This window comes from Bufo gargarizans, chromosome 2 (genome assembly GCF_014858855.1).
Source record: "Bufo gargarizans isolate SCDJY-AF-19 chromosome 2, ASM1485885v1, whole genome shotgun sequence".
NCBI lineage: Eukaryota > Metazoa > Chordata > Amphibia > Anura > Bufonidae > Bufo > Bufo gargarizans.
In genome coordinates, this window is record NC_058081.1 from 19,504,205 (window position 1) to 19,576,293 (window position 72,089).

General features: G+C 45.9%; 1 protein-coding gene across 1 annotated transcript; it reads left to right on the plus strand.

The window, feature by feature from the left end:
• The first annotated feature begins 11,704 nt into the window (after positions 1-11,704).
• On the plus strand, positions 11,705-39,858 carry LOC122925493 (extracellular calcium-sensing receptor-like). The gene is made up of 4 exons (XM_044276848.1): positions 11,705-12,301; positions 33,630-34,460; positions 38,748-38,871; positions 38,951-39,858. Exons 1-4 carry the CDS (start codon positions 11,705-11,707, stop codon positions 39,856-39,858), a joined length of 2,460 nt encoding a protein of 819 aa, XP_044132783.1.
• The last annotated feature ends 32,231 nt before the right edge of the window (positions 39,859-72,089 follow it).

A 72,089-nucleotide genomic window follows, 5' to 3' on the forward strand; every position in this document is an offset into this window, starting at 1 on the left:
GGGCCTGTACACCAGTGGCCTACAGTAAAATGTTTATCCATTCCTCAGTACATTATACAGTCCTCACCTCTAACCACCAGGACCAGGTAGCGCTCTGTCAGTACATAGCGGCCTTATCTCTCCAGCTCATTGTTCCGTTGTGTTGTAAAAAACATACAAGTTAAAGTATGCATTTTTTTACTGGATACAAAAACGTGGAGTGCTGCACATTTGTATACATCAAACAGATAGGAAACACTTGATGTGAACCCACTGAGGGGGTGGGGGACGTAATAAAATTTTCTGTGGGGCCCAGTCATTTCTAGCTACATCACTGCACAGCTCATGACATCATGACGTGTGTCTCACTGCTGCAGCGGAGGAGAGAAGGAGTGCAGGAAGCTGCGGTTGGTAAATGACAGGACTGCCGGCTCCCCTGTACTCCAGCAATGATAGGTATGTGAGGGGGCCATTGGGGGGGTCAATACACTGTGAGGACCCCTTATGCAGTATAATGACCCCCAGTGCCCCCCATTTAGTATAATGATCCCCAATGACCCTCCATTCAGTATGATGACCTCCAGAGGCCCCATTCAATATAATGACCCCCCAGTGACCACCATACAGTATAATAACCCCCTGTGCCCCCTCCATACAGTATAACCCCCATGTGGGGGCCACTGAGGGGGCATTATTCTGAATGGGGGGCAGCTGGGGGTTATTTTTATGAATGTAGGGCCACTGGGAGTCATTATACTGTGTGGGAGCCACAGAGGGACATGTAAATGTACAAAAATGCCTCAAGGAAGCCCACTGTGATTTATCGCCCAATGGCCCACATGAACCTGGAGCCACATAATCACAAGTTCTTTTCTGTCAGGCAAATGCCTAATTTTTGGGGCCTGTACTCCCATGGCCTAAAATAAAATCTTTCTAGGCTCCAGCAGGGCACATTTTTGAAAAAATTAACCTTTAAGATGCATAAAAATGGCCCCTGATTAAAATACATCTTTTTTATGGGAATTTTTGCCAATGACCCCCCTCTGGTATGTCACTGTCTATGTTGTGGGACTATTTGTGCACTTCTAGTAAGTATTTGTGTAAGGATAGTGGCTGCAAATATGACCTAAAGGTTTTTCAGGTCAATGAGCCCCATTGCCATTTAGGTCAATGAGCCCCGTTGCAAACATTTGATCGTCCCAAAAAGCAACTGTCTTTTACCCATAAAACCTTATTTGTCACTAATTACTATGTTGAAACCCTATTTAGCCTATTAATCAATAGGACAATTTTTAGCGGCCGCTTAGAGTGAAGTGCACCCATCTAATGGCTGTTAAAATTAATTAAAATTAAAATATGCTAGTGCAATAAGCAATATTTAGGTTAAAAAAAAAACTCACCTCATCCACTTGCTCATGTCAGAAGCAGTCTTCTCTCTTGAGTCGAAAACACCTGCAGAAGGACCTGCGATGATAGTGAGCGCACTCCCTGCCTGATCATCTGGTGATCACTTCATGGAGAATTGAATTTTTCCTAAACTTTGTATTAAATTTCACTTCAGTTGCTTCGATTCGCTCAACACTTATTATGAGATCTAATGGCCAAAGCGAAAAGTGCAAAGTTTCCAGTTAATTTTTTAAGATTGATAATAACATTAGAATTTTTTTTTTTTATTAAAAATGTTTATAAAGATATTAAACATTCAAAACTAGGGTTAAACAATAGGCTGTTACCTGATGACACATTCTTTGACATTGTCTATTCATATTTAACCCTTTTCTAGTACCACTTAATTCCAGTTCTCTGAATGTTTATTATTATAGATTCCAACTGGATAAATATCTTCAGCTACAGACCATTAGGTATGCAATGAAGGAGATCAACAATAATCCTGACATTCTCCCCAACATCACTTTGGGCTTCCAGATTTATGATTCTTGTCGAGTTCTCCAGAAGGAACTTGAAGGCACCTTACGGATGATAACAGGCCAGAACAGAGCTATACCTAACTACCAGTGCCAAAAGAGGAATCGACTGGCTGCTTTCATTGGCTACAGTACATCCACGTTCTCAAGTCTCTTATCTCATATTTTGGGTGTTATCAGGTATCCACATGTAGGTTGAGATTAAACTTTTTTTTTAAACTATATTTGTTCAAAATGTCTGCCAACATTAGGTCATGCCTTATGTTTAACGATATCCTATGCTGTACCTTCTGTTGGTGCCCCCTGCAACATGGCCATAAAAGTGTGTACCATTTCCACTGGCTGCCTAGAGTATATTTTTTTTATAAAATGCTGTCACAGCCAAACAATACAAAACAATTGACTGTACATTGCCTAAGTATCAGTGCCACACAGTACTCAAATACCACCATACAATGACATAACAGCTCCATATGTAAAATTCGAATTACAGTCCTACACAATTTCTAAACAATAAGTTAATATTAATTAATACAATTACTATTACAGGGCTTTTCCAGCTTTTTCCTTTTTTTTTTTTTAAAGCTCCCTATGGTGTAAAAAGAAAATATAAGTCACTATTTACCATTCTACAGTTCCAGAGCCGGTGTCTGCTTCCTGCTCCCTCTCTACACATGTGCAATGCTTGCTAAGTCAGTCACTGGCGTCAGCGATGACCAGCCACAGCCAGAGCCTGAGTGGGCATTTCATACATGTGAAAGGGGACCAGAAACAGAGACCAGCAGAAGGCTACGAAGCATCGGAAAAGGAGTGTTGAGGCAATGATAAGGAGAGATTGATTTACTTCAATACATTGAACAATGGGAAGCATTTTTCTTTATATATCGAACAGCTAGACCACTCTTATTAAGAATTCAAGTAAGTCTCATTGTCGGGCATCTGTAGCACCCTCTTTAGCACTTTATCATTTAAAGGCAATAGACACCTGTGCAGTTATGTCTTCATTTTCTTTCTAAAGGCAAAGTGGAAATAGCACTCTACTATATTTTAAACCTATAATTATAATAATAATAATTAGAGATGAGCGAATCGAAGCTGACGAAGTGGATTTTGATCCGAATTTCAGGAAAAATTTGAGTTGCACCGAAGCCGAATTTCCTCGCGCTTCGTGGTAATAAATCTATTTTTTTTTATAAAATGGCCACTGCACGTGTGAGGACATGGAGAAAGGAACTCTGGTAAGGTGGGATCACCCAGATTGACATGCATGCAGCCAATCAGCAGCCAGCCAGCCCTGTGATGTCACAGCCCTATAAATAGCGACAGCCATCTTAGATTCTGCCGTTTTCCAGCGAACTTAGTGCAGGGAGAAAAGTCATAAAGCGCTAGGAACAGTGAGAAGAAAGACTTGATTTTGGTGAAAAAATAATTTATAAGTGCAGGAAAAGATTATTCAAGGTGCAGGGAAAGTATAAGGAGGAATCATTTCACAGCATTTATGTAGGGGAGGTTACAGCCTGGGTAATAGGAACAATCCGATTACACCTTGCTGCACTGATTTGAGATCCAAATAGCCATTATACAGCTCTGTATTTCCAGCAAACCGTTCTTGTTATTGGGGTGGAAAAAAGAAAAAAATATTCTGCGTTCAGCACTGCAGTTATCTGTTGAAAAGCCTTTAGTGGCATATGTAAGTGGAAAAAGAAAAATATATTCTGTGTTCAATGCTGCAGTTATCTGTTGAAAAGCATTTAGTGGCATATATATGTGGAAAAAGAAAAATATATTCTGCGTTCAGCGCTGCAGTTATCTGTTGAAAAGCCTTTAGTGGTGTATTTGAGTAAAAAAAGAAAAATATATTCTGCACTCAGCGCTGCAATTATCTGTTGAAAAGCCTTTAGTGGTGTATATACTGTACGTGGAAAAAAATATATATATTCTGCGTTCACTGTTCCAGTTATATGTAGTAAAGCCTTTAGTGGCGTATATCAGTAGATAAAGAAAAATATATTTGGCGTTTATTGTTCCAGTTATATGTGTTAAAGCCTTTAGTGGGGTATATCAGTAGAAAAGAAAAATATATTCGGCGTTCACTGTTCCAGTTATGTGTTAAAGCCTTTAAGTGGTGTATATCAGTAGAAAAAGAAAAATGTATTCAACATTCAGCACTGCAGTTATCTGTTGAAAAGCCTTAAGTGGCATATACACGTGGAAAAAGAAAAATATATTCTGCGTTCACTGTTTGTTATATGTAAAGCCTTTAGTAGCATACAGTATATCAGTAGAAAAATAAAAATATATTCGGCATTCACTTTTCCAGTTATATGTGGTAAAGCCTGTAGTGGCGTATATCAGTAGAAAAATAAAAATATATTCGGCGTTCAGCGCTGCAGTTATCTGGTGAAAAGCCTTTATTGGCGTCTATACATGGAAAAAGATAAATATACTCACTGTTTCAGTTATATGTTGTAAAGCCATTAGTGGCGTATATCAGTAGAAAAAGAAAATATATTTGGCGTTCATTGTTCCTGTTATATGTGGTCAATAGGGTTGAGTGAACCCGAACTGTAAAGTTTGGGTTTGTACCGAACTTTAGGATTTTTGGACCCCGAACACAAACCAAAACTATTCAGTAAAAGTTTGGGTTCAGGTTCGGTGTTCGGTGAGTTAATGGCGCTTTTTGAAAGGCTGCAGAGCAGCCAATCAACAAGCGTTTAACTCTTGTGCCCTTAGAAGCCATCACAGCCATGCCTACTAATGGCATGGCTGTGATTGGCCAGTGCAGCATGTGACCCAGCCTCTAAATAAGCCGGAGTCACGTAGCGCTGCACGTTACTCTTCTCTTACTAGTGTAGGGAGAGGATGCTGCTGCTATGAGTGAGAGAAATAGGAAAGAATGAGTTATCTGAAGTGCTTGTTAACTCAGCGATCTACATTGATTTTGTTTTGTGGGTGCAGTGCACAATATTTTTACCCTGCCCTGAGCCCAGTGACACAGAAAAATAACTCTTATCCGTCTGTTAGTTAGGTGGGTGTCGGCGGCCATTTTATGCAAGTTCAGTGCACTAGCAAAGCATATTTGCATTTCTGACAGTGAAATACAAGCTTGAAATACTGCAATTTTATTCTGGGTTTAAAAAAAAAACACCCATTTTTTGCAATACCCTACATCTGGTACCTTTGCTTCATTTGTCACAGTAAAATACAAGCGTTAGATACTGCTGTTATATTCTGGTCCAATACAAACGTGATATACCGTGTTATATTCTGGTATTCTTAAAACACCCATTTTGGGCAAGATAATACATTTGTGGCCTTTGTTGCATTTGTGACAGTGAAATACAAGCTTGAAATACTGCAATTATATTCAGGGTTTAAAAAAAACACCAATTTTGGGCAAGATAATAAATTTGCGGCCTTTGCTACATTTCTAACAGTCCAATTAAAGCGTGATATACCGTGTTATATTCTGGTATTCTTAAAACACCAATTATTGTGTTTTATATCACAGGTTATATTTCCCAATGTTTTAGGGTGTACCCTAATTTAAACAAAATAAAAAAATTATAATAATTAAAACCAAAAAAACAGTGTTGGCTACCTCCTCCTCCACCGCCGCTTCCACCTACACCGCCACATCCACTGCCTCCTCAACCTCCATATGGACCTTGACCTCCTAGATCAAGATATTTATTTTTATTTTTATGTATTTTATGTTATTTTAGGTCATTTCCCTATCCACATTTGTTTGCAGAGCTCTTGCCATGCTCTTAACCACTTTTTGCTGCCATTTTCAGCCATCTAGCCCTTCCATTACTTTTTTAGAGCCATTTTAGTGCTCAAAAGTTTGGGTTCCCATTGACTTCAATGGGGTTCGGGTTCGGGGTCAAGTTCGGGTCCCGAACACAAACTTTTTTGTGAAATTCGGCCGAACCCGTTGAACCCGAACATCCAGGTGTCTGCTCAACTCTAGTGTTAATGCCTGTAGTGGCGTATATCAGTAGAAAAAGAAAAATATGTTCGGTGTTCACTGTTCCAGTTATATGTGGTAAAGCCTTTAGTGGCGTATATCAGTAGAAAAAGAAAAATATATTCGGCGTTCAGTGCTGCAGTTATCTGTTGAAAAGCTTTTAGGGGTGTTTTAATTTGCTTTTTATTTATTTATTTCAGCTAACAGTATGTCAGGCAGAGATGTGCCAGGAACTGCACAGGGGAGTCGCAGAGGCCTAAATCCTAAATTTCTGACAGAGGCACAGGTCACAGCAGAGTAAGGGGATGTGGCAGCAGGAGTCGCAGCGAGAGGTCTGAGCTCCCGGTGTCATATAGCGGTTGTGTCTTGACCAGTAGTGTTGAGCGCGAATATTCGAATTGCGAATTTTTTTCTCGAATATCGCAATTTCGAGATTTCGCGAATATTTAGAATATCGTTCTATATATTCGCGAATTCGAATATTCTTTTTTTTTTTTTTATTATTATATTTTTTTTCTTTCCCACTTCTCTAAAGTTGTTCTTACCTGTCCTTTGGATTCCTGGCTTCCTGGCTGCTCCAGTCAGTGGCGTTTTCAACTTACTGCTATATTCCATATTAGCTAAATTACAATCTAATCTATATGTGTATTTTACGAAATTTCGCAAATTGCGATGCGAGTAATATAATACGAAATAATCGCATGAAGATTTCAATTTAGCACTGCTATATTCCATATTCTAGCCTAATATGGACTATAGCAGGGCTAAGTTAGCACTGCTATATTCCATACTAGGCTAGAATATGGAATATAGCAGTGCTAAGTTGAAATCTTCATGCGATTATTTCGTGTTATATTACTCGCATCGCAATTTCGACTTTTGCAAATGTTCTTAATATTGCTCTAACTTCGTCTTTTAGAATATTACGAATATTCTAAAAGACGAAGTTAGAGCAATATTACGAAATTTCGTAAAATACACATATAGATTGTAATTTAGCTTATATAGTGCTATAATCCCTTTTTTCTTCCTCTAATTTTTTTTGCCTCTTCTGAACTTAAGTTTTGTAAAATATGTACACTATTAAAAAATATTACTATAGCAGTATATTAGCTTAAATACAATCTATGTGTATTTTACGAAATTTCGTAATATTGCTCTAACTTCGTCTTTTAGAAATTTCATAATATTGCTCTAACTTCGTCTTTTAGAATATTCGTAATATTCTAAAAGACGAAGTTAGAGCAATATTAAGAACATTTGCAAAAGCCGAAATTGCGATGCGAGTAATATAATACGAAATAATCGCATGAAGATTTCAACTTAGCACTGCTATATTCCATATTAGGCTAGAATATGGAATATAGCAGTGCTAAGTTGAAATCTTCATGCGATTATTTCGTATTATATTACTCGCATCGCAATTTCGGCTTTTGCAAATGTTCTTAATATTGCTCTAACTTCGTCTTTTAGAATATTACGAATATTCTAAAAGACGAAGTTAGAGCAATATTACGAAATTTCGTAAAATACACATAGATTGTATTTAAGCTAATATACTGCTATAGTAATATTTTTTAATAGTGTACATATTTTACAAAACTTAAGTTCAGAAGAGGCAAAAAAAATTTAGAGGCAAAAAAAGGGATTATAGCACTATATTAGCTAAATTACAATCTATATGTGTATTTTACGAAATTTCGTAATATTGCTCTAACTTCGTCTTTTAGAATATTTGTAATATTTTAAGAGACGAAGTTAGAGCAAATCACGAAATTTCGTAAAATACACATATTAGCCTAGCCATAGTCAATTAGCATAGGAACGTTGCCTTATACTATCAAGATAAATAATCGCAATACGCGAAAAAAAAAATATATTCGTATATTATTCGCGATAATTTGAATAATTACGAATATTCGATTTCGACGAATATAACACGAATATTCATTCGAATATTCGCGAAATATCGCGAAATCGAATATGGCACCTCCCGCTCATCACTATTGACCAGCAACCCAAAGGTTCTTGATGGGTAACTCGGTTATCCACTTCATCCCAAGTGACATCAGACACCCCCAGCCAAGATTCGGTGGGTTCGTCAGACACAACCCTTAGTTGGCATGGCCCAGGAGCTGCACCTGTGCTCTCACCTGTCCTCAACCTACCTTTGTCATTTTCTGTTCCTTCAGACAGAGAAGCATAGTATGCTATGGGTTCAGCTCCACTATACATTGAGGACGAGCTACTAGAGGGCAGTCAGCAGCTACTGCCTAGCCAAGATCTGGATGAGACATCCGCTGCTTCCTCCTCTAGGCAGGCAAGTAGTGATGAGGAGAGTGGCGTGGGAGCAGGTTCTGCGAGCGGTCAGGCTCCTGACTCAGAGATGGTTGAGGAGGACATCAGTGACGTGCAGAGAGTACTCGATGATGATGATGTAGCTGATCGCACTTGGGAGCTTGGTGACAAAGGGGCTTCATCATCATCAGGAGAAGAGGGTTTCAGCTTGCGCGTGTGGCAGCAGAGGAGCCAGCAAGTCGCTAGCGTGGCTAGGAGTCAGCAAGGTGGCATCAGTGGGAGGTTGGGAGCAAAACGTGCCAGGGGTAGACCATCTGCTCCACGGGAGCCTACCTGCCAAGGAAGTAGCGGTGCACGGGTTCACAGAGGCCGCAGCAGTAGCAGTCACTGCGTAGTGTTGGGGGGAACATCACCTACTCGGCGGTGTGGCAGTTTTTTGTTAAGCCGCTGGAGGAGATGAAGATGGCCATATGTAGAATCTGTGCGCAAAAGGTGAAGCGTGGCCAGGGTGCCAATGTTGGCATCACGGCCCTGCATCAACATGTGCAGCGTCACCATAAAATGGCCTGGCAGAACCGTGGCTCCGATGTGGTGGTCCAGTCTGCCTCAGCAACCCCAGTGGCATGCACCCGGTTTCAGGCAGTCAAAGCTCCACCATCTCAGCCGAAGGGAGCTGTCTGTCCTTTCCATCATCTGCCGGTCCTGATGCTCCTGCTCCTCCTCCTACTCCTTGTCAGTTAATCTGTCAGCAATCGATCACCAAGGCGATTGCCAAGAGAGAACAGTATGTGTGCACTCATCCAAAGGCATAGAAGCTGAATGTGCTCCTTTCCAAGTTGCTGGTGCTGCAGTATCTTCCTTTTCAAGTGGTGGACTCTGCACCTTTCAGAGAACTGATGACTTGTGCCGAGGTGGAGAGTTCCAAGCCGTCATTTATTTTCCAAAAGGGCAGTACCAGCCCTGCACAAATATGTAGAACAGAAGGTGAACTAGTCCTTGAGCCTGTCGGTGACTGCCAAAGTGCATGGCAGCACCATGTGAAGCTGTAACTATGGTTAGGGACAATATATGTCCTTTACGGCCCACTAGGTGAATGTGGTTCCTGCACAGCCTCACCAGCAACTTTGCCAGGTGACGCTGCTTCTGCCTCCACTTTCTTACGCCGTTGGTCCTGCGACAATGTCCACCACTGCCTCCTCATCCCCCACTGTGTCCTCAGCCTCCAATGCAGGAACAATTCACAGTGCCGCTCCAGCATACCACATGTGTAGGGAACGGCCTTGTCATGCTGTTCTGCACCTCATTTGCCTGGGTGAAAGGAGCTACACAGGGGAGGAACTGCTCCGTGTGATTAATCAAGAAATCGAATCCTTGCTTTCTCCATGACAACTGAAAATCGGAACCATAGTAAATGACAACTCGAAGAACATGGTGTAAGCGCTGTGTCAAGGAAGGCTAAGCCATGCGCCCTGCATGGCACATGTGTTCAATCTGTCTGTTAAGCGATTTCTCAAGTCTTTCACCCATCTGCAAGACATCCTAAAAATGGCCAGGAAACTTTGCATGCACTTTGCAAGTACACAGCATAGCACACCCTCCTTGAGCTGGAGCTGCAGAACAGCATCCCACAACATAGGCTGTTGGAATTCCACCTTCCTTATGTTGGACCGACTATACGAACAGAGAAAGGTCATCAACGATTTCTTGATGATGCAAGTGGATAGGAGTACTCCCCTGTGTAATTTCGATGTCAGCCAGTGGCAGCTCATGCGTGAGGAGGAGGCCACATTATTTTTCAGTCACCAGGACTGCGGGATGAATTACATCATTCCACTGCTTCATATCCTGGAACAGATGGTGGTAACAATGGCTGGTCAGGGGACTAGAGATGTGGCGCCTATATTTCACGGCCACATGAGCCCTGTGGTGGCTGAACTGGAGGAGGAGGAGAAGTAGGAGGACATTGGTGCACAGGAAATGTGCAGCTAAATGGGTGTTTTTTCTACACAGGTGACAGGAAAGGAGGAGCAGGAGCAGCCAGAGGAGCAAGAGGGAGATGAGGAAGACAAAGCAGATGACCCAGGCACACCGTGGCAGTATGTAGTAAAGATGGAGGCAGGGAGTCCCTCTCAGTCACTTTCACAAATGGCCCGATTCATGCTCGCTTGCTTGAGTAGTGACAGTCGAATTGTCACCATTCGGCAAAGGGATGACTTCTGGCTCTCCACCTTGTTGGACCCTCACTACCGGTCCAAAATTGGGGCCTTTTTTACACCCGCTGAGAGGGAGGACAAACTGCACTACTACAGAGACATCCTATGTAGTCAGTTTGCCACTGCCTATCTGCGCCATCCTCTCACAGGTCTGACCAGGGGAGCCCTCTGCACTCACGTACCACTGCCATGGCTGCTGGGGAGGAGTGGGGTGGCAAGAGCAGTACCAGCTCCATCAGCAACAGCCTGAGTCTAGAGTTGACGATGAGCAGCTTTCTTCACCTGCCTAGTGAAGAAACTACTCACCAGCAGCTAGGCCTGGACCAGAACCTGAACCAGCAGGTGGTGACACACATGGAGTGCACCCTGCCAGCCGTCATGGAGGATCCGCTGGACTACTGGGCAGCCAAACTGGATTTGAGTTTGCCCTGGAAAATCTGTTTAGTGGGTGTTTAGTGCGGCGGTGGCCATAGTTACCCCAAGAAGAAATCACCTGTCCACCCAAAATGTGGAGAGACTGACCTTTTTCAAGACTAATCAGGCGTGGATCAGCCAGGAATTCCAACCACAAATGCCTGATGCTTCGGGCTAGATCATCCATGGTTGCCACAACAACACTTTGACAAAGGAGACCAGTTTCTTCTGGCTACCTGCTTCAGCTGCTATTCTGATGCTGCCACCCGCCTGATGCCACACATCTGATGCTAAGTGCTCCTTCTTTCACCCACCATCTTCAGCTGGTACTCGTATTGCCACGCACCTCCCCACTCTGTCACCGGATCACTCTGTGGTCTCCACATGCTGCTGCCACCTACACACTATGTCACCTTGCCACTCTGTGGTCTCCTGATGCTGCTGCTGCCATAGACACACTATGTCACCTTGCCACTCTGTGGTCTCCTGAAGCTGGTATCCTTCCCGACAGAAGCATCCTAGGAGCCACCTACTTGAGGGAACTCCTGGGTTCCCTCAAGGAAGGGTATGAGAACGATCACCTCCTCACCTACCCACCTGGAGCTGTAAACCTTACTCTCAAGGGTGGCTACTGGTTGTACCGGGATCAGCAGTTGTACGTACCAGAATCTGCACGACTTGACGTACTTAAACTCAACCACGATTCCAAACCGGCCGGCCATCTGGGTATCAGAAGGACCCAGGAGCTCCTCTCCCGTTTCTTCTGGTGGCCAACTTACAGAAAAGATACCGAGAGGTTTGTCTCCTCATGCACGACGTGCGCCCGCAACAAGACCCCCTGCTCCTCCCCCGTGGGCTTGCTATGTCCACTCCCGGTTCCCTCCCGCCCCTGGGGTTCAATCTCCATGGACTTTATTGTGGACCTTCCTCCCTCCAAGGGCATGAACACCGTCCTGGTCGTCGTCGACCGTCTCACCAAAATGGCCCACTTCATCCCCTGCAAGGGCCTACCTACCGCTAAACAGACGGCCGATCTTGTACTCCGAAAGGTTTTTAGGCTACATGGGGCGATGTTGTTTCGGATCGGGGAGTACAGTTCACTTCCAGGTTCTGGAGAAACTTCTGTCAAGCCCTTGGGATCTTCTGCGTTCCACCCCCAATCCAATGGGCAGACCGAGAGAACGAATCAAATCCTCGAGCAGTATTTGCGCTGTTTCGTCACCCATCTGCAGGACGACTGGCTGGACCACCTCTCTACGGCCGAGTTCGCCTATAACAATGTGGAGCACAGTTCTACCCAATACAGCCCGTTCTACGCTAACACCGGCCTACACCCAACCTTCATCCCTCACTTGCCCATTTCCACCACAGTCCCAGCTGTGGTCGAACGTCTTGCAAGTCTACAACAGGCACAGGAAAATATTCGGGACAATCTACATCGAGCCCAGAGCCGCTTCAAGCAGGCAGCGGATAAACACTGCAAACCTGCGCTGGAATTCCAGGTAGGAGACAAGGTGTGGCTCTCCACCAGAAACCTAAGCCCAAAGGTTCCCTCCCGGAAGTTGGGCCAACAATACATGGGTCCTTTCCGGATCACGGCTCGAATCAACGAAGTCACCTTCCCGACTCCATCCGAGTGCACCCGGTTTTATACTGCTCTCTCCTGAAACCACATGTTGAAAACACTTTCCCAGGCCGCCACCCCCCTCCTCCTCCTCCGGTAAGAGTACAAGACCAGGAGGAATACACTGTGGCCAAGATCCTTGACTCCAGACTCCACCGTGGAAGGCTGCAGTATCTAGTTGGGTGGAAGGGCTATTCCCCCGAGGATAACTCCTGGGAGCCAGAGGAAAATGTTCATGCCCCCAGACTGGTAAAAGCTTTCCACCAAAGACATCCCGATAAACCATCATCTGCGGTGCCTGGAGGTCACCTTGGAGGGGGGGGGGGGAAGTACTGTCAGGATTTGAACCAGTGACCAGCCATGTCCCAGGCAGTAGCTCTAGCCACTAGACTACCAACCCTTCTGGACATTTCTTTCTACTGAACTCTTTGATCTACCTTGTTCCAGCCTTGCCTTGTTAATCTCTGTGTTTCCTTGCACCTGCTACTTCCTCTTTATAGCCCAGCCTCTTACACCAGATCCCTGCTGGTTATTGTTCTTCTGTACTTGATCCTGCTGCATCTACTGCTGTTCCTCTGTTGCTACTGCTACCAACTTGACTGCTGCCGACCTCAGAATTGTCCCCAACTACTCTTCTGCTTGTCCCTACCAACTGAACTGCTACCACCGTTCCCGATCTGGATTGTCTGACCACGCTCACTGCCGCCTGCCCTGACCCACCGCCTGCCAACCGATTACGCCTCTGCCTGACTTCCTGCAACTACAACCTGCCTGCGGTCCTTGCCACTGGGCTCCCACCTCCAGCCAGCTGGTGAGCCTGTAGGATTGCAACAGTTGCTGTCATCTCCACAGTATGTCACCTTGCCACTCTGTGGTCTACTAAAGCTGCTGCTGCCATCTTCACACTATGTAGAAAAAAGAGAGGGGAAAAAATCCTGGAAAAAGAGCATTAGTCTTAGACTTTCTTTGGACGGTATATCCAAAGGTGGTCTTTCGAAAAACAACCAGGCGCCACCAGGGAGGAGACAGAAACGACTAGTGAATAGGTAGGTAGGTGGTGAGAGGCTGCCAGGAGTGGCTGAATATACAGCAATGATAGCTGTATACAGTAGTGATAAAGCAAAGGGAAAAAAAACTGAGAACCGAGCCACAATCACCTGGGTAAAGTGAAGTGCGGTATAAGGAGGCCGAATAAATATTATAATAATGTTTACAGTAGATTTTTTAAATGTATGTGGTCCGTGAGCCAAAGGACGGCCGTGTGCTATATAGAGGAACAGTCTGTATGTATTAACATTAGTTAATAGTAAGTTCAGACCTCAGTATATAGCAGCATATAAAGGTATATTAAAACCACAAACCAGTAAATTAAAATATGGATAAAATAGGTAAACATATACATATAAGTAACTCACTTCACAGGGGGAGATAGTCTAAGGGATAAGCATAGAACACCCAAAGGCTAAACTCCCCCGCCCAGGATCGCTTGTAGAATCACAGGAACAAACCGCAGTCACCACAGGAAGAGCTTCTGGAGTATTCCTTTTATTAGAATCAAGGCTCAACGCGTTTCGGGGGCTGGGCAGATACCCGCTTCCTCAGGAGCAATTAATATGTATAGGTAAAAAAATATAAACAAAAACATTGAGCCTTGATTCTAATAAAAGGAATACTCCAGAAGCTCTTCCTGTGGTGACTGCGGTTTGTTCCTGTGATTCTACAAGCGATCCTGGGCGGGGGAGTTTAGCCTTTGGGTGTTCTATGCTTATCCCTTAGACTATCTCCCCCTGTGAAGTGAGTTACTTATATGTATATGTTTACCTATTTTATCCATATTTTAATTTACTGGTTTGTGGTTTTAATATACCTTTATATGCTGCTATATACTGAGGTCTGAACTTACTATTAACTAATGTTGATACATACAGACTGTTCCTCTATATAGCACACGGCTGTCCTATGGTTCACGGACCATATACATTTTAAAAAACCTACTCTAAAGATTATTCTAATATTTATTTGGCCTCCTTATACCACACTTTACTTTAGGGTCTATTCACACGTCCGTTGTTTGTTTCCTGATCTGTTCCGTTTTTTGCTGAACAGATCTGGACCAGATCTGGACCTATTCATTTTCAATGGGTCCTGAAAAAAAACGGACAGCACAATGTCAGATTTTTTTTCAGGACCCATTGAAAATGAATGGGTCCAGATCTGGTCCAGATCTGTTCAGCAAAAAACGGAAGAGATCAGGAAAGAAACAACGGACGTGTGAATGGACCCTTACCCAGGTGATTGGCGCCCCTCATTGTGGCTGGGTTCTCAGTTTTTCCCCCCTTTGCTTTATCTTCACACTATGTCACCTTGACATCCTGTGAAAACCCTCAGCCGTGCGATGCCAGAAGATGGAGGCGCTGCAAGGCCAGGACAGAGATCAGGGAGCAGGTCACCTCCTATCATATCCCTAACTCTGACCCTGGCTCCTAACTGTATGAGCCGACCCTGATGGTAGGAGGGCTCATACTCCGGAACCTTGAAGTCCCTACTAGCCCTCAGGGTTGCCCTTAACTAGGAGCAGGGTAAGACGACCTGTTCCTCCTAGGCACGGAGGAACAGGAGTCTCACAGGCCAGGCTACAATAAAGGGGAAACATAAACAACTTATGGCAATGGCAGGTAAATGCAACAAAGATAGCACCTACCTGCCACAGACACAAAGCCTGGAACCCATGCAGACGCGCTGCTGTCCAAAGAACACACACGGACACAGCACACACCACACAACACACAGGAACAAAGGACCATAAGCTGCAATAAACAAGCATACCAAAAACACACCTTCATAACATCATGTGTGACATAACTTATGACCACAAGGGTGGCCCCCACTGGCAGATGGTGAATTACCAGGAGGATGTCTCCAGCAAAGCATGGCTGAAGAACCCCTCCGCTTCAGGTCTCCAAAGAGGCTTTATAGCCCAAAGTGGCCACACCCACACAGACACACACAGGAAAGGGAATTAACCCTTCCAACACCAACCAGGGAAGTGAAACCACTTAAAGGGGAATACACACACAAACACACTGGAGCTGTTACCGCCGGCATCGACATGCGTGGCAACCATGTCCTGGGAGTCAGCCAAAAGGCCGAGACACTGCCACCACATGTACAATATAGAACACGTTGCCACGGGCAGCCACCAGGGAAGGGAAGTGTCACAGTGCACACACCTAAACCTCGTGCACACCAAACACATAAAAGGCACACCTACAAAGACAGGTAGCCAGGTGCAACCGCATACACAAATAGCAAGCTGCCACATAAAAATGTTGCCAGCGGCAACCACAGGTGAGGCAACATACTTCAGCCCTCACCTGTGATTGAGAACACAACCAAGACCACAGGCAACTGCATGCGGTTACAGGAGTCACGACCATGACCATGGTCATGACACTGTGGTCTCCTGATGCTGCTGCTGCCATCTCCACATCCTGTCATTGTGCCACTCTGTGTCCTCCTCATACTGCTTCCACCTCCAGACTGTCATTGTGCCACTCTGTGGCCTCCTCATGCTGCTGCCACCTACAGACTCTGTCATTGTTCTACTCTGTGGCCTCCTCCTGATGCTGCTGCCACACTCTGTCATTGTGCCACTCTTTGGCCTCCTGATGCTGCAGCCACCTCCAGACTCTGTCATTGTGCCACTCTGTGGCCTCCTCATGCTGCTTCCACCTCACCACTATGTCATAGGGCCACTCTGTGGACTTATCATGCTGTTCCCACCCTCCCCACTTCATGGCTGGGCCACCATTTTGCCTTTTGGCCTTGCTGACATCATCATTTATTTGACCCTTCTTATGATCTGTCAGAAGGAAGGAAAAATGAGACGCACAACAGATCTTGTCTGTGTAGCAGCTGTAAGGCATGTATGGTCCCATCAGATCTGGCTTTTGATTTGGTAGCCAAAACCAGGAGTGGGTACAAAACACAGAAGACATGCAAATATCCCATTCACGTGTCATCTCTGTTTTGGATACACTCCTGTTTTTTTGGGCATTAGCAATATTGATGGATTACTGAGCAAATGCTGACCGAGTGAAGGCGGATGCTCCACAGACAGGATCCGTTTTTTGTGGGTTATTGTTCTGACTGATCAGAGAAAGGCCAAAATAATCAGTAACGTCAACACGAACTTACTGCTGACACCCTCTCCACTCTGTCGGGGGCTCTACTTGTATAAGTGTTTAATAGAACAGGCTCTGTAGACATCTATGTGGAATCAGCTGATGACGGTATAAAAGGAGTGCGCTTCTTCTTGAGTCTTGATGCTAACATCGACCTGTAAGGATGAGTTCATAATTAAGTTATTTGGTCAGTTTGGGCCCCGTGAAGTGTACAGTGATTCTAAGAGTGACGCCTGTCATTTGTGTCGTTACCTATGTGTGTTACTGCAAGGCACAGTGGTCTACACTAGTGATGAGCGTCAGGGGCCATATTTGAATTTGTGATATTTCACGAATAATTTGTAGAAAATTCATCATATATTCGCAAATTCGAGAATTCGCTATTATTTTCTTGATTGCAACAATCGGCAATGTAATATGCGCGTAATGCACGCGCAATACAGGCATGGGTCACTTTAGCTACATTTTTCTTAGACTGGAGAAAATGGTCGGCACGGCAGAATATTACATTACCTTTATATGCAGATAGAGTGCTTCAATATATTCGCGATGGCAAAATCTGCACTAATGATGCAAATATTTTGGTGCAATACAGGCAACTTCACATTTTAAGTATTGTTGTGAACTTGTGACATCACAGCACTATGTCTGTATGTCTGTAGCATGTATGAATGGACAGCAGAACCTATCAGCTACACTATATCAGGATATAACCTACACTGACTATCTCCCACTAACTATCTGTATTATATATATATATATATATATATATATATAAGCTAACTAACTAATGTAATGACACAGGAAAGCAGAGAGCACAGCAATAACACTGCTCTCTCTCAGATCTGCAAAATACTGCAGACAAGGGCTGCTAGGGAGGTTCCTATATACTAAAGGGGTAGGCAACTTTTCTTTTCCTGTTGGTTGCTAGGGATGCTGCTAAGCTCAGACAAAGACACTGCAGCCTTCTCATTGGCCCACAAGCAAGAAGGGAGGTTACTGATGAAAAAAAATATCTAGAATATTTTAAATTACGAATATATATCACTATATTCTAAATATTAGCAAATTCTCGAAGTGCCGATATTCGCGATTAATATTCGCGATTCGAATATTCACACCCAACACTATTCTACACCACTCTAAAGGTTCTCTGCATCCCGGAAATAGCTATTTTGAAACGCGATTCGCCACAAATAAATCCGGATCGAACCAAATTTAAAAAAGAAAAATCAACGAACTAGCCAAATTGAATTTTAAAAAAAATGTGCTCATCTCTAATAATAATAATAATGCACTAGCAATATTATATCAGCATAATTTGTTTTAACTAATCACATGTGCATTCACAATAAAGATGAGCAAATCAATTCTACCATCTAAAAATCCACCCTAAATTTCCCCAAATGCTTTGTTGCTGCCTGGCCTTCAAGGATAATCTGGAGGTTGCTCTTTCTTATTATGGAGACAAACAAATATGACTGAGGAGTACTGTAGTCCAGCCAATGCTGCACTGCCTTTCTGGGAAAAAATATATGCAAATTTTAGTATTTTACATTTGCTTGCATCAGATAGGCTTAGCATTCATTTCTCTTTGGAAACAAAGCTAATTTGCATACCTTTGTGTTTCTGGAAAAAATATTTAAAATTAGCTTTCCTTTAAAAAAAAAAAAAAGAATACATTTGACAGTTCAGACAAGGACCTGTCTGTGGGTATAATATATCAAAGGTGGCAAATAAAGCACACACTAGTCGGAGATTGCCACCCTTAAAACGTAGGCTTTAATAAATCACATTAAAACAAAAGACCCAAATAACACAAATTATGATATAAAGAAAAAATAAATCAAAAAGATAAGTATAATATAGTAAGTGAGTAGGTACTCAGCACTAAGGGGACCCAGGTAGGCAGGTGTTGGGCCTGATATATTACATTATGGGCTCTAACCCTGGATGTGGCCCTATCTGTATCCTGCCCTGCCTATAAACGGAATGGCCGCCCCGATGGGGGCGATCCCGTATCAGGAACCTCCTGAGCGCCCTAGGATGGCCCTGAATGGGGAAAACCTGCCAGCTGCCATATGCTGACCTACAAAACCGTGGTAAATAGCACAGTATGATAGCAAGAAAAAAAAACTAAAGCCAACACCAAAAAATAATAATAAAGAATATATGTACTGGTTCAGAAAAACTACTCCTATATAGCAATCCTGATTGTGGATAAGTATCAGGTTGGTCTCAAGGAAAGAGAACACCGTATTAGTTTATTACGTTCTAATCCTGATTGACGCCATTTTAATTCATGATGTCATGCTCCCGACGCGTTTCACCCATATTATACTTGTCCCATCAGGGGACATATTACGTATGACCAGGATCAGATCAAAAATGCATTCAATCAAACCCTAAAGGAGTTTCAGCTTTGAAAAGCAAGAATTGATGTATTGGATGTCACCATCAGCTCATTGAGGTAATACGGTCTCCTTATGATAAGGAGACAACAAATAATTGTCTACTTGCATGTCACCGATGTAAGCATAGGCGATGTTATCATACAGGAGTCAATGACACTCAAAAGGTGAACAGTAGTAGACAGAGATCACAGATCACCTATGGGATAACATACAGGGAGCCATCAGCCAAGATTAATTAATTTAAATCTCCCAGTCTGTCGCCCCAGTCGCCACTTAAAGTACCTATTTATCAATGAGGCGTTGTGCGCCATAAAGGCTGATAGATGCAGATCATTTGTTTGGAAGTACATCAATTAGGTATAGTTGGCGTTTTCATGCCGGGGCCCAGTATACAGGTCCTTCTAAAAAAATTAGCATATTGTGATAAAGTTCATTATTTTCTGTAATGTACTGATAAACATTAGACTTTCATATATTTTAGATTCATTACACATCAACTGAAGTAGTTCAAGCCTTTTATTGTTTTAATATTGATGATTTTGGCATAAAGCTCATGAAAACCCCAAATTCCTATCTCAAAAAATTAGCATATCATGAAAAGGTTCTCTAAACGAGCTATTAACCTAATCATCTGAATCAACTAATTAACTCTAAACACCTGCAAAAGATTCCTGAGGCTTTTAAAAACTCCCAGCCTGGTTCATTACTCAAAACCGCAATCATGGGTCAGACTGCCGACCTGACTGCTGTCCAGAAGGCCATCATTGACACCAGGGCCGGCGTCAGAACCCGGCAAACCCGGGCAAGTGCCTGGGCCCACTGTAAGTTAGGGGGCCCACTCGTCTCCGCGGCGGCCCCTTTAAAATGTTTGCCAGAAATATTTGCGCAGCGCAGCGCAGCGCAGCGCCTGCTCGCCGTCCGAGCCATAATTATTCATGTTGCGCAGCGCCCGCCCCCTCTCTCACGTGATCCTCTTCTCTTCTGACTCCGAGTCCAGGCACCGCACGCCGCACAGATCAACGAATCCAGCGATGATCCTCATTTGAGTCTGACTCACTGTAAGCCCGCCCCCAGCCAGCAGCAGGCCTGATAGCCGAGCCCAGAGGAAACCTGGCGCCCAGCCCAGAGGAAACCTGGAGGAGCTGAATGCTGCTGCTGGACTCGTTTTAAATTTAGAATTAAGGTGAACTAGTAACAGTCACATACCAAGACCAGTTCATGAATTTTTGCCAATAAACTGTATAATTGATTTCATGTGTTCTGGTATTTTCTTATAGGAGTTTATATTGTGTTTTAGGCCGAATGCACACGTCCGCGTTCCACGGCTGTGAGCGGTCCGTGGTATCCCGGCCTGGCATCCTGCTGAGAGCAGGAGCGCACGGCGTCATTGGTTTCTGCTATGACGCAGTGCGCTTCATGCCGCCGCTGCACTACAGTAATACACTCGTATAGATCATACGAGTGTATTACTGTAGTGCAGCGGCGGCATGAAGCGCACGGCGTCATAGCAGAAACCAATGACGCCGTGCGCTCCTGCTCTCAGCAGGATGCCAGGCCGGGATACCACGGACCGCTCACAGCCGTGGAACGCGGACGTGTGCATTCGGCCTAAAACACAATATAAACTCCTATAAGAAAATACCAGAACACATGAAATCAATTATACAGTTTATTGGCAAAACTTCATAAGAGGAAATTTTCCTCTTATGAATTTTTGACAATAAAGTGTATTATTGATTATCATTTTCTTATAGGAGTTTGTTTTAAGCCTCATTCACACGGCCGTTGTGTGCCCATGGCTGTATTGCGGCCCGCATACGGCAGGTCCGCAACGCAATACACGGGCACCGGCCCATGTGCACTCTGCATCACAGATCGCAATCACAGAGATGCAGAACGAACGCATGGATTGGAACCCCATGGAAGCACTATGGAGTGCTTCCGTGGTATTTCTGGCCGTGCCTCCGCACCCCAATAAAATAGAACTTATTCAATTTTTTTGCGGGGGGCGGAGGGTTAACGGACCCATTCAAGTTGAATGGGTCCGGATTCGTCCCGGCCACTGCATGGACGTTGCCCGTGCATTGGGGACCGCAACGGATGCACAACGGCCGTGTGCATGAGGCATAAGGGCTCTTTCATACGAGCGGATGCCGTGCGGGTAATCCGCTGCGTGAAAGAGTGCCAAGCCCCGTCCAGGACAGCAGAGACACGGAGCAGTAACATGATTGATAATGCTCTTTGCCTCTCTCTGACATTTTTACTACAAAATCACAGTGAGATACAGTTGTCACTGTGATTTTGTAGTAAAATTATCACAGAGAGGCAAAGAGCATTATCAATCATGTTACTGCTCCGTGTCTCTGCTGTCCTGGACGGGGCTTGGCACTCTTTCACGCAGCGGATTACCCGCACGGCATCCGCTCGTATGAAAGAGCCCTTATGCCCCTTGCAGACTAGCGTTCCTCCCGCAGCAAGTCCACATCGCAGCACCTGGCCCAACCTCCCAGCGCTGCCGGAGGTCACATAGCATTATATTGATTGATCTAACCCTTAAAGTTCTGGAATGTATTGGATAACTGGCATAATGCTGTTAGTGTCATCTAATACATTCCAGGACTATAAGGGTTACATAGCATCATAAATCAATATAATGCTATGTGAATCCCATCAGTGCTGGGAGGTCAGGCCGGGTGCTGCGATGCGGACTCGCTGCGGGAGGAACGCTTGTCTGCAAGGGGCCTTAGCACAGGGGGGCCCACTGAGGCTTTATCGCCCAAGGGCCCACATGAACCTGGAGCCGGCCCTGATTGACACCCTCAAGCAAGAGGGTAAGACACAGAAAGACATTTCTGAACAAATAGGCTGTTCCCAGAGTGCTGTATCAAGGCACCTCAGTGGTAAGGAAAAAGTGTGGCAGAAAACGCTGCACAACGAGAAGAGGTGACCGGACCCTGAGGACGATTGTGGAGAAGGACCGATTCCAGACCTTGGGGGACCTGCGGAAGCAGTGGACTGAGTCTGGAGTAGAAACATCCAGAGCCACCGTGTACAGGCGTGTGCAGGAAATGGGCTACAGGTGCCGCATTCCCCAGGTCAAGCCACTTTTGAACCAGAAACAGCGACAGAAGCGCCTGACCTGGGCTACAGAGAAGCAGCACTGGACTGATGCTCAGTGGTCCAAAGTGCTTTTTTTCGGATGAAAGCAAATTTTGCATGTCATTCGGAAATCAAGGTGCCAGAGTCTGGAGGAAGACTGGGGAGAGGGAAATGCCAAAATGCCTGAAGTCCAGTGTCAAGTACCCACAGTCAGTGATGGTCTGGGGTGCCATGTCAGCTGCTGGTGTTGGTCCACTGTGTTTTATCAAGGGCAGGGTCAATGCAGCTAGCTATCAGGAGATTTTGGAGCACTTCATGCTTCCATCTGCTGAAAAGCTTTATGGAGATGAAGATGTCATTTTTCAGCACGACCTGGCACCTGCTCACAGTGCCAAAACCACTGGTAAATGGTTTACTGACCATGGTATTACTGTGCTCAATTGGCCTGCCAACTCTCCTGACCTGAACCCCATAGAGAATCTGTGGGATATTGGGAAGAGAAAGTTGAGAGACGCAAGACCCAACACTCTGGATGAGCTTAAGGCCGCTATCGAAGCATCCTGGCCTCCATAACACCTCAGCAGTGCCACAGGCTGATTGCCTCCATGCCACGCCGCATTGAAGCAGTCATTTCTGCAAAAGGATTCCCGACCAAGTATTGAGTGCAGAACTGAACATAATTATTTGAAGGTTGACTTTTTTTTGTATTAAAAACACTTTTATTTTATTGGTCGGATGAAATATGCTAATTTTTTTAGATAGGAAATTTGGGTTTTCATGAGCTGTATGCCAAAATCATCAATATTAAAACAATAAAAGGCTTGAACTACTTCAGTTGAGTGTAATGAATCTAAAATATATGAAAGTCTAATGTTTATCAGTACATTACAGAAAATAATGAACTTTATCACAATATTCAAATTTTATGAGAAGGACCTGTATATGTTAGAACTGTATATGTGTGACACAGCGACCTATGCAGCGTGCAGAATATTTTACATAGTTTACATTTTGAGTGGCAGTTAAAATAGTATAACCAGACATGCCACTCCTAGTACCTGTATGTAGATAAATAGACATCTGTCCTGCATCACCATCAGGAGGTCTCCCGGCGTCTGTAGTGAAGAGCGCTTCACTGATTTTGGCGCGCTCTTATCACTGCCGTCGACGCAGCTCGCTGGTCACATGATCGATCATGTGGTATAGATCCGGCCATGTGACCTGTCACATGATCGGAGTGTATTGTTTGTACTAGGAGCGTTTGTTTACATGATCAGAACATTTGATGGCATAGTTGGAACTATATTCAATGACAAGCTTCACATTATATGACAGAATAGATGGGCTATATTATATGTAATTAAGAAGCTTAGGAGATCGGTGGCAATATTTTAATTGATGAGCCTTGGTGTGTAATAAATATCCCTTGGAGTTGGGGGAGTGGGCCCCCATAGATTATCACTCTTCTCCCTTCTGATAGCAGCTGCCAGATTGCTCCTACCGAATCATTGGCTGTCCCCCGAGATTCCCAATGTGGAACATTGGGTTAACAAAGTGGACCAGATCTACAGGCTAGAAGAAATTTCTCACTGGGAGCCAGATTTGGTCTCCCTGGAGGACCTACAGAAAATTCTCTTAGCACTCACCCCTTACTAGTAGTAAAACCCACAATCCAAAATTAAGATGTTCATGCACTAGAAAATCCCTACCTCATAACACATTACCTGTGCCTAGTAGGGATGAGCGAACTCGAACTGTATAGTTCGGGTTCGTACCGAATTTTGGGGTGTCCGTGACACGGACCCGAACCCGGACATTTTCGTAAAAGTCCAGGTTCGGGTTCGGTGTTCGTCGCTTCCTTGGCACTTTTTGACGCTTTCTTGGTGCTTTTTGAAAGGCTGCAAAGCAGCCAATCAACAAGCGTCATAGTACTTGCCCCAAGAGGCCGTCACAGCCATGCCTACTATTGGCATGGCTGTGATTGGCCAGAGCACCATGTGACCCAGCCTCTATTTAAGCTGGAGTCACATAGCGCCGCCCGTCACTCTGCTCTGATTAGCGTAGGGAGAGGTTGCGGCTGCAACCTCTTTATCCCGCTAAATCTGTCGTTACCGCTGTACTGTTGTGGCTGGGCAAGTTATTTAGTGTCCGTCAAAGCACATTTTTTGTTCTGGGTTGAAATACAATTCCCAATTTAGCAATTTCATAATTTAGTGGTTTCTGCTGTATCAGAGCTATTTGAAAGCTATCCCTAAAAGGGTATATAATATTCAAGGTGCACATAGGGTCATTCAGAATAACTTCACACACACGCTACTGTGCATTTCTAAGTCTAATTCTGTCAGTAAATCCATACCGGTCACCCAGCGCCTAAATACTAGGCCTCAAATTTATATCCCGCTAAATCTGTCGTTACCGCTGTAGTGTTGTGGCTGGGCAAGTTATTTAGTGTCCGTCAAAGCACATTTTTTGTTCTGGGTTGAAATACAATTCCCAATTTAGCAATTGCATAATTTAGTGGTTTCTGCTGTATCAGAGCTATTTGAAATCTATCCCTAAAAGGGTATATAATATTCAAGGTGCACATAGGGTCATTCAGAATAACTTCACACACACGCTACTGTGCATTTCCAAGTCTAATTCTGTCAGTAAATCTATACCGGTCACCCAGCGCCTAAATACTAGGCCTCAAATTTATATTCAGCTGAATTTGAATACAATACATTGGGCCAAATAATATTTTTGTTGTTGTGGTGAACCATAACAATGAGGAAAACATCTAGTAAGGGACGCGGACGTGGACATGATCGTGGTGGTGTTAGTGGACCCTCTGGTGCTGGGAGAGGACGTGGCCGTTCTGCCACATCCACACATCCTAGTGTACCAACTACCTCAGGTCCCAGTAGCCGCCAGAATTTACAGCGATATATGGTGGGGCCCAATGCCGTTCTAAGGATGGTAAGGCCTGAGCAGGTACAGGCATTAGTCAATTGGGTGGCCGACAGTGGATCCAGCACGTTCACATTATCTCCCACCCAGTCTTCTGCAGAAAGCGCACAGATGGCGCCTGAAAACCAACCCCATCAGTCTGTCACATCACCCCCATGCATACCAGGGAAACTGTCTCAGCCTCAAGTTATGCAGCAGTCTCTTATGCTGTTTGAAGACTCCGCTGGCAGGGTTTCCCAAGGGCATCCACCTAGCCCTTCCCCAGCGGTGAAAGATATAGAATGCACTGACGCACAACCACTTATGTTTCCTGATGATGAGGACATGGGAATACCACCTCAGCATGTCTCTGATGATGACGAAACACAGGTGCCAACTGCTGCGTCTTTCTGCAGTGTGCAGACTGAACAGGAGGTCAGGGATCAAGACTGGGTGGAAGACGATGCAAGGGACGATGAGGTCCTAGACCTCACATGGAATGAAGGTCGTGCCACTGACTTTCACAGTTCGGAGGAAGAGGCAGTGGTGAGACCGAGCCAACAGCGTAGCAAAAGAGGGAGCAGTGGGCAAAAGCAGAACAACCGCCGCCAAGAGACTCCGTCTGCTACTGACCGCCGCCATCTGGGACCGAGCACCCCAAAGGCAGCTTCAAGGAGTTCCCTGGCATGGCACTTCTTCAAACAATGTGCTGACGACAAGACCCGAGTGGTTTGCACGCTGTGCCATCAGAGCCTGAAGCGAGGCATTAACGTTCTGAACCTTAGCACAACCTGCATGACCAGGCACCTGCATGCAAAGCATGAACTGCAGTGGAGTAAACACCTTAAAACCAAGGAAGTCACTCAGGCTCCCCCTGCTACCTCTTCTGCTGCTGCCGCCTCGGCCTCTTCTGCTGCTGCCGCCTCGGCCTCTTCCTCCGCCTCTGGAGGAACGTTGGCACCTGCCGCCCAGCAAACAGGGGATGTACCACCAATACCACCACCACCTCCGTCACCAAGCATCTCAACCATGTCACACGGCAGCGTTCAACTCTCCATCTCACAAACATTTGAGAGAAAGCGTAAATTCCCACCTAGCCACCCTTGATCCCTGGCCCTGAATGCCAGCATTTCTAAACTACTGGCCTATGAAATGCTGTCATTTAGGCTGGTGGACACAGACAGCTTCAAACAGCTCATGTCGCTTGCTGTCCCACAGTATGTTGTTCCCAGCCGGCACTACTTCTCCAAGAGAGCCGTGCCTTCCCTGCACAACCAAGTATCCGATAAAATCAAGTGTGCACTGCGCAACGCCATCTGTGGCAAGGTCCACCTAACCACAGATACGTGGACCAGTAAGCACGGCCAGGGACGCTATATCTCCCTAACTGCACACTGGGTAAATGTAGTGGCAGCTGGGCCCCAGGCGGAGAGCTGTTTGGCGCACGTCCTTCCGTCGCCAAGGATCACAGGGCAACATTCTTTGCCTCCTGTTGCCACCTCCTCCTACTCGACTTCCTCCTCCTCTTCTTCTACCTGCTCATCTAGTCAGCCACACACCTTCACCACAGCCCGGGGTAAACGTCAGCAGGCCATTCTGAAACTCATATGTTTGGGGGACAGGCCCCACACCGCACAGGAGTTGTGGCAGGGTATAGAACAACAGACCGACGTGTGGTTGCTGCCGGTGAGCCTCAAGCCCGGCCTGGTGGTGTGTGATAATGGGCGAAATCTCGTTGCAGCTCTGGGACTAGCCAGTTTGACGCACATCCCTTGCTTGGCGCATGTGCTGAATTTGGTGGTGCAGAAGTTCATTCACAACTACCCCGACATGTCATAGCTGCTGCATAAAGTGCGGGCCGTCTGTTCGCGCTTCCAGCGTTCACATCCTGCTGCTGCTCGCCTGTCTGCGCTACAGCGTAACTTCGGCCTTCCCGCTCACCGCCTCATATGCGACGTGCCCACCAGGTGGAACTCCACCTTGCACATGCTGGACAGACTGTGCGAGCAGCAGCAGGCTATAGTGGAGTTTCAGCTGCAGCACGCACGGGTCAGTCGCACTACAGAACAGCACCACTTCACCACCAATGACTGGGCCTCCATGCGAGACCTGTGTGCCCTGTTGCGCTGTTTCGAGTACTCCACCAACATGGCCAGTGGCGATGACGCCGTTATCAGCGTTACAATAAAACTTCTATGTCTCCTTGAGAAAACACTTAGGGCGATGATGGAAGAGGAGGTGGCCCAGGAGGAGGAGGAGGAGGAGGAGGAAGAGGGGTCATTTTTAGCACTTTCAGGCCAGTCTCTTCGAAGTGACTCAGAGGGAGGTTTTTGGCAACAGCAGAGGCCAGGTACAAATGTGGCCAGCCAGGGCCCACTACTGGAGGACGAGGAGGACGAGGATGAGGAGGAGGTGGAGGAGGATGAGGATGAAGCATGGTCACAGCGGGGTGGCACCCAACGCAGCTCGGGTCCATCACTGGTGCGTGGCTGGGGGGAAAGGCAGGACGATGACGATACGCCTCCCACAGAGGACAGCTTGTCCTTACCCCTGGGCAGCCTGGCACACATGAGCGACTACATGCTGCAGTGCCTGCGCAACGACAGCAGAGTTGCCCACATTTTAACGTGTGCGGACTACTGGGTTGCCACCCTGCTGGATCCACGCTACAAAGACAATGTGCCCACCTTACTTCCTGCACTGGAGCGTGATAGGAAGCTGCGCGAGTACAAGCGCACGTTGGTAGACGCGCTACTGAGAGAATTCCCAAATGTCACAGGGGAACAAGTGGAAGCCCAAGGCCAAGGCAGAGGAGGAGCAAGAGGTCGCCAAGGCAGCTGTGTCACGGCCATCTCCTCTGAGGGCAGGGTTAGCATGGCAGAGATGTGGAAAAGTTTTGTCAACACGCCACAGCTAACTGCACCACCACCTGATACGCAACGTGTTAGCAGGAGGCAACATTTCACTAACATGGTGGAACAGTACGTGTGCACACCCCTCGACGTACTGACTGATGGTTCGGCCCCATTCAACTTCTGGGTCTCTAAATTGTCCACGTGGCCAGAGCTAGCCTTTTATGCCTTAGAGGTGCTGGCCTGCCCGGCGGCCAGCGTTTTGTCTGAACGTGTATTCAGCACGACAGGGGGTGTCATTACAGACAAACGCAGCCGCCTGTCTACAGCCAATGTGGACAAGCTGACGTTCATAAAAATGAACCAGGCATGGATCCCACAGGACCTGTCCGTCCCTTGTCCAGATTAGACATTAACTACCTCCCCTTAACCATATATTATTGGACTCCAGGGCACTTCCTCATTCAATCCTATTTTTATTTTCATTTTACCATTATATTGCGAGGCTACCCAAATTTGAATGAACCTCTCCTCTATCTGGGTGCTGGGCCTAAATATATGCCAATGGACTGTTGCACTGGTGGCTGACGTGAAGCCTGATTGTCTGTTACAGGACCTCTCTCCTCTGCCTGGGTGCTGGGCCTAAATATCTGACAATGGGCTGTTGCATTGGTGGGTGACGTGAAGCCTGATTCTCTGCTATGATATGAAGACTGATTCTCTGCTGACATGAAGCCAGATTGTCTGTTACGGGACCTCTCTCCTCTGCCTGGGTGCTGGGCCTAAATTTATGAAAATGGACTGTTGCAGTGGTGGCTGACGTGAATCCTGATTCTCTGCTATGACATGCAGACTGATTCTCTGCTGACATGAAGCCAGATTGTCTGTTGCGGGGCCTCTCTCCTCTGCCTGGGTGCTTGGCCTAAATTTATGAAAATGGACTGTTGCAGTGGTGGCTGACGTGAAGCCTGATTCTCTGCTATGACATGCAGACTGATTCTCTGCTGACATGAAGCTACATTCTCTGTTACGGGACCTCTCTCCTCTGCCTGGGTGCTGGGCCTAAATATATGCCAATGGACTGTTGCACTGGTGGCTGACGTGAAGCCTGATTCTCTGCTATGACATGCAGACTAATTCTCTGCTGGCATGAAGCCAGATTGTCTGTTACGGGACCTCTCTCCTCTGCCTGGGTGCTTGGCCTAAATTTATGACAATGGACTGTTGCAGTGGTGGCTGACGTGAATCCTGATTCTCTGCTATGACATGCAGACTGATTCTCTGCTGACATGAAGACAGATTCTCTGTTACGGGACCTCTCTCCTCTGCCTGGGTGCCGGGGTCTAAATATCTGAAAATGGTTTGTTCCAGTGGTGGGTGACGTGAAGCCAGATTCTCTGCTATGGGACCTCTCTCCAATTGATTTTGGTTAATTTTTATTTATTTAATTTTTATTTTAATTCATTTCCCTATCCACATTTGTTTGCAGGGGATTTACCTATATGTTGCTGCCTTTTGCAGCCCTCTAGCCCTTTCCTGGGCTGTTTTACAGCCTTTTTAGTACCGAAAAGTTCGGGTCCCCATTGACTTCAATGGGGTTCGGGTTCGGGACGAAGTTCGGATCGGGTTCGGATCCCGAACCCGAACATTTCCGGGAAGTTCGGCCAAACTTCTCGAACCCGAACATCCAGGTGTTCGCTCAACTCTAGTGCCTAGGTATTTATGTCATACTGTTATCTTAAACCAGTACAATTGTTAATTCCTATTTGTTACCTGTCTTTACTAGGCCTTGCCGGCCACGTTTTGTACATACTATTCATATTTGTGACTGTTTCATTTCAATATTACACCTGTGATATTATTATATACTGTCCTTTGCAATTTACAAATGTATGAAAAATAAAAACAATACAAATTTTCAATTAAAAACTTTGGGGCTGAAAAATGGCTGTAAAAAAGCCATAGAAAGGGCTAGAGGGCTGCAAAAGACTCCAAAGTGGGCTTAACAGCAGTACAAGTGCCCTGCAGGCAAATGTGTATAGGGAAATTACGTAAAATAACATACAAATACACAAAAATAAAAAATAACAATCTTGAACCAGGAGGCAGAGGGGGGCGGACCATACATGTGGTTGGAGGGGCACTGTGAATTGTCCCTGCATTGGAGGCTGAGGACATTGTTTAAGATGAGGAGGCAGAGGTGGACATTGTCACAGGACCAATGGCATGAGAACGTGGAGGCGAAAGCGGCGTCACCTGGTCAAGTTGCTGGTGTGGCTGTGCAGAAACCAAATTCACCCAGTGGGCCGTAAAGGACATGTATTGTCCCTGACCATAGTTACAGCTCCACACGTCTGCACAGCTGTGCACTTTGGAAAACACTGACAAGCTCAAGGACTGGCTCACCTTTTGTTCTACATATTTGTGCAGGGCTGGTACTGCCTTTATGGCAAAGAAATGACGGCTTGGGACTCTCCACCTCAGCTCGGCACAAGCCATCAGTTCTTTGAAAGGTGCAGAGTCCACCACTTGGAAAGGGAGGGACTGCAACACCAGCAACTTTGACAGGAGCACATTCAGCTTCTACGCCGTTGGATGAGTGCACGCATACTGCTGTCTCTTGGCAATCGCTTCGGTGATCGATTGCCGACTGAATGACTGACGAGCAGGAGCATATCAGGACCGGCAGATGATGGGAAGGACAGACAGCTCCTTTCGGCTCAGGTGGTGAAGCCTTGACTACCTGCAACCGGGTGCGTGCCTCTGGGCGGTGCAGCGGTTGCTGCGGCAGGCTGGACCACCACATCGGAGCCACGGTTCTCCCAGGCCACTTTATGGTGACGCTGCATATGTTGACACAAGGCCGTAGTGCCAACATAGGCACCCTGGCCACGCTTTACCTTCTGCCCACAGATTCTACATATGGCCATGTTCACCTCCTCCGGTGGCTTATCAAAAAACTGCAACACCACCTAGTAGGTGATTTTACCCCCAACACTACGCATTGACTGACTGCTACCACTGCTTTCCGGGCAGGTAGGCTCCTGCGAAATGGGTGGTCTACCTCTGGCACGTTTGGCTACCTACCTCCCATTGCTGCCACCCTGCCGACTCCCGGCCACCCTCTTCTCCCGATGATTAAGTCCCTTCGTCACCCGGCTTCCAAGTGCGATCAGCTACATACACCATCTTCTTCTTCTTCGAGTACTGTCTGCACGTCAATGATGTCCTCCTCAACAGTCTCTTGGTCAAAAGCCTCACTGCTCGCACGCCACTCTTCTTATCAGTACTTGCCTGCCTTGCGGAGGAAGCGTCGGATGTTTCCTCCACATCTTGTCTGATCAGTAGCTGCTGACTGTCCTCTAGTAGCCCATCCTCGCTGTATAGTGGAGTTGAGCCCACACCATATAACACTTCTCTGGCTGAGGGAACAGAAAAGGACAGAGGCAGGTTGATAACAGGTGAGGGCACATCATGGCCTGCTCCCGGGGCATGCCAACTAAGCATTGTGTCTGACGAACCCACCGACTGTTGGCTGGGAGTGCCTAATGTCACTTGGGACAAAGTGGATGACCAAGTCAACCATTCAAGAACTGCTGGGTGTTCTCTGTCTGACATACTGTTAGATCAAATAACTAAATAAAAAGGATATTAAAACACCCCAAAAAAGTCTATAATTTTCTCACTTCACCACACAACGGTTAATAAGCCCATTTTTATTCCACTAATACACCCCAAAAAGGGCTGTAATTTTCTAACTTTATCACACAGTGGCAAATAATTTTTTTGTGCCACTAATACACAGCAAAAATGATTTTTAACTGCACCGCTGACCGGCCAATTTTTGTTTTCTTTTTCCGCTAATACATGCCACAAAAGGCTTTAGAACATATAACTGCACTGCTGACCGGCAAATATATATTTTCTTTTTCTGCTAAAACACGCAACAAAAGGCTTTAAAACATAACTGCACCGCTGAATGGCAAAAAGGGCTGTCATTTTCTCACTTCACCACACAACTGCTAATAAGACCTTTTTTTCCCAATAATACAAGGCAAATAAGACATAGAAATATTTCCTTGTAATAAACCCTGTTAATGCCTGTATCAAACTGCACTTGCACCCTAATAAGAACAGTTTGCTGGAATTACAGAGCTGTATAATGGCAATTTGGGTCCCCAGTCAGTGCAGCGCGGTGTAATAGGATTGTTTATATTACCCAGACTGTAACCTCCCCTACTGAACCCTGTTCTACATAAATGCTGTGGAATGATTCCTCCCTATCCTTTCCCTACACCTTGAACAATCTTTCCCTGCACTTGTAAATCGCTTTTTCAGCACAATGAAGTTTTTTCTATCACTGTCCCTAGCGCCTGCTGACTTCTCTCCCTGCACTAAGAACAGTGGTAAATGGCAGAATCTAAGATGGCTGAGGCTGTTTATAGGGCTGTGACATCACAGGGCTGGCTGCTGATTGGCTGCATGCAACGCAATATGGGTGATCCCGCCTTCCCAGAGTTCCTTTCTCCATGTTCTCACACGTGCAGCAGCCATTTTAGAAAAAATGTGATTCGTTACCACAAAGCGCGAGGAAATTCGGCTTTGGTGCGAATCAAAGTTTTCCTGAAATTTGGAATGAATTCCACTTTTTCAGTTTTTTCACAGCAAAAAATAGCTTGGTCTCAACGACCCAATTACCCCGAGCGATTAACTATTATATTTTCCTGTGACGGTGGCAAGTAAAGGTTATTTCACCAAAAAAATATAGGTATGTCTCATCCACACAATTAACAGACTGATTAACTATTATATTTTCCTGTCACTGTTGCAAAGGAGTAGGATTGCACCACACTAAAATGCCAATAGGTCACCCTCAGACTGAACAGCATGATTAAGGTTACTTTCACACTTGTGGTAGCATGCTCCCCCTCCGGTACAGCCTGCCATATCTGTGCTACCACTAGCCCCCCATGCCGCCGGAAGTCCGCTCCGGCCCCATTCACTATAATGGGGTGGGCTGGAGGTCCAGTTGTAGCACAGCAGACATGCCTAGACGCGGGTGGACAAAAACTGCAGCACACTTCAGTTTTTGTCCGGCTGCCTCTCGACATGCTTGCCGTGCTGCAGCCGGTTTGGGGCCGGAGCGGACTTCCGGTGGCACGGTGGGGTAGCAGTAGCACGGACCCGTCAGGCTGTTCCCCCCACCCCAACAGGCTACCACAAGTGTGAAAATTGCCTAAGTATGGTATTTCTGTTCCACTGGTGCAAAGGAGCTGTATTGCACCGATCAATTAAGCCTACAGGTCACCAGCACTAACACTCTCCCTGCCTGCAGCAGCATCCTGTCCCTACACTAGTCAGAGCAGAATGGCGGCGGACCATGTGATCCAGCATTTATACATGCAGGGTCACATGGTGTGCCACCCAATCACAGCCATGCCAATACTAGGCACGACGGTGATAGCTTCCAAGTGCCCACAGCTTAAACACTTGTTGATTGGCTGATCTTCAGCCTTTCAACAAGCTTTATTTAAACTACGGACACAGACTTTGGCAAAAAGTGTACATTATCAGTGATCAATTGTAAAACTTCACTGAGGAACTCATTTAATCATCAGTTAGCTAATCATTAAAAAAATCTGAAATTAGAACATTTGTATGTCCAAGAAAACATTTTTGAATAAAAGTACAAAAATTAAATTAAAATGATTGTGTTTTTCTCATTGTAGATCAGCCATGTTTCCACCAGCTCCATTCTAAGTAACAGGGCTCAGTTCCCATTCTTTCTTCGCACTGCTCCAAGTGATACTTTCCAATCCAAGGGACTGGCCCAACTGTTGTTGCATTTCCAATGGACCTGGGTGGGGATGATCGCTGATTCTAATGATTATGGATACCAGGGCATACAGGGAGTGAGACAAGAATTCATCAAATCTGGAGCTTGTGTGGAATTTTTGGAGTATGTCCAGAGCAGTCGTCCAGATCACAACATTCCACATATCATCCAGACCATCAAAAAGTCCAGAGCCAAGGCTGTAGTTATCTTTGCAACTGATGTTGATATTATTCTGTTGTTTGAGGAATTCCTACGTCATAATATCACTGGGAAGCTTTGGGTGGCCAGTGAAGGCTGGGCAACCTCAAATTTGCTGTCTTATGAAAAATATAGTGAGCTACTTCACGGAACCATAGGTTTTACTTACCCTATTGAACACATCCCAGGGTTTGACAACTATACTGAGACATTTGATTTCTCCAAAAAGTCTAACGAGCCCTGGGATGGTATGTTTTGGGAGGATACTGTTGGCTGTAAACTTTTGGACTTCAAAAACATGACCTTTTACTGGAAAAGGCCAAACAGGAATTGTTCAGTGGAAAAAAGATTGGAGAACTTTCATATAAGCCTGAATAATATATCCAACTTTGGAATGGTGTATAACCTGTACAATGCTATCTATGTAATTGCTAAAGCTATGCATGACTTGAGTTTATGTAAAGTTGGAGAAGGTCCTTTTCTAAATGAAGGCTGCTCAGATGTGTTTAACATTAAGCCATGGCAAGTAAGAAATCTGCACTTGAGATAAGGAATTACAGAAATACCAATATCTAACATACCAAAGGGATTGATAAGCCTATTGTATTATCACCTACTCATACGCTTTTATTTTTAATCACTAGGGTCCCACTTCTAAGTCAGTTGTTCCTTCTCAGAAGCACATTGATATGAACAGTGGGTGTGGAACCACTGCGCCAACCAACCAGTTTGCTCTTGGGCTAGAACTAAGGGCATTATATGTCAGTCGCCTGATATTCATCCTGTAACCCCTATGCAGAGATCTAGACTTTGGAGCAGAGGAGATGTCTGGCTGCTACCTGTTGTAATAGTCCCTGTGTGATTGGCAGCTCACCCACAGGGGTCAGAGGCACTGTGGTGAAGCAACAAAGGGTCAGGCTGTACTTGTCAGAACAGGCCAAGGTCAGGGCAAGCAGAGTACAAGCAAATCCACAAAACAAGTCTGAGGTCAGGACAGGCAGAAAAGGTTTTATACGGTCAATAGACATTGGTCAGAACAGGCAGCGGAGGGTCAAAGTAATAAAACAGGTAGAGGTCAGTTCATGGGCAGACAAACAGAAAAGCCCACCTAAACTGGTCACTGACAAACAGAAAACCTAATGCTTAATCACTCTACCCCTGGGGAAGGTACCTGAAATACCCTCAAGTTGCCAGCTGTTGGCTGGTAAAAATTGAAATGCCCTCCGCTGGCCCTTTCAGAGACGTTGAGGTGTCGGACGTGCAACATATGGGTTTTGAGAGTGTGCCCTAACACAGGGTTCCCCAACTCCAGTCCTCAGGGCCCACTTGCCAGTCAGGATTTAGGAGTATACCACTGAATGAATACCTGTGGTAAATCTTAATGGATGGACACTAATTATATCAACTGCCCAATACTAAGGAAATCCTGAAATCATGACCAGCAGGTGGGCCCTGAGGACTAGTGTTGAGGACCACTGGCCTAACAGACATGTTGGCTTAAGAGAAGCACATGAGATACTTGCAGTTGTGCTAGAAAATAGCAAGCTGGCTGCATAGGGAAGTGGAAGAGAGACAGGCGTGGGCCACCAGCACAACACAAATCCATGGTGAGGGAAAGTGGTATAGTGCATTGGTCAAGCATATGTGCTGTTGCTCATACAAACTACATAGAAGTGATTTAAACACTGATCTAGCATTTATCCTTTGTCTATTGGATTATTTTATCCCAGCAACGATTCCATAAAAAAACTCAAGGAGAAGGTACCATATAATACATGTGAATGAGGTTCAAGCTGCATAAAATTGTAAGACTAAATATTTTTGTAACATATGTGGATACTAGGCTGTGTCCTCAGACGATGTTTTTCACTGCAAGAGAACATGTTCTTTGGATGAATTCACATGGGCTGGCAATGGTATGGTATGTAGATTGGAACCATTGTTGCACTGGAACAAATTATTCAATTTTTGCTATAATTTTACAGTGATCACAGTTTGTTTGTTTTTTACAACTATGCTGCCTTGAAATGGTGGCAAGAAAGGTTTGCTTTCAGTCCCACCATTACCAACTCCTGATAGTACACATAGCCTCTGTGAGCCTGAGTTTTTGAATTAGAATAATTGTTTTCACTCTGTTTTTCCCCAATGCAAAATCTGCTGTAGGACCCCTCATCTTGTATCAGATTTCAAGCATTTTTCAACTATGAGAGCTCTAGGTCTGTTCAGGCACCAGAACCCAGGTAAAAGTACTACCTCCACACCCTTTATAACTATAACACTAATCCTTCAGTCCCAGATAGCATCACTGGCCACCACATACATTTTTTTAAAAACGACTCAATCTTAAAAAAGTTTGTGAAGTACTCGAGTTCTGGTGACAGTCATATAGTTTTTGTATTTAGGTTTTTAAATCACCTAAAAGTTAGTAGGCATAGTATAGTCTATATGGACCTAAGAATTCACCAAATTCTCATCATAGGTTCTCCATTACATGAGGAAGACCCGAATAAAGTTAAGAAGTGGAAAGGATTTGTTTTTTGATGAGAATGGAGACCCCCCTCCAACATATGATATTGTCAACTGGCAAATGGACCTGGGAGGTTCCATCAAACAGATTAAAGTGGGACATTTTACAGGCGTAGCCACTAACAGAGGAGCCCTTTATATTAACACCAGTTCTGTCCAATGGCCCTTCGGTAATGAAACGGTAAGAAACTCAGTAAACCATGGTGTGATTAGATGTGGCAAAGGTCTTACATATGAGGCCAAAATAGGTTACAGCACCTTAAAGAATTCTTTAAAACCTTAAAGGGGAATTCCAGGATTTTGATATTGGTCTGACAACCCACAACTCAGCTGATGTTACATGTAGTACTGGTGCTGAAAGTGCTACAATTACCAGCTCTGTCAACTAGAGAATGGGTGAAGCCGTGTACTTCTAATACTGACTTACGGCACAAAAGTTACTCCAAAACAGCTGATAAGACATCAATAGCAAAATCCTTGGCAACCCCTTTAAGAATGTGGCTATTTGGGTGTTCAGGATGCAGCATCTTTTTCCTTTTTCACCCCTGCCTTCCGAGAGCCACAACAGTTTTTTTTTCCATCAACGAACCTACAGTGCTGACCATAATTATTCATACCCCTGGCAAATTTTGACATAAAGTTACTTTTATTCAACCAGCAAGAAGTTTTTTTTTACGTGAAATGACCTAGGTGTCTCCCAAAAGATAATAGGACGATGTACAAGAGGCATTATTGTGGACGTGGTCAGAAGCCAAAAGTGACACCTGTGCTGGCCAGGAGGATAGTGAGAGGTGAAAAAGAATCCAAGGCCATCCTGGTGAATCTGGGCTCTGCTGGTGGCAATGTCTCAAGGCAGACAATCCAATGGACACTTCACACTGCTGGGTTCCACGGATGCAGATCAGGCACTCAAAAGCTTGCTTGGCCTTTGCAAAATCTTATCTGGACAAAGAAGAAGACTTCTGGTCTTCTGTGTTATGGTCAGATGAAACAAAAATTGAATTGTTTGCCGCAATGATGTTGCCTGTATTTGGCATAAAAAAGGAGCAGCCTTCAACCCAAAGAACACCATCCCCACTGTCAAACATGGTGGTGAGAACCTAATGTTTTTTTTTTTTTTTTTTTTTTCAACCAATGGACCAGGGAACCTAATCACAGTAAATGGCACCATGAAAAAAGAGCAATACATGAGGATTCTCAACGACAACATCCGACAGTCTGCAGAGAAACTTGGCCTTGGGCATCAGTGGACATTTCAGCATGACAATGACCCAAAACACACAGCAAAAGTGGTGAAGAAATGGTTAGCAGACAACAACATTAACGTTTTGCAGTGGCCCAGCCAGAGTCCAGACTGGAATCCAATTGAGAATATGTGGAGAGAGCTAAAGATCAGGGTGATGACAAGAAGACCCTCCAACCTGAAAGATTTGGAGCTCATTGCTAAAGATGAATGGGCAAAAATACCTGTGGAGACATGCAAAAAGCTGGTCTGCAATTATAGGAAGTGTTTGATTGCTGTATCAGCCAATTAAGGCTTTTCTATTGATTATTAATAAGGGTATGCATAATGTTGGACTGGACACTGTTGGCTTAAATGTAAATAAAAGCTGAGAAATGTTTTTTTTTTTCCCCCACAATAATGCCTCTTGTCTTATTATCTTTTAGGAGACACCTATGTAATTTCCTTCAAAAAATTACTTGCTGGCTAAATAAAAGTCAAAATTTGCCAGGAAGATGAATAATTATGGGCAGCACTGTATATATATATATATATATATATATATTTATTTTTTTGACGGACAAGTTGTATGTTTAATAACACCATTTCAAGTTACAAATAATGTAAAATATTTTACCTTCAACTTTTTATTACCTTTTTTTTTTACGCGATTTACCGTGACATGTCAAAAAATTGTGCTTCCATATTCTGTATGAAGGCTTCTATTTTTGGAGTATGAGTTGACATTTCTATTTCTACCATTTTAATGTACAGAAGACACCTGATACCATTGTGGGCTCAGCTTTTGTGTGTTCGCCATCACTGCCCTGCACATATATGGCATTTCACATCTTCCCACCTGTGACAAACATGTATGGCACAGAACAAGAAGCAATAATGGATGGCATCTTTTGAGGGGTTTTGGGACACAATCATTTTAACCTTGCTGTCAATATGGATTTGTAATCTGCAATCTTAAAAATTTTGCCAAATCGAATTTTGTAAATATTATATTGGTGTCAGATATGTAACATTACACATTAATTATGCATTTAATCATTTTAGGTTCCAGTCTCTGTATGCAGTGAAAGTTGTCCACCAGGTTCTCAAAAAGCTTCAGTTCAAGGAGAACCAAGTTGTTGCTACAAATGTGTCCCCTGCTCACAAGGAGAGATTTCTAATGAAACTGGTGAGATAGTTATGACATTTTTCTTATAAAGTGTTCAGATAGTAATTTTTTTTTCTAATCATGTGTAATCTCTTTTTAGATGCAAATAATTGTTCTAAATGCCCTTGGAATATGTGGCCAAGTGAAGAAAAGGACAGATGTCTCCTAAAAACAAATGAATACCTCTCGTATGAAGAAACATTGGGCATTACGTTGGCATCCACCAGTGTTACTTCATCCTTTGTACCTATAGCTATCCTAGGGCTACTCATTTGCTACAAGACCACCCCCATTGTCCGTGCCAACAATTACACCATTAGTTGTCTTCTTCTCATCTGCTTGTCCCTTTGTTTTTTGTGTTCCCTTGCATTCATCGGCTATCCTGGAAATGAGAAGTGCCTCCTTCGTCAAGTGGCCTTTGCCATGGTTTTTGCATTATGCGTGTCATGTATTTTGGCCAAAACTGTATTGGTAATGATTGCTTTTAGAGCATCTAAGCCCAACAGTGATTTACGAAGATGGGCAAATCCTCAAGTGTCCTATGTGGTCATTTGTATGGGCACTGTCATTCAGTTCCTCATCTGTACAATATGGCTCATTATTTCTCCTCCCTTCCCTGAATTTAACGTCAAAGATAAGACTGGAGTTCTAGTTTATGAATGTAATGAAGGTTCCCCCACAGCATTTTGGTTTACTTTAGGATATCTGAGTTTCTTGGCCCTTATTAGTTGTCTTGTTGCTTTCTTGGCAAGAGAACTTCCTGATAACTTCAATGAGGCCAAGTATATCACTTTCAGCATGTTGGCATTCCTCACTGTATGGGTGTCCTTCATTCCAGCTTCACTAAGTACTAGTGGTAAATACACTGTGGCCATGGAGGTCTTTGCTATAATGTCCTCCAGTTGGGCCATACTCTGTTGCTTGTTTTTTCCAAAATGCTATATTATTTTGTTTTATCCTGACATAAACTCCAGGAAAAGACTTCTTGGAAAACAAATCATCATGTAAAAACCTAATTAAAAAAGTTTTTTTTTCACAAAATGTTGTGCATGTATTTTCCAAAAGCAAGTTTCATATCTTATGTTAAAACAGGATCTTACAATCAACTATAGTTAGTATTTAAAGGGGTTATCTGAGGCTGGAAATGGCCCCCCATATGCCCAAGCCCCTCACACTGACTGTACTTTCCTGGCTGCCCCCGTGCGCAGATGAAAACATCCGGTATCAGGGGGGAGAAGCCAATGGCAGGCGATGACAGGGACGAGCCTCCCTAGCATCGTAGGTGATGCTCGTGAGGCTCATCCCTGTCACTGCTTGCCCCTTGCCAACACCGGATGTTTTCGTCCGCGCATGAGGAGAACTAGCTACAGCAGTGCGGTAACCAGGAGCAGCACAGGGAGCCAGGTAAGTAGAATCAGTGTGAGAGGACCAGGCGCATGGGGAGCCATTTCTAGCCTCGGATAACCCCTTTAAAGGAGTTGTCCAAGTTCATAAAAAATGGGCAAAGGCAGGCAATGTGATAAAATAAGAGAAAAAAATCTGTTAGAATCCCTGCCACTCCAGTGCACACCAGTCATTGATCATATTCCTGTAGCAATGATGCACAGGTGACTGCTGCATCCAGTTACTGGCCTCAGCAGTCTATGACTATAGTCCACAAAGGTCAGTGATTGGCTGCAGCTGTCACGTGTGCATCTTTGGTACGGGTAAGTAAATAGTGTACAGTACAGAGCACTGAAGTAGAGGTTCTAACTGGATGAGCCTTGGTTTGTTTGTTATTTGGTCACACTGCCTGCCTTGGCTTAATTTTTTTATTAGTTAGGCAACCTAAATATTCATAAGCAGTATACGGTAGTCACACAACGCAAACTTATGGAGATCTGCATGGGAAAAAACAATATAGTCCACAATTACAAGTATTAAAAAAGAAATCCTGAAACTCCTACCCCACACATAAGTGGTCATGTTGAACACTATTTACTCTTAGATGTAAAACTGATCTTGAATCTGGTTGTCCTTTCCCATTTACTTGAGTGAAAGCTGAGCTGCAGTACGCTGGAGCAGTCACTTCTTAGTGGACAGAGCCTTCTTCCCCCCTGCTCCATTCAATCTTATGTTTCCAGCATCGGCCTCTGTCTTAAGGAGCTGATCAGGTAGATGGTACCAAGTGTTTGACCTACGCAGATCTGATATTGATTAGTGTTGAGCCAGCATTGCTATGCTCGGCACATTGCATTGCTCGGCCGAATACTGCGGGTGTTCGAGTAAAATGTAATACAATGAAAGTCAATGGCAGACCCGAGCATTAAACCAGGCCCCCCCCATGCTCTAAATAAGAGATGGTGTCTGGTTTGCAAAAAAAAGGTTAGAAATTGATAGAAACCCCATCAAAATGGTTTGGAAACAGCATTAATAGGATGGCTGGATGCGTCTTGGACTCCTATTATCTATGACATACAATAGACAACCACACAAAGGTTATATGCCAAAAGCCAGGTATGTGGAAGCCAACAATCTATCCATGAGACAGATAACAGTCCACATACCCTACAATGGCAGCCTTGTGAACTGTGAGACATTCCAAACCAGCTCTCATCTGACTGAGAGCCAGTAAGCCTCAAAATTGCTCCACATCTGTTGGATGGTTTGGGTGGCCCTGCACACCTAGATCAATATCATTAGGGTCGCAAAAAGTTTTCTGATTGTTCTAACATAATATTCAATAACCTTTCTATACAGTTTTGTCATGTAAAAACTAATTTGCATAAACATGGGCATATGGGAATTCGCAATCTACACTACTCATGAACAACACCATCTATTGGATTCCTAGTATTGTCATAAGATTTGTTACAAGCAGGGCAATAGTCCTCAGATACACCCTAGCAAGCTTACATTACCGCAGATAAAGTGCTAGAAGATGTGTGAATGATAGCAGCAATATAACAAAACAATAGCAAAGACAGGTGCACTCTGCAGTCTCACTAAACCCTCAAACTGATTTTAAAATTGAGAGATTAGTCAACATGTCCTACGGTGTAGAACATGTCTAAGCCCGGGCACCACGCCAAGGTTTCTCAAGTAGCCCGGGACCTAACGCTCTCCTACCTGCGCCGTATGGGCGATACCAGGAGCCAGTGGGCAAATTACAGGAGCATGAGGCCGACTCACAAACAGCACACCAGTTACCTCCAGCATGTAACCATGCTTGCAATGGGAGGAGGTAGGAGTCTGCGAGTCCCACTCAAGACTGGCTGATAGGGCCCAGGCCTCACAGGTGCACCTAAATGTGGCCTGTAGATGGAAAACAGGCACATTTAAATTGGAGTTTGTACACCTCCAGAAATGTGGGTTTGAGCACCTCCTGCTAATGCCACCTTGTCTTTTTTTGGTTTGTATATATAGATTCCTGGAGGTGTATAAACTCCAATTTAAATGTGCTTGTTTTCCATCTACAGGTCACATTTAGGTGCACTTCAGTTATTTGGTCAATGAAGGTTTAAAAACTCAGCCTTCCAGGTAAATGTTAGCATCAGGTATGAAGAACCGTGCATTGACCCAAGATTCTACTATAGAGTGAAAGAGTGCACTCCTTTTACACTGTCGTCAGCTGATTCCCCATAGATTTCTACAGAACCTGTTCTATTTAACGCTTTTAATAGTAGAGCCCCCGACAAAGTGGAGAGGGTGTCAGCAGTAAGTTTGTGTTGACGTCACTGTTTACTTTTCCCTTCTTATGATCCGTCCCAAGAACAAACCTCAAAAAACGGGTCCTGTCATTTAGGCATCAGTAATTGATCGGTTTTGCTAAAAAAAAACTGTAGTGGATCCAACACAGAGATGACACATGATGGGAATATTTGCATGTCTTCTGTGTTTTGTACCCACTCCTGCTTTTGGCTTCCAAATCATCAGCAAATCCTGATACAAAATACTGACTATGTGATACAGGCCTCATGCTTAGTGATGATCGAGCACCAAAGTATTCGGGTGTTCGGCCCAAACACATTGCTATATTTGTGTGCTTGGCCGAGAACCCGAGTATAATGGAAGTCAATGGGAGACAACCAGGCACCCCCTTCTCTGAAGAGGGGAGGGTGCCTGGCCCATTGGAAAAGGTCAGAAAGTGACAGAAACACCACCGAAATGGATAGGTAACACCATGGGGACAATGTCTGGATGCATCTTTGACTCCCAGATCGCTGCTGGGAACCATGTTGTCTGAGTTGTATGCCACTTTTATAGACTGACAAAAATACGCACAAAACTCCCCCAAAAATAAATTCTACATGAAAAATTGTTATGAAACATTCTTTCCTGTATATTTAATTTTATATAAAGTGCAAGTGCTGCAAAAAATTACAAGCAAGAATCACTCCAAAACAACCTGTATATCACATAAAGGAGGGCCTCATTCACATTGTGGTACAATTGTTCAGGTAGTGGGACTCCTACACTTATAAATCCTATGCACTAAGTGAAAGGGCTGCCAAAAATTACAAGGAACCGGCACTTCAAAACACCCTTTGTTACACATAAAGGAGGGCATCATACACACACTTGAAAAATTATTGATGGCCTGCTGGTGACCCTCAAAAACATTTGGAGCAAGGGCCTTCTGACCATCTAAAACCTTAGGGGAGAGGGCCTGCTGCCGCATTGGTGACTCTAGATAACCTCTGGGCGATTGCACGTCCCCGTGACGGCGACTATCCATTCGAATGTCTGCCCTATCAACATTCAATGTTCTTTTCTGCGCCTACCATGGTGGTCATGGGTAACAGGGATTCAGGGTTCGATGCCGGAGAGGGAGCCTGAGAAAGGAATACCACATCCAAATGAGGTCAATGGCTGAACTCTGATTGGGTGGAGAGGGTTAGTCAAGTTATTAAAGCAGAAACATGCAAGGAAGGCAGCAGGTGAGCGACAATTACCCACTCCTGACTCGGGCAGGTAGTGACGATAAATAACAATACAGGACTCTTAAGATGCCCTGTTATTGGAATGAGTAATACAAAATTACAGGGAATGTCACTGTGGTATTTTGGATGAGGAAACGTTAGACAGGAGATTCCCTGCTGCCGCTTTGTTGACTCTAGATAACTTCCGACTGATCGCACGTCCCCGTGACGTCCACGATCCATTTGGATATCTTCCCTATCAACTTTCGATTTTCTTTTATGCGCCTAACATGGTGACCACCGGTAACGTGGAATCATTGTTCAATTTCGGAGAGGGAGCCTGATGAATGGCTACGGCTACTACTTGAAAGCAAGGCAGCATGAGTTGTGGGTCTGCATGTGAGCAGACCCAGTAAAATATTTAAGTCGCTGGTCTGCATGTGAGCTGACCCAGTAAAAGATTTGAGTTGCAGGCCTGCAGGTGAGCTGAACCAGTAAAAGATTTTAGGTGCGGGCCTGCTGGTGAGCTGAGGTGGAACCGACAAACCCAACTTGAATTTGATGGCTGCATTAATATCCAGGTGACGGTGATACAGCTCCACAGATTGGTTCCATCTGCATCTTTCTAAACAATCTCTGGCCTTAGTCTCTTATCCAGACTCTTATATTGTGCCACTATGTGGCCTCCTCATGCTGCCATCTCCACATCATGTCACCTTGCCACTCATTTTTATCACCATGCTGCTGATGATGCAGCTTAAAAGGGCTTAAAGTGATCACCAGGCCCATATTCTAATTAAGGTTTACGCAGAAAACCAAAGAAAAAAATCGATTTTATAGGAAAAATTCATTGAAAACATTCTTTCCTGTATATTTACTTGTATATAAAATGCAAGTCCTGCCAAAAATTACAGTGAGGAGGCATTCTGATACCACCTGTATATTACATAAAGGAGAGCCTCATTCACATTGAGTTGCGGGCTGTAGGTGAGCTGACCCTGTAAAAGATTTGAGTTGCAGGCCTGCAGGTGAGCTGACCAAGTAAATGATTTTAGGTGTGGGCCTGCTGGTGAGCTGACCCTGTAAAACATTATATTTGAGGGCCTGCTGCTGAGCTGACCCTCTAAAACATTAGGGGCGAGGGCCTGCTGGTGATCTGACCCTGCAAAACATTATATGCGATGGCCTGCTTCTGAGCTGACCCACTAAAACATTAGGGGCGAGGGCATGCTGCTGAACTGACCAACTAAAACATTATGGGCAAGGGCCTGCTGCTAAGCTGATCCTCTAAAACATTAGGGGTGAGGTCCTGCTGGTGAGCTGACGCTCTAAAACATTATATGCAAGGGCCTGCTGCTGAGCTGACCCTCTAAAACATTAGGGGCGAGGGCCTGCTGCTAAGCTGACCCTCTAAAACATTAGGGGGAAGGCCTGCTGCTAAGCTGACCCTCTAAAACATTAGGGGCGAGGGCCTGCTGGTGTGCTGACCCCCTAAAACATCAGGGGCGATGGCCTGCTGCTGAGCTGACCTTCTAAAACATTAGGGACGAGGGCCTGCTGGTGAGCTGACGCTCTAAAACATTATATGCGAGGGCCTGCTGCTGAGCTGACCCTCTAAAACATTAGGGGCGAGGGCCTGCTGCTAAGCTGACCCTCGAAAAAATTTGGGGCGAGGGCCTGCTGCTGAGCTGACCCTCTAAAACATTAGAGGGCCTGCTGCTGAACTGACCCTCTAAAACAGGCATCCTCAAACTGCGGCCCTCCAGCTGTTGTAAAACTACAACTCCCACAATGCCCTGCTGTAGGCTGATACCTGTAGGCTTTTCGGGCATGCTGGGAGTTGTAGTTTTGCAATAGCTGGAGGGCCTCAGTTTGAATATATATAGTATATAGTGGGCACTCAGTATCTGGTACTACACATCAGGTACACTGTATTGCGGATACAACACATTTATTCAAAATCGATCAATAAAATATAATATATATAGACAATGCAATTTAATGGGACATATTAACAAATTCTATAAAACAATCAGATAGTATATTGATCACACTATATTCATCATGCTGTAGTCAATCTAAAATTCTAAAAAATTCATAGAGATTATTACATGCAAAATTATTAAAATTTGGTAAAATTATTCCATAAAATTTCCAAAGGATTTCTTAGTGTATCCAAATGTGCGCTTGTGGTGCATTTAATGGTGTCCAATTATTGCACTTCAAATAAAAACAATTTATATTTCCAAATCTCGATTATATAGCACACTGTTGGGTGTTTTGCTCCAAAGTCTCGATCATAAGGTACACTGGTGGGTTTTAGTGCTTATTAGATACTCACTGATTGTTGTCCAGTTTTCTATCTCTGACTGTGGCGGCGTCCCACCACAAGTCAGTGTACTCACCCGACTTCTTTTGCTCAATGATGTGTGTCCGCCAGCAGTGTGCCTCCGAGATACCGCTGCGGTGATCAGGGGCCTCCTTCCGATTTTATACGCGTTTCGAGGTCAAAAACTTCTTCCTCCTTGAGCTACTGAGGAAGAGGATTTGTGACCTCGAAACGCGGATAGCGGGAGTGGATGAGATCCTTATATTGAAAAGACGTCCTACTGTATCGAAATTATCAGCTGATTGTTACGAACAAGTAACGAAAAATCAAGGAAACTTTAGATCACGTGGGTTCCTTTGACGTTCCGATCACGTGGGACGCTGGAAACACGTGGGACGCCGAGCCGAAAATCGGAAGGAGGCCCCTGATCACCACAGCGGTATCTCGGAGGCACACTGCCGGCGGACACACATCATTGAGCAAAAGAAGTCGGGTGAGTGCACTGACTTGTGGTGGGACGCCGCCACAGTCAGAGATAGAAAACTGGGCAACAATCAGTGAGTATCTAATAAGCACTAAAACCCACCAGTGTACCTTATGATCGAGACTTGGAAATATAAATTGTTTTTATTTGAAGTGCAATAATTGGACACCATTAAATGCACCACAAGCGCACATTTGGATACACTATGAAATCCTTTGGAAATTTTATGGAATAATTTTACCAAATTTTAATCCATTAATAATTAACTCCTTTTGCATGTAATAATCTCTATGAATTTTTAAGGATTTTAGATTGACTACAGCATGATGAATATAGTGTGATCAATATACTATCTGATTGTTTTATAGAATTTGCTATTATGTCCCATTGAACTGCATTGTCTATATATATTATATTTTATTGATCAATTTTGAAAAAATGTGTTGTATCCGCAATACAGTGTACCTGATGTGTAGTACCAGATACTGAGTGCCCACTATATAATATATATCTTTGCAATCCTTTAATTGTGGTTAGGGTGAACCACACATTAGTGAGAGCACCTGTCCTAGGTCTCTAGAAGGGTGAGCCACTATACAGACTCCCTCAGTTTGAATATGCCTGCTCTAAAACATTAGGGGCGAGGGCCTGCTGCTGAACTGACTCTATTAAAAAAATTATAGTGAAGGGAATATATACAATCTGGGGGAGGAGGAGAAAACAAGATTCAACCATATACCCTTTTATTGTGGTGGAAAAGGTGCATGGGAATACACTACCGTAGATTGAGTAAATTATAAATGATAGATTGAAATTGCCTTTATGTTCATCATCAGCTCAGCTCTCCTCTTGTGGAGTTGAGAAGTCAGGGGTAGGGATGAGCGAACTCGAACTGTATAGTTACATTTTCGTAAAAGTCCGGGTTCGGGTTCGGTGTTCGTCGCTTTCTTGGCGCTTTTGTGACGCTTTCTTGGCGCTTTTTGAAAGGCTGCAAAGCATCCAATCAACAAGCGTCATACTACTTGCCCCAAGAGGCCGTCACAGCCATGCCTACTATTGGCATGGCTGTGATTGGCCAGAGCACCATGTGACCCAGCCTCTATTTAAGCTGGAGTCACATAGCGCCGCCCGTCACTCTGCTCTGATTAGCGTAGGGAGAGGTTGCGGCTGCGACAGTAGGGCGAGATTAGGCAGATTAACTCCTCCAAAGGACTTGATTAATCGATCGATCTGCAGCTGTGCATCATTGAGCTGCTGAAATTCAATTGCTCACTGTTTTTAGGCTGCCCAGACCGTTTGTCAGTCACTTTTTTCTGGGGTGATCGGCGGCCATTTTGTGTCTTGTGGTGCGCCAGCACAAGCTGCGACCAAGTGCATTTAACCCTCAATGGTGTGGTTGCTTTTTGGCTAAAGCCTACATCAGGGTGAAGCTGTCACACCAAGTGCATTTAACCAGCAATAGTCTGTTTATTTTTTGGCCATATACTACATCAGGGGCAAGCTGCGCCCGTCACCAAGTGCATTTAACCAGCAATAGTCTGTTCATTTTTTGGCCATATACTACATCAGGGGCAAGCTGCGCCCGTCACCAAGTGCATTTAACCCTCAGTAGTGTGGTTGGTCAAGCTGTCACACCAAGTGCATTTAACCAGCAATAGTGTGGTTATTTTTTGGCCATATCCCAGTCTAATTCTGTCACTAAATCCATACCTGTCACCCAGCGCCTAAATACTAGGCCTCAAATTTATATCCCGCTAAATCTGTCGTTACCGCTGTACTGTTGTGGCTGGGCAAGTTATTTAGTGTCCGTCAAAGCACATTTTTTGTTCAGGGTTGAAATACAATTCCCAATTTAGCAATTTCATAATTTAGTGGTTTCTGCTATATCAGAGCTATTTGAAATCTATCCCTAAAAGGGTATATAATATTGAAGGTGCACATAGGGTCATTCAGAATAACTTCACACACACGCTTACTGTGCATTTCCAAGTCTAATTCTGTCACTAAATCCATACCGGTCACCCAGCGCCTAAATACAAGGCCTCAAATTTATATCCCGCTGAATTTGAATACAATACATTGGGCCAAATAATATTTTTGTTGTTGTGGTGAACCATAACAATGAGGAAAACATCTAGTAAGGGACGCGGACGTGGACATGGTCGTGGTGGTGTTAGTGGACCCTCTGGTGCTGGGAGAGGACGTGGCCGTTCTGCCACATCCACACGTCCTAGTGTACCAACTACCTCAGGTCCCAGTAGCCGCCAGAATTTACAGCGATATATGGTGGGGCCCAATGCCGTTCTAAGGATGGTAAGGCCTGAGCAGGTACAGGCATTAGTCAATTGGGTGGCCGACAGTGGATCCAGCACGTTCACATTATCTCCCACCCAGTCTTCTGCAGAAAGCGCACAGATGGCGCCTGAAAACCAACCACATCAGTCTGTCACATCACCCCCATGCATACCAGGGAAACTGTCTCAGCCTCAAGTTATGCAGCAGTCTCTTATGCTGTTTGAAGACTCCGCTGGCAGGGTTTCCCAAGGGCATCCACCTAGCCCTTCCCCAGCGGTGAAAGACATAGAATGCACTGACGCACAACCACTTATGTTTCCTGATGATGAGGACATGGGAATACCACCTCAGCACGTCTCTGATGATGACGAAACACAGGTGCCAACTGCTGCGTCTTTCTGCAGTGTGCAGACTGAACAGGAGGTCAGGGATCAAGACTGGGTGGAAGACGATGCAGGGGACGATGAGGTCCTAGACCCCACATGGAATGAAGGTCGTGCCACTGACTTTCACAGTTCGGAGGAAGAGGCAGTGGTGAGACCGAGCCAACAGCGTAGTAAAAGAGGGAGCAGTGGGCAAAAGCAGAACACCCGCCGCCAAGAGACTCCGCCTGCTACTGACCGCCGCCATCTGGGACCGAGCACCCCAAAGGCAGCTTCAAGGAGTTCCCTGGCCAGGCCACTTCTTCAAACAATGTGCTGACGACAAGACCCGAGTGGTTTGCACGCTGTGCCATCAGAGCCTGAAGCGAGGCATTAACGTTCTGAACCTGAGCACAACCTGCATGACCAGGCACCTGCATGCAAAGCATGAACTGCAGTGGAGTAAACACCTTAAAACCAAGGAAGTCACTCAGGCTCCCCCTGCTACCTCTTCTGCTGCTGCCGCCTCGGCCTATTCTGCTGCTGCCGCCTCGGCCTCTTCCTCCGCCTCTGGCGGAACGTTGGCACCTGCCGCCCAGCAAACAGGGGATGTACCACCAACACCACCACCACCACCTCCGTCACCAAGCGTCTCAACCATGTCACACGCCAGCGTTCAGCTCTCCATCTCACAAACATTTGATAGAAAGCGTAAATTCCCACCTAGCCACCCTCGATCCCTGGCCCTGAATGCCAGCATTTCTAAACTACTGGCCTATGAAATGCTGTCATTTAGGCTGGTGGACACAGACAGCTTCAAACAGCTCATGTCGCTTGCTGTCCCACAGTATGTTGTTCCCAGCCGCCACTACTTCTCCAAGAGAGCCGTGCCTTCCCTGCACAACCAAGTATCTGATAAAATCAAGTGTGCACTGCGCAACGCCATCTGTAGCAAGGTCCACCTAACCACAGATACGTGGACCAGTAAGCACGGCCAGGGACGCTATATCTCCCTAACTGCACACTGGGTAAATGTAGTGGCAGCTGGGCCCCAGGCGGAGAGCTGTTTGGCGCACGTCCTTCCGCCACCAAGGATCGCAGTGCAACATTCTTTGCCTCCTGTTGCCACCTCCTCCTTCTCGGCTTCCTCCTCCTCTTCTTCCACCTGCTCATCCAGTCAGCCACACACCTTCACCACCAATTTCAGCACAGCCCGGGGTAATCGTCAGCAGGCCATTCTGAAACTCATATGTTTGGGGGACAGGCCCCACACCACACAGGAGTTGTGGCGGGGTATAGAACAACAGACCGACGAGTGGTTGCTGCCGGTGAGCCTCAAGCCCGGCCTGGTGGTGTGTGATAATGGGCGAAATCTCGTTGCAGCTCTGGGAGTAGCCAATTTGACGCACATCCCTTGCTTGGCGCATGTGCTGAATTTGGTGGTGCAGAAGTTCATTCACAACTACCCCGACATGTCAGAGCTGCTGCATAAAGTGCGGGCCGTCTGTTCGCGCTTCCGGCGTTCACATCCTGCTGCTGCTCGCCTGTCTGCGCTACAGCGTAACTTTGGCCTTCCCGCTCACCGCCTCATATGCGACGTGCCCACCAGGTGGAACTCCACCTTGCACATGCTGGACAGACTGTGCGAGCAGCAGCAGGCCATAGTGGAGTTTCAGCTGCAGCACGCACGGGTCAGTCGCACTACAGAACAGCACCACTTCACCACCAATGACTGGGCCTCCATGCGAGACCTGTGTGCCCTGTTGCGCTGTTTCGAGTACTCCACCAACATGGCCAGTGGCGATGACGCCGTTATCAGCGTTACAATACCACTTCTATGTCTCCTTGAGAAAACACTTAGGGCGATGATGGAAGAGGAGGTGGCCCAGGAGGAGGAGGAGGAGGAAGAGGGGTCATTTTTAGCACTTTCAGGCCAGTCTCTTCGAAGTGACTCAGAGGGAGGTTTTTGGCAACAGCAGAGGCCAGGTACAAATGTGGCCAGCCAGGGCCCACTACTGGAGGACGAGGAGGACGAGGATGAGGAGGAGGTGGAGGAGGATGAGGATGAAGCATGGTCACAGCGGGGTGGCACCCAACGCAGCTCAGTTCCATCACTGGTGCGTGGCTGGGGGGAAAGGCAGGACGATGACGATACGCCTCCCACAGAGGACAGCTTGTCCTTACCCCTGGGCAGCCTGGCACACATGAGCGACTACATGCTGCAGTGCCTGCGCAACGACAGCAGAGTTGCCCACATTTTAACCTGTGCGGACTACTGGGTTGCCACCCTGCTGGATCCACGCTACAAAGACAATGTGCCCACCTTACTTCCTGCACTGGAGCGTGATAGGAAGATGCGCGAGTACAAGCGCACGTTGGTAGACGCGCTACTGAGAGCATTCCCAAATGTCACAGGGGAACAAGTGGAAGCCCAAGGCCAAGGCAGAGGAGGAGCAAGAGGTCGCCAAGGCAGCTGTGTCACGGCCAGCTCCTCTGAGGGCAGGGTTAGCATGGCAGAGATGTGGAAAAGTTTTGTCAACACGCCACAGCTAACTGCACCACCACCTGATACGCAACGTGTTAGCAGGAGGCAACATTTCACTAACATGGTGGAACAGTACGTGTGCACACCCCTCCACGTACTGACTGATGGTTCGGCCCCATTCAACTTTTGGGTCTCTAAATTGTCCATGTGGCCAGAGCTAGCCTTTTATGCCTTGGAGGTGCTGGCCTGCCCGGCAGCCAGCGTTTTGTCTGAACGTGTATTCAGCACGGCAGGGGGCGTCATTACAGACAAACGCAGCCGCCTGTCTACAGCCAATGTGGACAAGCTGACGTTCATAAAAATGAACCAGGCATGGATCCCACAGGACCTGTCCGTCCCTTGTCCAGATTAGACATTAACTACCTCCCCTTAACCATATATTATTGGACTCCAGGGCACTTCCTCATTCAATCCTATTTTTATTTTCATTTTACCATTATATTGCGAGGCTACCCAAAGTTGAATGAACCTCTCCTCTGTCTGGGTGCCAGGGCCTAAATATCTGACAATGGACTGTTGCAGTGGTGGCTGACGTGAAGCCTGATTCTCTGCTATGACATGAAGACTAATTCTCTGCTGACATGAAGCCAGATCCTCTGTTACGGGACCTCTCTCCTCTGCCTGGGTGCTGGGCCTAAATATCTGACAATGGACTGTTGCAGTGGTGGCTGACGTGAAGCCTGATTTTCTGCTATGACATGCAGACTGATTCTCTGCTGACATGAAGCCAGATTGTCTGTTACGGGACCTCTCTCCTCTGCCTGAGTGCTGGGCCTAAATATATGCCAATGGACTGTTGCAGTGGTGGCTGACGTGAAGCCTCATTCTCTGCTATGACATGCAGACTAATTCTCTGCTGACATGAAGCCAGATTGTCTGTTACGGGACCTCTCTCCTCTGCCTGGGTGCTGGGCCTAAATTTATGACAATGGACTGTTGCAGTGGTGGCTGACGTGAAGCCTGATTCTCTGCTATGACATGCAGACTGATTCTCTGCTGACATGAAGCCAGATTGTCTGTTACGGGACCTCTCTCCTCTGCCTGGGTGCTGGGCCTAAATTTATGACAATGGACTGTTGCAGTGGTGGGTGACATGAAGCCTGATTCTCTGCTATGACATGCAGACTGATTCTCTGCTGACATGAAGCCAGTTTGTCTCTTACGGGACCTCTCTCCTCTGCCTGGGTGCTGGGCCTAAATTTATGACAATGGACTGTTGCAGTGGTGGCTGACGTGAAGCCTGATTCTCTGCTATGACATGCAGACTAATTCTCTGCTGACATGAAGCCAGATCCTCTGTTACGGAACCTCTCTCCTCTGCCTGGGTGCTGGGCCTAAATTTATGAAAATGGACTGTTGCAGTGGTGGGTGACGTGAAGCCTGATTCTCTACTATGACATGAAGACTGATTCTCTGCTGACATGAAGCCAGATTCTCTGTTACGGGACCTCTCTCCTCCTAAATATCTGAGAATGGACTGTTCCAGTGGTGGGTGACGGGAAGCCAGATTCTCTGCTATGGGACCTCTCTCCAATTGATTTTGGTTAATTTTTATTAATTTAATTTTTATTTTTATTCATTTCCCTATCCACATTTGTTTGCAGGGGGTTTTGCTACATGTTGCTGCCTTTTGCAGCCCTCTACCCCTTTCCTGGGCTGTTTTACAGCCGTTTTAGTGCCGAAAAGTTCGGGTCCCCATTGACTTCAATGGGGTTCGGGTTCGGGACGAAGTTCGTATCGGGTTCGGATCCCGAACCCGAACATTTCCGGGAAGTTCGGCCGAACTTCTCGAACCCGAACATCCAGGTGTTCGCTCAACTCTAGTCAGGGGCAATCCAGGCCTTGTTCATTTTTATCTGAGTCAACCTGTCAGCATTGTCAGTGGACAGGCGGATACGTTTATCTGTTATAATGCCACCAGCAGCACTAAATACACGCTCAGATAAAACGCTTGCGGCGGGGCAGGCCAGCACCTCCAAGGCGTAGAGCGCAAGTTCATGCCACATGTCCAGCTTGGACACACAGTAGTTGTAAGGCACTGAGGGATCATTTAGGATGCTGACACGGTCTGCTATGTATTCCTTCACCATCTTCCAAAACTTGTCCCTCCTTGTACCACTAGGCCGCGCTTCAGAGCGAGGTTGCTGGTTGGGGTGTCATCAAAGTGTCCCATGCCTTGCAGAGTGTTGCCCTGCCTCTGTTGGAACTGCTGTGTGTTCCCCTTGTCTCTTTTTCATGGTTGCCTAAGGAAGTACGGACTCTGCCGCCAGCGTTGTCAGATTAAAAATTTTGGAGCAATTTTCCAACAAGAATCTTCTGGTATTGAACCATTTTGCTCGTCCTCTCCTCCACAGGAATGAGAGATGAGAAGTTCTCTTTGTAGCAGGGGTCGAGAAGGGTGAACACCCAGTAATCCGTGTTGGAAAGGCAGCCTAACATGAAGTCAGCCATGTGTGCCAGAGTACAAACAGGAAAGACGTTGATGTCGACATCAGGATGACTCTCCATCTCCTCTTCCTCCTCCTCCTCCTCATCTGCCTATCCACGCTGAACAGATGGAATTAAAGTTCCATGGGTACTACCCTCTGTAGCAGAGGCAACTGTCTCCAGCTCCTCCTCCTCTCATGGTCTAATTTGCGCTGAGAAGACAAACTGTGGGTGATCTGGCTATCACCCTGTGTAATGTTCTCCACCATTTCCTCATCTGTGGGATGGTTACGCTGATAATAGCGTTATCACCACTAACCATCTGTGTGGATTCATGAAAGTTTTTAAAATCTCACAGAGGTCTGACATCAATGCCCACTATTCGCTTGTGAATAGTGGCAGTTTACTCGAATGGCGACAACAATGTTGCAGCTGGTATTCCACAACTGTCCTCTGCTGCTCAAAAAGCCTGGCCAACATGTGGAACATAGAGTTCCAGCACGTGATCACGTCGCAGTCGGTGAGCTGGAAGCCGCAAGCGCTGCTGCCGCGTTGACAGACCGGCTGAACCTGTGGACGACTTGCGAAAATGGGCACATATGCGGCGTGCCTTCACTAGTAGCTCTGGCAAATTGGGGTAGGTTTTGATAAACCGCTGTACCACTAAGTTTAAGACGTGGGCTAGGCATGGGATGTGTGTCAGGTTGCCGAGCTCCAAAGCCGCCACCGAGTTACAGCCATTGTCAGACAGAACCATGCCTGGTGGTAGGTTGAGTGGCGAGAGCCACAGCTCGGTATGGTCCCTTATACCCTGCCACAGCTCTGCGGCGGTGTGCTGTTTGTCCCCAAAACAGATCAACTTCAGCACGGCCTGTTGACGCTTACCCACAGCAGTGCTACACTGCTTCCAGCTAGCGACTGATGGCTGCTGGAGGTGGAAGTGGAGGAGGAGGCAGTAGAGGAGGAGGAGTGGGGGTTGGACCCAGTAATATAGCGGCTGGCAGAGACCCTGATGGACATAGGGCCGCAATCCTGGGCGTGGGTAGCACCTGTGCCATCCCAGGGTATGACTCACTCCAGGCCTCCACAACATTCACAAAGTGTGCGGTCAGGGAAATGTAGCGTCCATGGCCACCAGCACTTGTCAATGTGTCTGTGGTTAAGAAAAACCTTCCCAGTAACTGCGTTGGTCAGGGCACGGGTGATGTTCTGGGACACATGGTGTTGTGAGACGGGCATGGCACACCGTGAAAAAAGGTGTCGGCTGGGGACTGTGTACGGAGGGACGGCCACTGATATCAGGCTGCGGATGGCCTCAGTGTCCAGAAGCCTAAACGGCAACATTTCATGGCCAGTAATTTCAAAAGTTGTGCATTTAGTGCTATCGCCTGTGGGTGGGTGGGTATTTGCACTTGCGTTCAAATGACTGTGTTATGGACATTTGGATGCTGCACTGGGATGTTGTTGCTGATGGTTCATGCAAAGGTCCAGGTGCATGGTGAGGGGCATCCGGACCTGCACCTTTGACAGGAGATTGGCCAGCAGTGCGTAACACAGGGGAAGAGGAGGCAGTGGTGTGAACCGCAGACCCAGATTGTGGACCCAGGCGTTCGGCCCACTTGTTAGGGTGCTTGGATGCCATGTGGCGGATCATGCTGGTGGTGGTGATGTTGCTATTGTTCACAACCCGGCTCATTTTGGTACGACACAGGTTGCAAACTACCTCTCTTTTGTTGTCTGCACTTTCCTCCAAAAAGCGCCATACTGCGGAACACCTACCCCTTGGCAAGGTAGATTTACACATGGTGTAACGGTATAACGGTTGCTGGCCTGTTTGGTGTGGGCTGACTTCTACCTTTTGCAACCCCACTGCCTCTTTCAGCCTGTTGAGGTGCTGCGGATCCCTCCCCCTCTGTACTGCTGTCCTCGCTCGGCTTTTCACCTTCCCATGTTGGGTCAGTGACCTCATCGTCAACCTTCCGTGGGTCTTCCTTGATTTTTGGAGGATCCATGGACATGAAGGAAAAAGTCGTTTTGGTGTCCGCCTGGCCGTGCGGAGCCAAACGGATCCGTCCTGACTTACAATGCAAGTCAATGGGGAACGGATCCGTTTGACATTGACACAATTTGGTGCAATTGCAAACCGATCCGTCCCCCATTGACTTTCAATGTAAAGTCAGGGTATCTTTTAACTTGAAGCGTCCCCATCACCATGGGAACGCCTCTATGTTAGAATATACCATCGGATTTGAGTTAGATCATGATAACTCAGATCCGACAGTATATTCTAACACAGAGGCGTTCCCATGGTGATGGGGACGCTTCAAGTTAGAATATACTACGAACTGTGTACATGACTGCCCCCTGCTGCCTGGCAGCACCCGATCTCTTACAGGGGGCTGTGATCAGCACAATTAACCCCTCAGGTGCCACACCTGAGGGGTTAATTGTGCGTATCATAGCCCCCTGTAAGAGATCAGGTGCTGGCAGGCAGCAGGGGGAAGACCCCCCTCCCTCCCCAGTTTTACTTTCATTGGTGGCCAGTGCGGCCCCCCCGGCCCCCCTCCCCTGTATTAATTTCATTGGTGGCCAGTGTGGCAGCGGAGAGTTCCGATCGGAGTCCCAGTTTAATCGCTGGGGCTCCGATCGGTAATCATGGCAACCAGGACGCTACTGCAGTCCTGACTGCCATGGTTACTTAGCAATATTAGAAGCATTATACTTACCTGCTGCGCTGTCTGTGACCGGCCGGGAGCTCCTCCTACTGGTAAATGACAGGTCTGTGTGGCGCATTGCTTAAAGCACAGACCTGTCACTTACCAGTAGGAGGAGCGCCAAGCCGGTCAGACATCGCAGCAGGTAAGTATAATGCTTCTAATATTGCTAAGTAACCATTGCAACCAGGACTGCAGTAGTGTCCCGGTTGCCATGGTTACCGATCGAAGCCCCAGCGATTAAACTGGGACTCCGATCGGAACTCTCCGCTGCATTCAATGATGGGGGGGAGAGGGGAGGCCGCACTGGCCACCAATGAAATTAATACAGGGGAGGGGGGGCCGGGGGACTTGAATGGGTCCGTGAACCGTTGTCCATCAAAAATATAGGACAGGTCATTTTTTTGACGGACAGGAAACACGGATCACGGCCGCGGATGAACAATGGTGCATTTTACGAGTTTTCGACGGACCCATTGAAAGTCAATGGGTCCGCAGAAAATCACGGAAAAACGGAACAACGGCCACGGATGCACACAACGGTTGTGTGGGTGAGGCCTATGTCACAGGAACACACAAAATATAGACACTAGATTAGGCCCAGATTTTTGGAATTTGCCCTAAAGATACTGTTTTTGGATGCAGGACAGTATGTGTCACAGAAACACAGAATATGGACACTAGATTAGGCAGATTTTTTGAATTTGCAAAACAAACTCAGTTTTCGGATGCAGGACAGTATATATCACAGAAACCCACAGAATATTGACACTAGATTAGGCCCAGATTATTGGATTTTGCCCTAAAGAAACAGTTTTTGGATGCAGGACAGTATATGTCACAGAAACACACAGAATATGGACACTATTTTATGCCCAGATTATTGGAATCTGCGGTACAGACACTGTTTTCTGAGGTAGTTTATATTTTTCACTATATCTAGGCCTGACAACCACACAATGTATTGAAGCGCAGATCACACAATTCACAGATTACACCATTGACAGCAAAAATGTGGATAGATTATGGGTAGAGTTGAGCGAACACCTGGATGTTCGTGTTCGAGAAGTTCGGCCGAACTTCCCGAAAATGTTCGGGTTCGGGATCCGAACCCGATCCGAACTTCGTCCCGAACCCGAACCCCATTGAAGTCAATGGGGACCCGAACTTTTCGGCACTAAAAAGGCTGTAAAACAGCCCAGGAAAGGGCTAGAGGGCTGCAAAAGGCAGCAACATGTAGGTAAATCCCCTGGAAACAAATGTGGATAGGGAAATGAATTAAAAAAAAAAATTAATAAATAAAAATTAACCAAAATCAATTGGAGAGAGGTCCCATAGCAGAGAATCTGGCTTCCCGTCACCCACCACTGGAACAGTCCATTCTCAGATATTTAGGCCCCGGAACCCAGGCAGAGGAGAGAGGTCCCGTAACAGAGAATCTGGCTTCATGTCAGCAGAGAATCAGTCTGCATGTCATAGCAGAGAATCAGGCTTCACGTCACCCAACATTGGAACAGTCCATTGGCATATATTTAGGCCCAGCACCCAGGCAGAGGAGAGAGGTCCCGTAACAGACAATCTGGCTTCATGTCAGCAGAGAATCAGTCTTCATGTCATAGCAGAGAATCAGGCTTCACGTCACCCACCACTGTAAGAGTCCATTTTCATAAATTTAGGCCCAGCACCCAGGCAGAGGAGAGAGGTCCCGTAACAGAGGATCTGGCTTCATGTCAGCAGAGAATTAGTCTGCATGTCATAGCAGAGAATGAGGCTTCACGTCAGCCACCACTGCAACAGTCCATTGGCATATATTTAGGCCCAGCACACAGGCAGAGGAGAGAGGTCCCGTAACAGACAATCTGGCTTCATGTCAGTAGAGAATCAGTCTGCATGTCATAGCAGAGAATCAGGCTTCACGTCACCCACCACTGCAACAGTCCATTGTCATAAATTTAGGCCCAGCACCCAGGCAGAGGAGAGAGGTCCCGTAACAGACAATCTGGCTTCATGTCAGCAGAGAATCAGTCTTCATATCATAGCAGAGAATCAGGCTTCACGTCACCCACCACTGTAAGAGTCCATTTTCATAAATTTAGGCCCAGCACTCAGGCAGAGGAGAGAGGTCCCGTAACAGAGGATCTGGCTTCATGTCAGCAGAGAATCATTCTGCATGTCATAGCAGAGAATCAGGCTTCACGTCACCCAACATTGGAACAGTCCATTGGCATATATTTAGGCCCCGGCACCCAGACAGAGGAGAGGTTCATTCAACTTTGGGTAGCCTCGCAATATAATGGTAAAATGAAAATTGAATGAGGAAGTGCCCTGGAGTCCAATAATATATGGTTAAGGGGAGGTAGTTAATGTCTAATCTGGACAAGGGACGGACAGATCCTGTGGGATCCATGCCTGGTTCATTTTTTATGAACGTCAGCTTGTCCACATTGGCTGTAGACAGGCGGCTGCGTTTGTCTGTAATGACGCCCCCTGCCGTGCTGAATACACGTTCAGACAAAACGCTGGCCGCCGGGCAGGCCAGAACCTCCAAGACAAAAAAGGCTAGCGTGGACAATTTAGAGACCCAGAAGTTGAATGGGGCCGAACCATCAGTCAGTACGTGGAGGGGTGTGCACATGTACTGTTCCACCATGTTAGTGAAATGTTGCCTCCTGCTAACACGTTGCGTATCAGGTGGTGGTGCAGTTAGCTGTGGCGTGTTGACAAAACTTTTCCACATCTCTGCCATGCTAACCCTGCCCTCAAAGGAGCTGGCATTGACACAGCTGCCTTGGCGACCTCTTGCTCCTCCTCTGCCTTGGCCTTGGGCTTCCACTTGTTCCCCTGTGACATTTGGGAATGCTCTCAGTAGCGCGTCTACCAACGTGCGCTTGTACTCGCGCATCTTCCTATCACGCTCTAGTGCAGGAAGTAAGGTGGGCACATTGTCTTTGTAGCGTGGATCCAGCAGGGTGGCAACCCAGTAGTCCGCACAGGTTAAAATGTGGGCAACTCTGCTGTCGTTGCGCAGGCACTGCAGCATGTAGTCGCTCATGTGTGCCAGGCTGCCCAGGGGTAAGGACAAGCTGTCCTCTGTGGGAGGCGTATCGTCATCGTCCTGCCTTTCCCCCCAGCCACGCACCAGTGATGGACCCGAGCTGCGTTGGGTGCCACCCCGCTGTGACCATGCTTCATCCTCATCCTCCTCCACCTCCTCCTCATCCTCGTCCTCCTCGTCCTCCAGTAGTGGGCCCTGGCTGGCCACATTTGTACCTGGCCTCTGCTGTTGCCAAAAACCTCCCTCTGAGTCACTTCGAAGAGACTGGCCTGAAAGTGCTAAAAATGACCCCTCTTCCTCCTCCTCCTCCTCCTCCTCCTGGGCCACCTCCTCTTCCATCATCGCCCTAAGTGTTTTCTCAAGGAGACATAGAAGTGGTATTGTAACGCTGATAACGGCGTCATCGCCACTGGCCATGTTGGTGGAGTACTCGAAACAGCGCAACAGGGCACACAGGTCTCGCATGGAGGCCCAGTCATTGGTGGTGAAGTGGTGCTGTTCTGTAGTGCGACTGACCCGTGCGTGCTGCAGCTGAAACTCCACTATGGCCTGCTGCTGCTCGCACAGTCTGTCCAGCATGTGCAAGGTGGAGTTCCACCTGGTGGGCACGTCGCATATGAGGCGGTGAGCGGGAAGGCCGAAGTTACGCTGTAGCGCAGACAGGCGAGCAGCAGCAGGATGTGAACGCCGGAAGCGCGAACAGACGGCCCGCACTTTATGCAGCAGCTCTGACATGTCGGGGTAGTTGTGTATGAACTTCTGCACCACCAAATTCAGCACATGCGCCAAGCAAGGGATGTGCGTCAAATTGGCTAGTCCCAGAGCTGCAACGAGATTTCGCCCATTATCACACACCACCAGGCCGGGCTTGAGGCTCACCGGCAGCAACCACTCGTCGGTCTGTTGTTCTATACCCCGCCACAACTCCTGTGCGGTGTGGGGCCTGTCCCCCAAACATATGAGTTTCAGAATGGCCTGCTGACGTTTACCCCGGGCTGTGCTGAAGTTGGTGGTGAAGGTGTGTGGCTGACTGGATGAGCAGGTAGAAGAAGAGGAGGAGGAAGCCGAGAAGGAGGAGGTGGCAACAGGAGGCAAAGAATGTTGCCCTGCGATCCTTGGCGGCGGAAGGACGTGCGCCAAACAGCTCTCCGCCTGGGGCCCAGCTGCCACTACATTTACCCAGTGTGCAGTTAGGGAGATATAGCGTCCCTGGCCGTGCTTACTGGTCCACGTATCTGTGGTTAGGTGGACCTTGCTACAGATGGCGTTGCGCAGTGCACACTTGATTTTATCGGATACTTGGTTGTGCAGGGAAGGCACGGCTCTCTTGGAGAAGTAGTGGCGGCTGGGAACAACATACTGTGGGACAGCAAGCGACATGAGCTGTTTGAAGCTGTCTGTGTCCACCAGCCTAAATGACAGCATTTCATAGGCCAGTAGTTTAGAAATGCTGGCATTCAGGGCCAGGGATCGAGGGTGGCTAGGTGGGAATTTACGCTTTCTCTCAAATGTTTGTGAGATGGAGAGCTGAACGCTGGCGTGTGACATGGTTGAGACGCTTGGTGACGGAGGTGGTGGTGGTGGTGTTGGTGGTACATCCCCTGTTTGCTGGGCGGCAGGTGCCAACGTTCCTCGAGAGGCGGAGGAAGAGGCCGAGGCGGCAGCAGTAGAAGAGGCCGAGGCGGCAGCAGCAGAAGAGGTAGCAGGGGGAGCCTGAGTGACTTCCTTGGTTTTAAGGTGTTTACTCCACTGCAGTTCATGCTTTGCATGCAGGTGCCTGGTCATGCAGGTTGTGCTCAGGTTCAGAACGTTAATGCCTCGCTTCAGGCTCTGATGGCACAGCGTGCAAACCACTCGGGTCTTGTCGTCAGCACATTGTTTGAAGAAGTGCCATGCCAGGGAACTCCTTGAAGCTGCCTTTGGGGTGCTCGGTCCCAGATGGCGGCAGTCAGTAGCAGGCGGAGTCTCTTGGCGGCGGGTGTTCTGCTTTTGCCCACTGCTCCCTCTTTTGCTACGCTGTTGGCTCGGTCTCACCACTGCCTCTTCCTCCGAACTGTGAAAGTCAGTGGCACGACCTTCATTCCATGTGGGGTCTAGGACCTCATCATCCCCTGCATCGTCTTCCACCCAGTCTTGATCCCTGACCTCCTGTTCAGTCTGCACACTGCAGAAAGACGCAGCAGTTGGCACCTGTGTTTCGTCATCATCAGAGACATGCTGAGGTGGTATTCCCATGTCCTCATCATCAGGAAACATAAGTGGTTGTGCGTCAGTGCATTCTATGTCTTTCACCGCTGGGGAAGGGCTAGGTGGATGCCCTTGGGAAACCCTGCCAGCGGAGTCTTCAAACAGCATAAGAGACTGCTGCATAACTTGAGGCTGAGACAGTTTCCCTGGTATGCATGGGGGTGATGTGACAGACTGATGGGGTTGGTTTTCAGGCGCCATCTGTGCGCTTTCTGCAGAAGACTGGGTGGGAGATAATGTGAACGTGCTGGATCCACTGTCGGCCACCCAATTGACTAATGCCTGTACCTGCTCAGGCCTTACCATCCTTAGAACGGCATTGGGCCCCACCATATATCGCTGTAAATTCTGGCGGCTACTGGGACCTGAGGTAGTTGGTACACTAGGACGTGTGGATGTGGCAGAACGGCCACGTCCTCTCCCAGCACCAGAGGGTCCACTAACATCACCACGACCATGTCCACGTCCGCGTCCCTTACTAGATGTTTTCCTCATTGTTATGGTTCACCACAACAACAAAAATATTATTTGGCCCAATGTATTGTATTCAAATTCAGCGGGATATAAATTTGAGGCCTAGTATTTAGGCGCTGGGTGACCGGTATGGATTTACTAGAATTGGACTTGGAAATGCACAGTAGCGTGTGTGTGAAGTTATTCTGAATGACCCTATGTGCACCTTGAATATTATATACCCTTTTAGGGATAGATTTCAAATAGCTCTGATATAGCAGAAACCACTAAATTATGAAATTGCTAAATTGGGAATTGTATTTCAACCCAGAACAAAAAATGTGCTTTGACGGACACTAAATAACTTTCCCAGCCACAACAGGACAGCGGTAACGACAGATTTAGCGGGATATAAATTTGAGGCCTAGTATTTAGGCGCTGGGTGACCGGTATGGATTTAGTGACAGAATTAGACTGGGATATGGCCAAAAAATAACCACACTATTGCTGGTTAAATGCACTTGGTGACGGGCGCAGCTTGCCCCTGATGTAGTATATGGCCAAAAAATAAACAGACTATTGCTGGTTAAATGCACTTGGTGTGACAGCTTCACCCTGATGTAGGCTTTAGCCAAAAAACAACCACACCATTGAGGGTTAAATGCACTTGGTCGCAGCTTGTGCTGGCGCACCACAAGACACAAAATGGCCGCCGATCACCCCAGAAAAATGTGACTGACAAACGGTCTGGGCAGCCTAAAAACAGTGAGCAATTGAGTATCAGCAGCTCAATGATCCACAGCTGCAGATCGATCAATAATCAAGTCCTTTGGAGGAGTTAATCTGCCTAATCTCGCCCTACTGTCGCAGCCGCAACCTCTCCCTACGCTAATCAGAGCAGAGTGACGGGCGGCGCTATGTGACTCCAGCTTAAATAGAGGCTGGGTCACATGGTGCTCTGGCCAATCACAGCCATGCCAATAGTAGGCATGGCTGTGATGGCCTCTTGGGGCAAGTAGTATGACGCTTGTTGATTGGCTGCTTTGCAGCCTTTCAAAAAGCGCCAAGAAAGCGTCACAAAAGCGCCAAGAAAGCGACGAACACCGAACCCGAACCCGGACTTTTACGAAAATGTCCGGGTTCGGGTCCGTGTCACGGACACCCCAAAATTCGGTACGAACCCGAACTATACAGTTCGAGTTCGCTTATCCCTAATTATGGGAGAAAAATTGTTTTCTGTATTTTACATTTTTTCCCTATATCTAGGCCTCATAACCACACAATGTATTGAAGTGCAGATCACACAATTCACGGATTGTACCATTGACAGCAAAAATGTGGATAGATTATGGGAAAAAAATAGTGTTTTCTGTATTATAATTGTTTCCCTATATCTGAGTCTGACAACCACACATTGTATTGAAGCGCAGACCACACAATTCACGGATTACACCATTGACAGCAAAAATGTTGATTATGGGGAAAAAATAATAATATTTTCACTAATATTCTTCCTATCTCTTCCCCTGACACACAAAAGGTATTGCTGCACAGATGTCACAAGGACTTTTGGGTCTTTGAAACGTTTTAAAATTGAATAAATTGCGATCAAAATTCCGCACTATCCCTTCGTAAGCGCAGCTCTCCCTTACTCGCAATGAGTCAAACCCGCGTCATCGGGTGCTATATAGCACCCGATGACGCGATCCAGCCAGCCAATCACTGTAATGCCAGCAGCCAACATGGCTACTGGCATTACAGTGATGGCAGTAACTTGCACGTTTATTGGCTGCTTAGCAGCCACAAAACATGCGGGGATAAGACTCAAGCATGGTGCTCAAGTATTCGGCCGAGCATGCTCGCTCATCACTAGTAAGGGGGCGTGGCAGCAGAAGTTGCAGCAAGAGGCCTGAGCTACCGGTGTCATCTAGCGGTCGTGTCTTGACCAGCAACCATTGACCATTCTTGAATAGTTGACTCGGTCATCCACTTCATCCCAAGTGACATCAGACACCCCCAGCCAAGAGTCGGTGGGTTCGTCAGACACAACCCTTAATTGCCATGGCCTGGGAGCAGGCCCTGTGCCCTCACCTGTCCTCAACCTGCCTCTGTCCTTTTCTGTTCCCTTAGCCAGAGAAGTATTATATGCTGTGAGCTCAGCCTCACTATACAGCAAGGACGAGCTACTAGAGGACAGTCAGCAGCTACTGGCCAGCCAAGATGTGGAGGAGACATCCGCCACTTCCTTCGCTAGGTGGGCAAGTAGTGATGAGGAGAGTGGCGTGGGAGCTGGTGTTGTGAGAAGTCAGGCTCGTGACCCAGAGATGGCTGAGGAGGACATCAGTGACGTGCAGACAGTACTTGATAACAATGATGTAGCTGATCGCACTTGGGAGCCGGGTAATGAAGGGGCTTCATCATCGGGAGAAACGAGTGGCAGCTTGCCCGTGAGGCAATGGCGGAGCCAGCAAATTGCTAGCGTGGCCCTAAGTCAGCAGGGTGGCAACAGTGGGAGGTCGGGAGCCAAACGTGCCAGGGGTAGACCACCTTCTTCACCAGAGCCTACCTGCCTGGAAAGTAGTGGTGCACAGGTTCACGGAAACAGTGGCGGTAGCAGCCAGTCAGTGCCTAGTGTTGGTGGTAAAATCACCTACTTGACAGTGCGCCGCTCCGTTCGCCTGCTGTGGTTCCGTTACCTTCTCCCGCACTGTATGGTAATTTCTACTATCGGTAAACCAGGGAGGAGTCTGCCCTGTTTCTCAGCTACTCTATATCACTAGCTAACCTACACTGACTATCTCCCACTAACTATCTGTAATATATATATATATATATATATATATATATACACACACACATATATATATATATATATTTATACAGTACAGACCAAAAGTTTGGACACACCTTCTGATTCAAAGAGTTTTCTTTATTTTCATGACTATGAAAATTGTAGATTCACACTGAAGGCATCAAAACTATGAATTAACACATGTGGATTTATATACATAACAAAAAAGTGTGAAACAACTGAAAATATGCAAAATATTAGAGGTTCTTAAAAGTAGCCACCTTTTGCTTTGATTAATGCTTTGCACACTCTTGGCATTCTCTTGATGAGCTTCAAGAGGTAGTCACCTGAAATGATTTTCACTTCAAAGGTGTGCCCTGTCAGGTTTAATAAGTGGGATTTCTTGCCTAATAAATGGGGTTGGGACCATCAGTTGCGTTGTGGAGAAGTCAGGTGGATACACAGCTGATAGTCCTACTGAATAGACTGTTAGAATTTGTATTATGGCAAGAAAAAAGCAGCTAAGTAAAGAAAAACAAGTGGCCATCATTACTTTAAGAAATGAAGGCCAGTCAGTCCGAAAAATTGGGAAAACTTTCAAAGTCTCCCCAAGTGCAGTCACAAAAACCATCAAGCGCTACAAAGAAACTGGCTCACATATGGACCGCCCCAGGAAAGGAAGACCAAGAGTCACTTCTGCTGCGGAGGATAAGTTCATCAGAGTCACCAGCCTCAGAAATCGCAGGTTAACAGCAGCTCAGATTAGAGACCAGGTCAATGCAACACGGAGTTCTAGCAGCAGACACATCTCTAGAACAACTGTTAAGAGGAGACTGTGTGAATCAGGCCTTCATGGTAGAATATCTGCTAGGAAACCACTGCTAAGGACAGGCAACAAGCAGAAGAGACTTGTTTGGGCTAAAGAACACAAGGAATGGACATTAGACCAGTGGAAATCTGTGCTTTGGTCTGATGAGTCCAAATTTGAGATCTTTGGTTCCAACCACCTTTGTGTGACGCAGAAAAGATGAACGGATGGACTCTACATGCCTGGTTCCCACCGTGAAGCATGGAGGAGGTGTGATGGTGTAGGGGTGCTTTCCTGTTGACACTGTTTGGGATTTGAATAATAGATTGAATGTCGCACTAAGAGCACTACACACCAGCCGGTGCTCCTGTAAATTGAGACCACTCACTCAATACAAGAAAACGTAAAATATGAATGAACAGGGCACTCGAGATAACCGTGACCACGTATTGCAGGTAAGTATATATTTATTTCTAAGCAGGTCAATAAACTAATAAATAAAATAAAACAATGGGTAGCAGATAGCAAAATGATATACAATGTGTTTAAAAGAGCAAATATTCGATACTCTGATCTAACACCATATAAACTAATATACAATATGTTTGAAAGAGCAAATGTTCGATACTCCGATCTAACACCATATAATCGGTCCAATGGTTATGAATATCCGGAAAAAAATCGCTAAGTGTCGATAAAACTGGCCACTTATAATCGAGACTAAGAACGAATGTCCCACAATTAATCACAGCGGCGTCCCGCTGCAGTAGCGTAGGTAGCGGAGTCCCGCTACTGAATGACTTGCAAGTTCGAATATTCCTTTACCTTATAATCGACCAAGTTCTTATCCGAAATTTTCATCAGATCCTTAAGATGTTCTTACTCCTCGGATATGCCTTTGATATTGCAGCACTATTCAATCAGGAGATTAAAGACGGCTCTTTCTTCGGTTAATGGTCGATTTGTAGGTATAGTCGGTCTTTCGGTACAAAGATGGGCTGTAGCAGCCCATCTTTGTACCGAAAGACCGACTATACCTACATATCGACCATTAACCGAATCGACCATTGTATATTAGTTTATATGGTGTTTGGGATTTATTCAAAATTGAAGGCATACTGAACCAGCATGGCTACCACAGCATCTTGCAGCGGCATGCTATTCCATCCGGTTTGCGTTTAGTTGTACCATTGTTTATTTTTCAACAGGACAATGACCCCAAACAGGGGCTATTTGACCATGAAGGAGAGTGATGGGGTGCTGCGCCAGATGACCTGGCCTCCAGTCACCGGACCTGAACCCAATCGAGATGGTTTGGGGTGAGCTGGACCGCAGAGTGAAGGCAAAAGGGCCAACAAGTGCTAAGCATCTCTGGGAACTCCTTCAAAACTGTTGGAAGACCAATTCAGGTGACTACCTCTTGAAGCTCATCAAGAGAATGCCAAGAGTGTGCAAAGCAGCAATCAAAGCAAAAGGTGGCCACTTTGAAGAACCTAGAATATGACATATTTTCAGTTGTTTCACACTTTTTGTTATGTATATAATTCCACATGTGTTAATTCATAGTTTTGATGCCTTCAGCGTGAATCTACAATTTTCATAGTCATGAAAATAAAGAAAACTCTTTGTATGAGAAGGTGTGTCCAAACTTTTGGTCTGTACTGTATATATATAAGCTAACTGACTAAATATCAAATTTAATGACATAGGAAAGCAGAGAGCACAGCAATAACACTTCCGTCTCTCTCAAATCTGCAAAATACTGCATACAATGGCTGCTGGGGAAGTTCCTATATACTAAAGGGGTAGGCAACTTTCCTATTGGTTGCTAGGGATGTTGCTAAGCTCAAACAAAGACATTGCAGCCTTCTCATTGGCCCACAAGCAAGAAGGGAGGTTACTGATGAAAAAAAAATAATCTAGAATATTCGAAATTACAAATATATATCACTATATTATAAGTATTCGTGAATTCTCGAAGTGCCAATATTCCTGATTAATAGATGTTCACACAGACACAGGAAGAATATGCAAGCAAACTCCGTACAGATGTTGCCCTTGGTTGGACTTGAACCTAGGACCCCAACATTGCTTCATTATTTATTTTGGTTTTCTAAGATGTCCATAAAATATACCCACTGTGATTTTTGGATAATTCATCCAAAGGAAAAAAAAAGAAATAACACTGTTGTGGAGCTGTAAGGTCTGCGAGTAAGTTTCTAAACTTCTGCAAGGTCAAGGAGTTGCTGCATATCGGGGACAGTGATGTAATGTGCAGGAGGATGGATAAGGAACAGACAAGGGTGTGAATTAAATCATCTTTCACCTGGATTATCTGAGCAAGTGAAGTTTATCAGCCTCCATAGGCAAGAGGTTTTCTCCCCGGCTTTATATATCTAAGACAGACTCCCTAACACAGAAAATTTTTGGTCTAGTCAAGAAAATAAACAGTCCCAAACAGTAAAGTCCATGATACTAATCTGATCTGACACACCCCAACAAGTTTTCACAGTTGGCAGATGCGGGGTATTTCAGTTCAGGGAGAGCACTGCTGCAGCCGGACTCTTCCTCTGCCAGTCAGGGGAATGTCAGCTCCAGTAAGCAGGGGACCAGGGCAGGCCAGACAGGTGCTGGTAGTGGGAGACTCTATTATTAGGGGTACAGATAGGGCGAGCTGTCACAAAGACTGGGATAATAGAACGGTGTGCTGTGTTCCTGGCACTCGAGGATCGGGTTGACAGATTACTGGTAGGGGCTGAAGAAGATCCATAACCAATGACAAAGTTAAAGGTAGGTGGAGCGTCCTTAAAAATGATTTTAGGGATTTAGGTCAAAAGCTTAGGGCAAGAAGCTCAAAGGTATTATTTTCCGAAATACTAACAATACCACGAGCCACACAAGAAAGGCAGCGGGAGATTAGGGAGGTTATTAAGTGGCTCAAGAACTGGTGTAGGAAGGAGGGGTTTGGGTTCCTGAAGAACTGGGACGACTTCTCTGTCGGCTACAAGCTGTATCGTAGTGATGGGCTGCATCTCAATGGAGAAGTGACAGCTGTGTTGGGGAGAAGATGGCTAGAAGGTTGGAGGATTGTTTAAACAAGGGACTGGGAGAGGGTAATTACGTTATAGAATGGGAAGATAGTGCAGATAGAGACCGGGGGCAAGGTAGTGGGACTGGGGGAAAAATGGAAGGAGGGACTAGAACAGCTCAGAAAGAAAAAGTGTAGGGTAATAAATATACATAAAACTCTTAAATGTATGTATACTAATGCCAGAAGCCTGACTAATAAAACTGGGGAACTGGAATTAGTGATGTGTGAGGAGAACTATGACATAGTGGGAATAACTGAGACATGGCTGGATGAAAGCTATGACTGGGCGGTTAATGTACAGGGTTACAGTCTGTTTAGAAAGAATCGCCAAAACCGGAGAGGGGGAGGGGTCTGCCTTTATGTAAAGCCCGCTCTAATGCCCACACTCCGGGAAGATATAAGTGAGGGACATGAACATGTGGAGTCACTGTGGGTTGAAATACATGGACACAAAAACAATAATAAATAATTAATGGAAGTTTATTATAAACCACCTAATATAACAGAGTCCACAGAAAATCTACTACTAAATGATATAGACGAGGCGGCAAATCATAATGAGGTGGTTATTATGGGGGACTTCAACTACACAGATATAGACTGGGAAACTGAAACTTGTATATCTCCTAAAGGAAACAGGTTCTTGGCAATAACCAAAGACAATTACCTCTCCCAACTGATTCAGGACCCGACTAGAGGGACGGCCATACTGGACTTAGTATTAACCAATAGACCTGACAGAACAACAGACGTGCAGGTTGGGGGACACCTGGGAAATAGTGACCATAAAGTAATAACTTTCCAATTATCATTCAAAAGAGTGTTTCTTCAGGGAGGAACAAAAATACCAAATTTCTAAAAAGCTAAATTTAGCCAACTAAGAGAGGCCATAGGCCTAACTAACTGGGACAAAGTCCTCAAAAATAAAAATACAGCCACAAAATGGGATATTTTTAAAACCATCCTAAAATCGAATTGTCAGATGTACATACCGTATGGGAATAAAAGGTTAAGGTACAAGAAGAAACCAATGTGGATACATAGAACTGTAAAGAAAGCTATAAATGACAAAAATAAAGCATTTAAATCACAAAAACAGGAGGGTGCGAGGAAGCACTGAAAAAGGAAAAAAAAATAGAACATGTAAACAACAAATAAAAGCAGCCAAACTAGAGACCAAGAGATTAATTGCCAAAGAGAGCAAAACTAACCCTAAAATGGTCTTAAATTATATAAATGATAAGAAGTATAAATCTGAAGGTGTCGGCTATCTACAGAGTAATGAGGGGAGAGTTGCAGAGAGCGATGAGGAGAAAGCAAAGCTGTTAAATATTTTTTTCTCCAATGTATTCACTGAAGAAAATAAACTGTCAGATGAAATGCAGAATGTAAAAGTTAATTCCCCATTAAAAGTGTCCTGTCTGACCTAGGAAGAAGTACAGCGGCGTCTTAAATAAACAAATTGCCAGGACCAGATGGCATACACCCTCGTATCCTAAGATAATAAAGTAATGTCATAGCCAGACCCTTATTTCTGATATTTAAGTACCCTATACTGACAGGGAGTGTTCCACAGGATTGGCGCATAGCAAATGTGGTGCCAATACTCAAAAAGGGTCCAAAAACAGAGCCTGGAAACTATAGGCCGGTAAGTTTAACATCTGTTGTGGGTAAACTGTTTGAAGGTTTTCTGAGAGATGCTATGTTAGAGCATCTTAACGGAAATAAGCAAATAACATTATATCAGCATGGCTTCGTGAGGGATCGGTCATGTCAGACTAATTTAATCATTTTTTATGAGGAAGCTCAATGATAGAAAACAGAGGGTGGTTATTAATGGTACATACTCAGATTGGGTCAATGTCACTAGTGGAGTACCTCAGGGGTCAGTATTGGGCCATATTCTCTTCAATATATTTATTCATGATCTTGTAGAAGGCTTGCATAGTAAAATATCAATTTCCACAGATGACACTAAGCTGTGTAAAGTAATTAACACTGAAGAGGACAGTATACTGTGTATATACTACAGAGGACAGTATACTGTCTATATATACACTACAGAGGACAGTATACTGCTACAGAGGGATCTGAATAGACTGGAGGCTTGGGCAGATAAGTGTCAGATGAAGTTTAACACTGATAAATGTAAAGTTATGCACATGGGAAGGAATAATGCAAGTCACCTGTACATACTAAATGGTAAAACACTCGGTAACACTGACATAGAAAAGGATCTAGGAATTTTAATAAACAGCAAACTAAGCTGTAGAAACCAGTGTCAGGCAGCTGCTGCCAAGGCCAATAAGATAATGGGTTGCATCAAAAGGGGCATAGATGCCCGTGATGAGAACATAGTCCTACCACTTTACAAATCATTAGTCAGACCACACATGGAGTACTGTGTACAGTTCTGGGCTCCAGTGAACAAAGCAGACATAGCAGAGCTGGAGAGGGTCCAGAGGAGGGCAACTAAAGTAATAACTGGAATGGGGCAGCTACAGTACCCTGAAAGATGATCAAAATTAGGGTTATTCACTTTAGAAAAAAGACGACTGAGAGGAGATCTAATTAAAATGTATAAATATATCAGGGGTCAGTACAGAGATCTCTCCCGTCATCTATTTATCCCCAGGACTGTGACGAGGGGACATCCTCTGCGTCTGGAGGAAAGAAGGTTTGTACACAAACACAGAAGAGGATTCTTTACGGTAAGAGCAGTGAGACTATGGAGCTC

Excerpts from the sequence above, each read along its gene's own strand:
- LOC122925493 (XM_044276848.1), top strand. The coding sequence starts at position 11,705 with ATGGACTTTATTGTGGACCTTCCTCCCTCCAAGGGCATGAACACCGTC. Across the intron at positions 12,302-33,629 it reads AACCTGCGCTGGAATTCCAG|ATCAGCCATGTTTCCACCAG; the intron begins GTAGGAGACAAG and ends TTCTCATTGTAG. Across the intron at positions 38,872-38,950 it reads AGAGATTTCTAATGAAACTG|ATGCAAATAATTGTTCTAAA; the intron begins GTGAGATAGTTA and ends ATCTCTTTTTAG.